A 72,089-nucleotide genomic window follows, 5' to 3' on the forward strand; every position below is an offset into this window, starting at 1 on the left:
ATCACAAGAGTTTGAAGTATATAATGAGTCAGAAGGAATTAAATTTGTGGCAAAGAAGATGGATTGAGCTACTGAAAGATTATGATCTGACAAATGAATATCATCCTGGTAAAGCTAATGTTGTAGCTGATGCTTTGAGTCGTAAGAATGTTGGAAGTTTGAGTTATATAAAATCTGTAAAAATGTCTTTGTTACTTCAAATGAGGGCTTTGAATGTAGAGTTGAATTGTGAAAAGGAAGGAGTGTTATCTGCAATGTTGAAGGTGAGACCAATTCTTAGGGATAGAATCAGAGAAGCTCAGAATCAAGATGTGTTCTTAGAGCGGATTAAAGATGAAGTTGTGCAGGGAAAGTGTACTGATTACAAGATTTCAATAGATGGCATGCTAATGTTTGGAGATAGAATGTGTGTTCCAAATATTAGTGATATTAAGAAGGAGATATTAGAAGAAGCTCATGATTCCTCATATGCAATGCACCATAGTAGTACAAAGATGTACAGAAACCTCCGTGACCATAGCTGAATATGTGAGCAGATGTTTGAGTTGCCAACAAGTCAAAGCCGAACATCAACGACGTGCTGGTACTTTGCAACCACTTCCTATTCCGGAATGGAAGTGGGAGCACATTACAATGGATTTTTTTAGTGGATTGCCTCGTACGCAACATGGTAATGATGCTATATGGGTAATTGTAGATAGATTGACGAAATCAGCCCATTTTCTACCAGTGAAGGTAACTTTCTCTTTAGAAAAGTTGGCACAATTGTATGTCAAAGAAATTGTGAGACTTCATGGTGTGCCAGTTTCTATTGTCTGACAGGGATCCTCGTTTTACATCAAGATTTTGGCCTAGTTTTCAAAATGCATTGGGAACTAAATTGAACTTCAGTACTGTCTTCCATCCACAGTCAGACGGTCAAAGTGAACGTACAATTCCAAATTTGTAAGATATGTTAAGAGCTAGTATTCTGAATCTCCAAAGTAGCTGGGATGTGCATTTGCCTTTAATGGAGTTTGCATATAATAACAGTTATCAGTCTAGCATTGATATGGCACCTTATGAGGCATTATATGGAAGAAGGTGTAGGACTCCGTTATGTTGGTCCGAAGTGGGTGAAAGACAGTTATTGGGGCCTGAGATAGTGCAATTGACGACTAAAAAGGTACAAAGTATCCAGCAGAAACTAAAAGAAGCTCAAGACAAACAAAAGAGTTATGCAGATTTGAAACGTAGACCGATTGAGTACAGTGTGGGAGATAAAGTATTTCTGAAAGTATCACCGTGGAAGGGTTTACTCTGATTTGGCAAGAAAGGAAAGTTGAGCCCTAGATTCATTGGTTCGTATGAAATTGTGGAAAGAATTGGACCTGTTGCATATCGTTTGAAGTTGCCTCAAAATCTTTCAAACATTCATGATGTTTTTCATGTGTCAAAGTTGCGGAGGTATAGAAGTGATCCAAATCACATTATCCAGGAGCAATCAATCGAACTTTCAGAGGATTTGACTTATAAAGAAGAACCAGTAGCAATCTTGGCTAGAGAGGAAAATATGTTAAGGAATAAAACAGTACCACTTGTGAAAGTATTGTGGAATAGACATTCTCGGGAGGAAGCAACCTGGGAAAGAGAAGCGGATATGAAACACCAATACCCTCATTTGTTCACTTCTTCGGGTAAGTAAAATTTCGAGGACGAAATTCTCTAAGGTGGGGAGAATTGTCACGTCCGGGTCCTTAATTTTTTTTTATTTATTATACCCCGAACCCTAAGTTATATTATATTTGTTTTAGGATTAGTCGATTAATTGGGTGTTACGGGTATAGTTTTGAGGGTAATTGCACATTTCTATAACAATTATAAGTTTAGGGTGAGTTTTAAAAAAATTAGATTTTTGGAGGACCAAAGTGAATAATTATCCACTCAAATCAAGGCCTATATATAGGATAAATTCAGACTTAATGATCATTTTGATCAAAACACTACATTCTTCTACATTGTTCTTTCTCCATTTTCTCTCCTTTCTCCTCCACCTTCCATCACCCACCAAAACAGGGAAGCTCCACCGTTTTGGGTGTTTCCGGAGATCTAACCGTCCAAATCACCTCAAATTTAAACTGGAGACTCTAGACACAAAGAAGCAACGTTTGACCGAAGGGATTGTGATTTGGAGTAGTGTACAATGAATACGGGCTAGGCAGATTTGGGACAGATTTAGGGTTTTGGTGGTGTTGTTCTCAAATTAGGCAAAGGTAAGTATCTATCAACTAGTTTTTGGTTTGCATGTATAAATATATGTATATTGAGCTATAAATTTTTATGAATTTGTTTCCTAAGGGTTTTCTTAGAAATGATTTGAGTATTGATTGTTGATTTGAGTATGGGTTCAAGTTTGAAGGAAATGAGTCACAATGGTAATTTTAGACTATTTTGATTCATACCTTGATGTTGAAATGGTTTTCTTAAGAGTTTGATTATTATTTGTTTCAATTGATGTTGAATTGGTTTTCTTAAGGGATATTTGGTTCAATTGATGTTGATTTAAATTTCTTAAAGGGTTTTAATGTTGTTTTGGGTCAATTAGTGTTTAATTGGATTTCCTTAAGGGTTTTAATGTTATTTTGGTTCAATTAATGTTCAATTGGATTTCTTTAAGGGTTTTAATGATATTTTGGTTCAATTGGTGTTAAATTGGATTTCTTCAGGGGTTCAATTGCTATTTTGGTTCAGTAAATGTTGGATTTCGGTTTATTGATGATTGTAGTAAAGTTTGATCTATTTGATGAGAAAATGTATACAATATACGTTGGTTGCATTTTGGGTAAAGTTTGTATCCATCAGGAGTAGTCCGGACGGGTGGTTTGATATTTGAAGACCATGTTCAATGAGGAACATGGCCTGTGTACACAGTCTAAAGACCTAGTCGGGTATTGGCAGCGAAGTGTTGGGTAAGACCAATACGGGATTAGGCATGGTTAAAGAGACGTCTCGATTATGTTTGCGTGTTGTGGATTGGTTTATGAGGGGATACTCGGTGATGGATACGATGTTGAATTTGATTCGAACTTTGGTTTTTAGTAAACGTTTATATAAGAATCATTACATTTTGATTAAGTTTGATTTGAGATTATTGATTAAAATTCCGTTTTAATTCGATGTTGTTTACAAGTTAATAAGTTTAAGGTTTGGTTTGGTTAAATATTTTCACAAATGTATACATATAGCTATTTTATGTAAAAACTAGTTTCTATAGTTGATAGTTGCTTACTGAGATTTTTGTCTCATATTTTTAAATGTTTTAATGTTTTTAGGAAAAGAAGTACGAGGTACTGAGGGAAGTGTTCGACACTAGGGTGAGGATTGGATACGGCCACAGTTGTGCAAGTCGTCTTCTAGGGTATTGCATACCATTTTGTACATGTAGATATAGGTTGTTTTGTGTTTGTGAATGTTTAGGCAACCGAGTTGCCAATTGTGAAAGGATAAAGAAGTTGTGGTATGCCGGGTTTTGGTTTGAATGTCCAATTATGGCGTGAATTGTGCGATTAGGCAAATTAAAAGTTAACATGTTAGAAATGGAGTAATTTTCTATGTTTCGAACTCGTTTTGGTAAAACGCACGAGAAAAGGATTCGTATTTGGAAATTATAAATGATTTTCGACCTTTTACAAATGTAAAAGTATATGTAGAAAATGTTTTTAAGTTCAAACATGATTTGTAATTCTTAACATTTGATTGTGAGATGTTACTTCCGACTCGTTCATGTCTGTGGTAATGTCTCACTGTCATATCCGATTCTATTTTGGATCAGGTTTGACACATGTTGTGACATGTATTATATATTTGGAAAAAGAACTTATGTTTTTTGATGGTGAATTTCTGTTTTTTTTTATTCATTCATTTTATCATGTGATAATACTTTGGTATGTTAAGACATGAGCTTGCTTATTCTGTCATTGTGTTTATGGCATGAATTGATTAGATATATGTGAAATATATGTAACTTGAAAAAGAAAATAAGAAACATTTAAGTTTTTATTTGTCTCTGTTTATTTAAATAGATTAATTGCCATTTGGCATATGATGGTACATACGTTAATTGAAGATGGGTCCGGTTCTAAGAACACGGTCATTTCAGAGGCTTTGGCTCTATTTGTACCAGTGGCAACGTGTAAGCCACACTAAAAGTTTAGAAAAATTCATTGGTATGAATTTTAAAGACTTGGTAATAAAAGAAAATATGTTTTCTTTAGAGATGATGATAATATGCGAAAATTCCATATTTGATATTCTTGCACGTAAGGGTGGATTTACATTAGAAATGTGAAATGTCATAAATTGACAAATCTGAGCACTAATGTTATCTAGCCGAGTTAGATGTTGGTAGATGAACATTAGTTGACTAGATTTAATTTATGAAAAAGTCACTAAAAATGTAGAAATCAAATCACCTTAAAATAAGTACGTCACAATGATGGAATTGAAGAAAAATATCATATCAGTCGGTGAATATACGATAGAAAAGCTTCCGAATCATGAACTCGGATAGAAAAGCTTCTGTGTGATAACACCATTAGTCAATTGATCTCAACGAGTGTATTTCTTGTTAATTTTGTAGAATCAAAGGATAACACAGCGGATCCGCTAACCTAGAGGTTAAACTGAGATCAAATTGAAAAATCATCAAAAGGAATGATTTATTGTTAGACATTGTCCAATAGAAACTGAGGGCATTTTGAAAAGGTCGAAGAATTGCATGTCCAGAGGCATGGCTCCAAATTTCCATTTCTTCGTTGTTGGCAGATAATGAAAGATGAACCCAAATGACTCGCCTTTAAAGAAAAACATAACGACTAAAATTCTACAAAAAGAACGAAGCTTTCATCCATGATATTATGGAAGCTTATATCATACTGCATAATATGATTGTCGAAGATGAGCAACACCTCTACCTTAAAATCCTTAAAGTATATGAACTAGTCGGTATTGAAGACCTTCGACAAGGACTTGCTCCTGATTTTGCGGCTTAATTACCTCGCACGGGATTTACAGCTCCGTAGTAGAGTCACCGATATGAATCTAAAACTCATTATAGTTGAACATATATGGCAACGTTTCGCAGTCACCGATCTTAATACATGATTCTCGTAAAAATTATGTTATTTTGTTGTATGTCGTATTTTAATTAATTAACAAGAGTAATTTTTTTTAAAACCATTAACAAGAGTTATTTTAAACGTGTTTTTTTTCATTTAATAAATAATTAGTCACACAATAGTTTTAATTTATTTCATAATAATTATTTGTTTATTTAATTTTATTAAAATAATAATGCATATCGAATGAATTATTATATTGGATAAATATTTTTTGTTATTAATAATTAGTATTGAATTAATTATATTGTTGGGTAAAAAATTATTAATGGTATGTTAATTTAGTAAATATAAAGTGTTTTATGACAAATGGAACCTACTAAAATTTGAAGTAACAAAGCGCTCTAATGGTATATAACTTTAGGGTGTTATTTTTGATGATGTGGAAATTCAAAGTAACAAAGTGTTTGACTCTTTCGTGGGAAATTGCGGGCGTGCCAAATAATTATAGTATTATCAAACTATGGAGTGAAATTGAGTGCGCTTGCTAACTTCTAATTATCAAAACGATTGTAAGGAATAAAGAGACCGTAAAATTCCTAAGATTCGATTATCAAAACGATACCGACCTTACAGAAAATGGTTGAACAACAAATAAAATAAAAATATACTGGAAGCTTGAATGAACTTTGCACTTGAAAATTAAATCTAAGGAAACAATCGAGAATTGTAAAAATGCTGAAGTCTAGAGATAATTTGCTAGAGTTTTGGGTAGTTGTGTTGAGTTGTTGATCGGGCTTTTTCTATCGTGATTTCTTCCTGGGAGGTAACTTCCTACTTCTTCCCACTAATCCACGTTCTCCACCACATTGAGTAACCGCTCCACTTTGAGTTCCATGATGAAATTGATTTTCACGCTTTCTATTTTTCCTGCTTTTCAACTGGCTCAAAAATACACGTTAAAATATTAATTGGCTATTGGTTCCCCTAAGTTTACTTCAAGTTTCCCCTGATGTCCACTTTGGAAAAATATACTTAAGCGTAGCCAATTAATATATTAAAAATAATTCAAAGCCAAAAATTATTTATGGTGCAAACAGTTGCTCCCCACAAGCATGGATTTGAGAAACGAAAATTTATGCTTGGTCCCTAACAAAAATAATCTTTTAAACTCCATAAAATTTAAAATGTTTAAAATAACATAAAGTAAAATAAAACATGATAAAATTAAGAAATTTAATTGAACTAAAACTTTAAAAAGAAAACTGATAAAAACAAAAAGTAAAAAGTTAAGCTATTAATGCAATAGAATAGAAGTCTTTCAATTTAAATAGATCTAAACCTAAGATTAAAAATAAATGAAGAAAATAATAAAAGGATAAAATTGCAGCAGAACAAAAATTTAAAGTTTTAAATGGACTAGGAAACCATAATGCAAAAGAAACCTTAATAAACACAAACTCTATATACCGCATAAAAAACCAACTTGAAAATAATTAAATATTTTCAATAGCAACTCATTGAAGAGAAAGCGGTGCAGTAGAGAATTGAGTTTTGTTTACCTACCTTACCTTGAGAGCTTTAACATGAAGTTTGATCCACCTGCCTCGGTCTCACTGCTGCTGCTTTTATTCTTCTTCCATCTCCAAATTAAGTCTGCAATTACCGCACCGATTGCTGCCTCTTTTACAGCTTTAAGAACCCTCATGGAGGTAAGGATCAAATCCTGAAAACTTGTAGAAGCAATTGAAGTTGTAAACCGTTTGATCGAACTGGAGCCGAATGAGGATGATGGTCGTTGCTGAAACCTCAAATTTTCAGCTACAGCAGAGATGGCGGGTCTAAATCAGGGACTTCGTTGAATGATGTGATGAAAAAGAAAAAGAAGGCAGAGAAAAAGTTTGAGGGAAATCTGTCCTGAAGAATCATCTGTACTGAGAGTTTATATTTGATAACATGTTTTGCAACAAAGTTCTTCTCGAAGAGGGTCATCTCCCCTCATTCTAAGTTTACAACATTGAACTCTCTGTTATCATGTTCTTTTTTTTTTAATACTGATGATGTTGTATTTCCAGATTCTGTCTTCAAAAATCATCGACGTTGTTCCGTCTGTTGGACTTGGATTGCTGCTTCTTGACAAAACGTCTTTGGGCAAGTTCAATCGGCGAATTAACAAATGGAAAAGAAGGCTGATGTTTGATGCCGGAAGAATGGAGCTCATCTCCACAGTGCTTGTAAGCCTTCACACTGGTCGTCTTCTTTCAAGCTAGAAGATCTTGAAATCGATTTCACTGAGTAGTGGAATTTGACGGTAAAGGACCACATGTCCCTTTCTTTTCTTTTCTTTATTTTTGTGTTCTCTTTTCGTAAGTCTTCTTGTGAAACAGAAGTATCCATTGCTTTCCTGTATTTTGAAATTTCATGCTTTGGCAGTGGATCATCTCTTTGTTGCTTTGTATCTTCCGTAAAGATCGCATTCGTTTCTCTATTGCCGCCGTGAATCTTCTTATTTCTGATAAAAGGAGGTGTTGTGTACACTTTCTTTTCTTTTCCAATTTAAGATGACTCCGTGATTTTTCTTTTGATGGTGGACCATGTTGCAGAAACTCAAACCATCGGCAATCAATTATGTTTGGCCAAAGTTCCCCGACTTTGCTTTATTATCGGCTTTCATTCGATTTTCAGCTTCAGTGGCAAGCAAAAAGAAACATGATACTTGGCTTTGTTGCATTATTTCCCCCTTTTTTTCGGTGTAAAGAGTTATACTCAGTACTTTTCCTTTTGATAATATGCAGATTAAAGAATGATTTTATCTGTTGCATCTTCTTGAATCGTGATCGTGATTTTTGACGAAGTCGTCCCTGGGGCTGCTGTGTATATTATCACATATACATGTACAGTCCCTATTGTGACAGGAAAGCTTGCTAGTATACAAAATTAGAGGACGGATCAATCATTGATCGAGTCCTTTAATAATGGTGCTATCAAGTTGTACGTGCATCACAAACTCTTGTTGACAAAGTTTCCATCATTCGGCGTTGGATTAGAGCTCTTGAATGTAAGTCCATAACCAGTCCCTGTCCCCACGAAGGGTTTGTCGGTGCCAAGAAGTAGAGGCCTCTAAACATAAGTGCACAACCGGTACCTATCATGACAACAAGTTTCCTGGTGAGAAGGATTAGAGGCCGGATCAGTTAACTGATTGGTTTCCTCTTAGTTAACTGATTGGTTTCCTCTAATCACAGTGCTACCAAGTTGTTCGTGTTGCACTACCAATTATTGTTGATGAAGATTCCATCATTCAGTCTACTTGCACGTTGGATTGGAGTATGAACAAAGTTGTTAATGATGTTGCTGTTGTGGACATCAGTGCACTACCAATCCATTATTCTGATGACGGGTTTGCTGGTGCCAAGGAGTAGAGGCTGAATCAATCAATTCAATGGAGAAATAGAACTTGTCAATGAAGCTGTTGTAGACATCAGTGCACTACCAATCCCTACGCTGATGATGGGCTTGCCGTTGCCAAGGAGTAAGGCCTGAACCAATCAATTCAATGGAGAAAATCAACATGATTCCATCACAGGAAAGGTAAATTCTCCTCAGAGAGATTTATTTGTTAGATAGACTTGATAGACATTGCTTGATGAATAAATTGCGGCCTTGAGGCCTGCTACTATTTTATTGCAAACAGAATAGCGGCTATAAGCCAGCTTTACAATTTTCAAAGTGAAATTGCTTTGCGTTACATCAAATACATATTGCCTATATCATATGGCTGATGCTCCCTCAGTTCCCAAAGAGTGGGATAAAATTTCTTGAGGTACTTTCCATTGATGAACCTCTTATGTGGCTCCCCTTGCAAGCTGGCTAACCAATAAGAGTTTCCTTTTAGAACTTGGAAGACTTTGACTGGTCCTTCCCATTTTGGAGACCATTTTCCATATGCTCTATCTTTAGTCCCAACTGGTAAGATGAGTTTCCAAACCATGTCTCCTTCTTCAAAGGTCTTTTTCTTCACTCTCTTATTGTATGCTTTGGTTACTTTCTTTTTCTGGGCGATCATTCGATCAAGTGCTTGCATTCTAGCTTCATCAGATCCTTCAAGTTCCATCATCATAGCTTCTGTGTATTCTGCTGGAGTGAGTTCATTTTGTCTGGCTACTCTGAGGGGCGGCACTACTACCTCCATAGGAAGCACGGCATCATGTCCATATGTTAATGAGAAAGGACTGACGTCTGTGGCACTCCTTTTTGATGTTCTGTATGCCCATAAAGTTTCTGAAAGTAAGACATGCCATTCCCTAGGGTTATCTTCGATCATCTTTTCAAGGATGTTGATGAGAACTTTGTTGGAGGCCTCAGCTTGACCATTAGCTTGTGGATAATGAGGAGTAGAGTGCAACAACTTGATTCCGTAATCTTCCATGAAGTCCTTCATGTCATCTCCGGTGAACATGGTTCCTTGGTCTGTGGTAATTGACTGAGGGATCCCGTACCTGTGAATGATGTTCTCCTTGATGAACTTCACAACATCTCTCTGGTCCACTTTCTTCATTGGTAAAGCCTCTACCCATTTTGTGAAGTAGTCTGTTGCCACGATCATAAAGTTGTGCCCTTTTAATGATGCAGGATAAATTTTCCCTATCAAATCAATTTCCCATCTTCTGAAGGGCCATGGTTTGACAACTACGTACATCTCATCTGCAGGAACTCTTTGAATCTGCCCATATCTTTGACATTGGCGGCATCCTTTTGCATAAGACATACAATCCTTCAGCATAGATGGCCAGAAGTATCCATGTCTCCTTATGAGCCATTTCATCTTGATGCCTGCCTGGTGAGCTCCACATACTCCTTCGTGGACTTGTTTCATAACTTCTATGCTGTCTGGAAATCCTAAGAGCATTTCAGCAAAAGTCCATCTACATTTTTGCGGTACAAGTCACCTTCCATCAATAAGAAGTTCAATGCTCTAATCTTGAGGGAATAAGGTACTCGTCTTCCTGGGTTCGACAAATACTCCTTGATGGGACTCCTCCAGTCACTAGCTAGATTGACATCTGTATTGAATGTCTCCACTTGAATTCCCCTCTCCATGATGGAAGGATGTCTGAGCTTCTTGATCATTATCAACTTATGGGTGAGTTCTTCTGACATTTTAAAACCAGAGGCTATTTGAGCTAGCTCATTAGCCTCCCACTTCATCTCTCTTGGAACATGAAGAAAGGAGAAGTCATTGAATTCCTACAGTAGTTGAACAGCGGCTGTATAATATGGAGCCAAGTTGAGGCTAGTGCATTTGTATTCTCCTGATAGTTGCCTCAGCACGAGTTGGGAATCCCCTTGGATCAAGACTTCATCTGCTCCTAACTCCCTCAAGATCTCTAGGCCAATGACCGCAGCTTCATATTCAGCCTGATTGTTTGTACATTTGAAATCCAGGTTGAAAGACAATGTTGTTTTGGTTCCCATAGGGGATATAATGACTACTCCTGCTCCTGCAGATGTCTCGGTGCTAGATCCATCAAATTTCAAAATCCAACGGGATTTTTCAACACTGAAGATTGGTAGATCTTGATCTATTTCATCCTTCACATCAAGACAAGGGTGATCTGCAAGTGCTTGCCCCTTCACTGATTTTTGAGGATAGTACACCAGAGTAAACTCTGCCAAAGCCAGCGACCACTTTCCAATCCTCCCGGTTGTGAGCGGCTTATTCAACATGTACTTGATCAAGTCAGTCTGAGATACCACCAACACCCTTGCCCCAATCATATAATGCCGCAGTTTGGTACAAGCAAAATACAATGTAAGACAGAGTTTCTCGATTGGTGAATATTTTACCTCAGTTGCATTCAAGAATCTACTCAAATAATATATTGTCTGCTCATATCCTTTGGAATTGTTTTGTGCTAACAAGCATCCAATGGAATCATGAGCGGCAGATAGATAAAGTTTCAGAGGTACACCTGGCCTTGGCGGCATAAGTACAGGAGGTTTGCATAGATACTCTTTGATACTCTGGAAGGCTTGCTGATGGTGTTCCTCCCATTTGAATTCATCTTCCTTCTTTAACCGCATCAAATCAGAAAATGTCTTAGATTTTCCAGCCAAGTTAGAGATGAACCTCCTGAGATAATTCACTTGCCCCAAGAACCGCTGAAGCTCCTTTTTTGTTTGAGGGGAGTTGGACTCCATGATTGCCTTGGCTTTGTTCTGATCTATCTCCACGCCTCTTTGGTGCACCAGGAACTCGAGGAAGTTTCCAACTTTCACCCAAAAGCACACTTGAGGGGATTAAGTTTCAGTTGATGCTCCCTCATCCTTTGAAAACCACATCTCAAGTGATCTATGTGCTCCATTTCTTTTTTGGACTTTATGACGATGTCATCAATGTAAACCTCAAGATTTTTTCCAATCATATCATGGAAAATAGCACTCATGGCTCTTTGGTAGGTAGCACCTGCATTCTTCAATCCAAAAGGCATGACCAGCCACTCAAATGTCCCAATAGCACCTGGACATCGAAAGGCGGTCTTTGAAGTATCTTCTTCAGCAATGGCAATTTGATTATATCCTGCCACACAATCTAAAAAAGATAAAAGCTCATTGTTAGCTACTGCATCCACCAACATGTCTGCCATGGGCATCACATACACATCCTTCGGAGTTGCTGTATTAAGGTCTCTGAAGTCCACACAAACTCGTAGCTTGCCATTCTTCTTTACCATCGGCACAACATTAGATAACCATTGAGCATACCTGATGGGTCTTATGAATCCAGCTTTCAGTAACTTTTCAATATCTTCCTTCACCTTCAATTCTACCTCTTTGGACATTCTTCTGGGAGGTTGTTTATAAGGTTTGAATTCTGGCTTCATTGGCAGACGATGCTCCACCAACTTTCTACTAAGTCCAGGCATCTCATGATACTCCCACGCAAAGCAATCCTTGTACTCTTGCAACAATGCAATGAGTCTCTTTTTGATGTGTGGATCCAAAAGACTACTGATGTATGTACATCTTGGGTTCTCAGAAGTTCCCAAGTTCACTTCCTCCAATGGATCTCTGGCTAATGATCTATCATCGTCTAGTGGTGAAGGAGCTGGTTTCAACTCATCTATCTGGATGACGTTTTCACTTTCTTCTTCTAGTGGCTCTTCTTCATAGATTACTTCAAGACCCAGGGCCTCCAGACCTTCTTCCTTCTGCAATTCCTCCAACATTTGCTGCACTTGGGCTTTTTCTATGGCAGCGGCAGCTACTACCATTTCTTTCTCATTATGCTTACTAATCATCGATTTCTTCGATGATCGGTTCTCCCAATGCTCCCCAACCTTTGGATGGAACGATGGCTGATGGTTGGAGGATAGCTTTTTCTTTGTTCTGACATTGCTTCTTCCAGGTGATACTTTTGGGTCCTCCTCTCTTGCTTTCACCTCTGAACTCTATTGGACCCACAGCTCCATCATAGTACCTTGCCTCCACGGAATCAGCTTGAGTTGTAAATGGTTTCCCATCTGCCCAGACAACTTCTACTTCATTTCCTTTCCAAAAAAGCAAGAATTGATGGAGTGAGGACGGCACACACCAATTGGCATGAATCTAGTCTCTCCCTAGCAAGATTTGATAGTTTGCTGTTGAATCAACTCGGAAGAATGCTGCCATAGATGTGTTGCTTCCCACAGTAATATCTACTGGTAGAACTCCTAAGGTTTTGGTGGTTTCCCTTGTGAAAGCTGACACCATAACCTCTGTGGCGATTAGATCTTCTATTGACTTCCCCAAGGTCTTCATCATCCTAAATGGCATGATATTCACTGCAGAGCCATTATCGATCAGCACTTTTGATACTGGCTTGCCATTTAGATGTGCCTTGATGTAAAGAGGCCTGATATGTTTGGTCATGCTATCTGCAGGTTTCTCAAAAACCACTCTTTTTGGTTCTCCTGGGCCACTCGATTGAATTGAGACCCCACTGGTGAATGAATCTCTCTTCTCAGGAATAGGTGAACTATTCCCCTCTTCAGCATGATGATCCCTTGAATTTCCTAGGAAATCTACTGGCAATATCACTGATGTTGTTGCACATTTGATAGGTATCACCATGTCACATATTCACACATTTTGAATGATTTCCTCTGGCCCCTCCTCTGAAACTATTGGTTCTGTCTCATCAGCTTTCACTTCTTCTTTTTCCAACGGTTCCCCTACTTCATCTTTCTCATCATGGTGTCTTTCAATAGCTGCCCTCTTACGTTGCATCCTTCTCTTCTGTGTTCTTGTAAGAGGTTGGGGGAACTTTTTATGGCGTACCACACGCCACTTACCAGAAGTTTCTACTTGAGGCACCACAAAACGAGGTCTCCTCTGATTGGCAGTTGGGGAATACTTCTCTCGGTGAAATTCACTTCCAAGAGGTTTTTGATTCCTCTCAGTCTGAAATCTTCTTTCATAATGATTCCCCCCGATGCTCTTCACTTCTACTCGAATTTTTGACTTCTGACCCCCTTGCTCCCTGATGTTAGCTTTGAGTTCATCAGGACCTCTGAGATACTCCTTAGGGATCCAAGTATGGTAACTTCTGCCTTTCTCCTTCTTGGACTCTGTAAGTCTCAAACGAAGGTCTTCTTTCTTCCGATTGCGGACATCTCGCATATCTACTTCCACCATGTTCATAGTCACCACCGGTGGAAAAGGATCTTCATCAACCAACATTGCTTCTTTCTTCTCTGGGAACTTAAGAATTCCCTTGTTGATTCTTTCCTGAACTGCATTCTTGAATCCCCAACAATTGTTGGTTGCATGATTCCAGGAATCATGATACTTGCAATATGCCTTCCCTTTGGTTTCCTCTTTTGTTGGCAATTTATGACCTGCAGGCAAAGTAATAAACTTCTCCTTTAAGAGAAAGTCAAAAAGAGCATCACTCTTGGACACATCAAAGATGAATTGCGGAGGTTTATCATTGAAAGATTTTTTTGCTGCATCATGTCATCCGGTGGAGTGTAGTAAGGGGCAAACATGAGTCCCTGTACTTTTAAGATCTGCCACTGCAACCTCATGGTATATTTCTTGGCAATAAGTTCCCATGGCACTCTTCTTTCTATGACTCTCTTCCCTCAATAGATCTTCGTACTCTGTCACCTTGGCAGCTAACTCATAAAAGTCTCTGAACTCCATTCCTTGGAACTTCTTCCTCAGCTCGATGTCAAGTCCCCTCTGGGCCATCTTCACGTATTCCACCTCCGGGAGATAGACATTGCATCTGTTCCTCATCTTTTTAAAACGAGAAATGAAATGGTCTGCTCTTTCACCTCCCTTTTGAGTAAGCCTAGAAAGTTCTGCAACACATACTTCTGGCTTTGCTCGGAAGAATTGAGTGTGAAACTGCATCTCCATATCTTGCCAACCGTGGATGGAGTCCCTAGGGAGAGTAGCATACCAAGTGAAGGCTGGTCCCATCAGAGAATTTGGGAAGAGCCTCAACTTGAGATGGTTGAAGTTAGGGTAGTTGGCAAGTTCCCCACATTGGATCGTGAACCTTGCTACGTGCTCCAAAGTCGACAAGCCATCTTCCCCAGAGAATAGGGAGAAGTCAGGTACTCTGTATCCCCTTGGGTAAGGATTCTCCATGTCAATCGCATAAGGGTAAGGCTTGTGGAACTCAGGACGACCAACTTGACGAAGGCCAGGCCCATACAGCTCTTGGACAGCCTCCATATTGAATGCTGGAACTTGTTGAGGCATGCCATTCTGATGGTGACCGTAAGGCATATGAAGAAATCCAATGTTCCTTCCATTGCCTCTATAGTTGCCCCCCATGTCCCCAGTGATATGGTGGCCTCCTGCCTCCTCATGATACGAAGTTGTGTGGGAGGTAGGATTAGTGTTTCCAAAATATTGAGAAACAGGTGACTTACCAGTATTTTATCGGCCTGCTGAACTAGCTGCCTTCTACAAGACAACTTCATCCCTCAAGGGTGGAATTTGATACTTCTCAGCGCCGGACACCCCACATCTCTCGTTGGACTCTGGGGAACCTTGAGGAACATGGTTTTCTCCATTCTTGATTACCCCTGGTTCTGATAGCTTCTGGAGTATTTTATCCATCTTCGAATCCATATCACTCTCCAGAGCTTCCATATTCTTCTCGATGGAACTGAAACGCTCCTCCAAGAATGGTGAATTTTGGATCTCTGTAGAGATCCATGATTCTCCTCTGGGGTTAGCAACCTTTTCCCCTTCGATTCATCCCACCATCTGTGGAACATTGCCTATTGTCATGACCTCTTCTTCTTCGGAACTGGCAACTACAGGATCTTTGTTTCTCTTATCACCTTTCTTCGGCGGCATTGTGATTGTGTCCCACTGGGCGTGCCAATATTTGTTTGGCTCTTTCGTGGGAAATTGCGGGCGTGCCAGATAATTATAGTATTATCAAACTATGGAGTGAAATTGAGTGCGCTTGCTAACTTCTAATTATCAAAACGATTGTAAGGAATAAAGAGACCGTAAAATTCCTAAGATTCGATTATCAAAACGATACCGACCTTACAGAAAATGGTTGAACAACAAATAAAATAAAAATGTACTGGAAGCTTGAATTAACTTTGCACTTGAAAATTAAATCTAAGGAAACAATCGAGAATTGTAAAAATGCTGAAGTCTAGAGATAATTTGCTAGAGTTTTGGGTAGTTGTGTTGAGTTGTTGATCGGGCTTTTTCCATCGTGATTTCTTCCTTTAATAGACGTTGGAGGTAACTTCCTGCTTCTTTCCACTAATCCACGTTCTCCACCACATTGAGTAACCGCTCCACTTTGAGTTCCACGATGAAATTGATTTTCACGCTTTCTATTTTTCCTGCTTTTCAATTGGCTCAAAAATACACGTTAAAATATTAATTGGCTATTGGTTCCCCTAAGTTTACTTCAAGTTTCCCCTGATGTCCACTTTGGAAAAATATACTTAAGCGTAGCCAATTAATATATTAAAAATAATTCAAAGCCAAAAATTATTTATGGTGCAAACACAAAGTTTGTAAATTTGTATTAAACTTGCTCTAACATTCTTTTAGTTAAACTATTAAATTAATTATACAAGATTCAATTTTATTTTCTTAAAAAAATCAATAATATTTATATATAATCTGATTATTCGGAAGGCATCATACACTTTTTAGGTGAATTTTCTTTTAATTAAGGTTTACTACGTAAATCAAAATTTGAAATTATGATCTATAATTTAAGCAATTTGAGACCTTTAAACACTTAATTGAATCTTAATTGGTAAATATTCAAATTTTTTGTTACTTCCTTTGTTGCTTTCTGTTTCTTGTCATAGTGTGCAATGTTATTAATAAATGGGTAGGGCCGGTCCTGACAATTTATGGCATCTTGACGAAAAGATAATAAAAAAATATATGTAAAAGTTAAAATATGTTTTAATAAATAATAAACAAACAAGTATTTCATTAACAATTGTACAGTATGCATTATTACATTCGCCAAATATTCATATATTTATTAAAACTCAAAAAGATGTTTCACAATTTTTTTAGATAATATATATCAGGGCTGTACAATGAATAATTTTGTGGTATTTGGAACCCAACCCACTAAAACAAATATTTCATGGATTGATTGTTAAAACCAACCCAACCCATCAAATATTCAAATTAAAAGAGTTGGATTGGGTTGGGTTGGATTGAATATTAATTCAAATAATTCAAAATCACAACTATATATGAAAAAACTATAACTTTGAGAATATTAATTATTATATCAACTAAAACAATACTTGTAACTTAAAAATAATATTAAAAAACTATTTTAATTCTTAATAAACTTAACTAAAATATTAATTAAAATAATAACTCCAAATTTTTCAAAAAAAAAACCTATAAATTTGTTCACTTGAATTTTTGAAATTCTAGAGTTTTTAAAATTCTAGAAAATTTTGGAATTTTGGAATTTTTGAAATTCTAAAATATCGTTAATAAGAGGCTTAGGTTTCTTCTTCGTTATAATTAAAATTCCGAATCTGTTTTACAAAAGTTTATCATTTATTGGGATAAGGTTCGACCTATCCGCGGATTCGATACAAAAATATCAATAACGTTGATAGGTATGAGCAATTTTATCTATAAAGTTGACAGTTATGACCAATTTTATTTATAACGTTGATTAGTTTGTTCAATTTAATATATTATTAAGAAACACAGATATTTTGTTTTTAATTTTCAATTTCAATCGCATATTAATTGATTCTAATTTTCAATTTTGTATGCTTTCATGTTTTTTTTTGTTTTACCATTTTTCTTGTTTTTTTCGTTTTAGTGTTTTTTCTATTTTTCTTGTTTTTCCATTTTTTTCGTTTTTCGCGACTTTCACATTTTGTTTCACATTTTTCTAACTTTTTAGTTTTTCTCATTTTTTATGTTTTTAAAATAAATAAAGTTTCCGTTTGTACATACTTTAAATTACAATTTGTTATTTAACACTCTTAATTTAATATATAAATTATAATAATATTTTGTAATAAACTTGTTTTTAAATGGAAAATAAGAGAATAAAAAAATACATGCAAATATTTGAATAAAACTTCAACCCAACCCAACCCAACCCAATCAATCAATTCCTTACATGGGTTGGATTTCAATCCAACCCATAGATTAAACCATTAACTTGAAAATATATGGATTGGGTTGGATTGGTTATATTTGATGGGTTGGTTAATTTTTGTACACCCCTAATATCTATTATTTGGACCCTTTAAAGCCTAGATAATATATATTATTATATGAATATAAAAATGAGAAAATTACACACAACTGCCAGTTTTAAAAACTATTTACAATAAAACAACCTTACTTTTTTATTATTGTCATATCACTACAAAGTCTTTTCATTTTGTCAAATTGTCAACCGTTCTATTTTATATTAATAATTAAACATAATTTTTAATACTCATATTTTTCATACAAAAGTTTGACTTATCCATTTTCTTTTCTTTTTTTTTTACTTAAACCTCATATATCCTTTCTTTTTTCTTCCTTTTTTTCATCCATCTTTCTCTACCAATTATATTCCTATATATACTATATTCTTTCAATTTATTCTATAATCATATATATTCTTTCTATAGTTTCCATTCCTTTTATAGTTTTTTCTATTTTTCGGTTTGAGGATCGTCGGACACCTTTTAAACAGGTCATCTTTCAAATTTTATGTGTATATTAAAACTTAAGATCTAATTTAAGTGATTTAAAAACTTTAAATATTAAAATCAACCTTAATTAATCTACATCATATATTTTAGAGTCTATAATTTATAAATTAGAATATAACATTCAAGATTTATTTTTTAAAATATATGGTGTATATTTTAGGATCCATAATTCATAATTTAGAGTCTATGACTTATTTATACAATATAAGATTTATTTTAGAATTTAAGATTCATAAATTAAGATTTATAAATTTAGATATAAGGTGTATCTTTTAGAATCTAAATTTATATTTTTGAATCCAAAATTTTATATAAATATAAGTAATATATATATATATATATATATATATATATATAACAAAATCAATTAACAATTCTGGTTTATAAAAGGAGAAAATCACTTTATGAAAATCACAAAAAAAAAAATCACTTTATGAAGGTTGGTTTTTTCATCAATCCCACTTATATCTTACCACGTTTTTTCTATCACCCTAGGAATTAGGTAACCACTTGACATTTGCAAGATAAAATTAATGATCTTGATATATTAAAAATAAAATTACCAGTATTGATTAAGAAATAAATATTATTGTCATATGTGACAGTTATGTAACCAACCCTATAAAAATTTCTCCACATATTTATAGACCTAATTTTTTTTTGGCCCGTACAGCCCTGGACCCTAGGCTGGCACACTCCCGGTCTAGGCATAGGGACGGCCCTGATATGGGATAACAGTGGCGGAACCAATACCAGAACTTCGAAAGGACTTGACTGAGTATAATTGTTTTTTAAATAGTTATTAAATATATTTAGATTTTTTAAACCAATATTTAGAAAATTAAAATAAACACTACAAAATATAAATCGTATCATAAAATGCTAGTAAACAGTATTTATTTACGTATAGTAGTAAAGACAATTAGTTTTCTGATTTGAAAAAATTCTGATTTTCACAGTATTTATCCATCAAAACTTTAAACAATTTATTTTCTACCATTTGATCATATATTTTTTTTAAATAACCTGATCATATACTTAATTACACCAAAATCAGTAAAATACTATAAATATTGAAAGTTATAGAAAGGGTAAATAAGGAAAGGATTTGATCTCAATTGAATTATATTGACGGCGCTATCTTCTTAAAGCGAATGTCCATGGCATTACGGAAGTGGTTCATGACGAATTTGGAAATTTTCAATATTGCATTAGCAGTGTTCTACAACGGACTCTTGAACCCAAGTTAGTTGAAGTTCTTGCTCTTCGCACTAGTCTTCTATGGATGAGTTCGAATACGTAAAAGGTTGAATTTGAAACAAATGCTAACTCCATTGCTAATAGCGCGAATTCAAGTAAATTACACATACCGAACTTTAGTGTTTTACTCCAAAACTACAAAAAATATTCTTCTTGATTACCCTTACTAAGTCTCTTATATCTCTCATTTAGCAAACGGGGCCACTCATTTAGTTGTGCGGTAAGCTTGTTCCAATACTAACGATTTTATGTCAAATGTTTTACCGTTTTAACTTGTTGATCTAATTGCAAAGGATTTGATTAATAAAAGTTAAACGGGTAAATTACACCCATGGCCACTGAACTTTACTCATTTTAACATTGTGGTCACTGAACTTCAATTCTTAACAGTATGACCACTGAACTTTATTCGTTTTAACACTGGTGACCATTGAACTTTAACTAATTCCTCAAAACGATCGGTAATGACCTCAAACTTAAAATATTCAAGAATTAAAGTTGTTCGGAACGCCATTTATCATAAAACCATCTTTTTTATTTTCCAAAATCATTTTTTTAGCTTTGGCTCTCTATAAATTCACACACTCTCTCTCCTAATAAAAAAACACATAAATGATCTCAAAACGGAAATTTTTCACAATTAAAGTTCCTTAGAATATCATTGACTCTTCAAATTTTTTATTTTGAGACCGTCAACGGTTGTTTTGATATGTTGAGTGGCTACCAGTGTTAAAAAGTGTAATGTTCAATGGTTACAATATTAAGAATTGAAGTTCAGTAACCATAATGTTAAATGGGTAAAGTTCAGTGCCATGGGTGTAATTTACCCAAGTTAAACCTTACATTGAAAAAAAGAATGAATACAGTTGAATTAATGATTCCAATTTAATTGAAAATTTAGCCAGTTGAAAAAGAAACCTAGCATGCTGCCATAAATAAAAGCGTAAATTTCAAATAAAATCTCTGTGATTTCACTAATTTTCAGATAAAAAATCGTGATTTATTTTTTTTTTTCAAAGTAAGGACTGAGGTTTTCAACTTTAGCAAAATAATGACTTTTTTGTTTGAAACTATTAAAATCACCTTTGACGACTTCAAAAATGACATATTTTAAGAATTATTCATATTTTAAGCAACTTTAGTTCTTCAACTGAGTTTAAGGTTTACTGATTTTAATTAGTATTGTTAAATTCTTTAGGCTTTATTTGAACTGAGTTATTAATATTATACTTTTTTATTCATGTCATTTTTTGAATTAGTAGTGTATGCTGCTTAGGTAGAATGTTTAAATGGTTTATAGGTGAGCATTCATTTTTAATTTGGCACTGAATGGTTAAATCAAATAAACTTTAAATATTATTTTAAAAATATTAAACTCTTAAGAAATCCTTGTATACAACTAACTATAGAAGAGTCTGATTTCTTGTAGTAGTAGATCAGTCTGCTAATTCTGTTCCCATTACTATATATTTGGATATGTTGCTACAAGTAAAATTCCGTCGTTAGTGTTGTTATTTCCGTAATATGTGACAAATCTGATGTTTGGCGACAAACATTTCCGTTTCTGATTTTTAATCTCAAAATTTTTTTGTCCTTCTACTAAATTTTTGGTAGTTGGCACTGAAATATCTTGCTCTAGTTCTCCACTGGTTGTGAGGGGTTGTTTTGAGTATGTCATTACAATTTCATCTAGGAGTCTCAAAGAAAGTAGATTAGAACTTGAGTATACAGAAAGGAAAGCATATATGATTATTGAAAGTTTGAGTTCCAAGACACCAATTCCTCCGTCGCCAATGCACTCCGGCGAGTTATGTTTGGCAAAGGCCCCACTATTGCCATCGTCCTCAAGGATGAATTCATATTTAACTCCTTGGCTTGGTTGCTACATTGAACTTTTTTCTGATTACATCTATTTATAGGAGAATGAGTGCTATGTTGAGAAAGAAGATGACTAAAACATTATTAAACCCTTACCTTTGAGGGTTTTAAGTATTGAGTCAATCTTTTATAATTTTTCGACTAAGTGCTTTTGAATTTTTATGGTTTTAAAGATTAAGTCATTGATCTTTAATTTTCACAAACAAAGAACTATCACTCTTGGGTTAGTTAACCATTCAAACTGTTATTGAAAGAAACGTGCAAAAGTTAAAAATTATGAGTCGATCAGTCTTATTATTATTTTTAAAAGATTAAAGATAATTAATGTTTATTTATTTTCTAAATTTAGATTACATGTATGTCTAGAGATTAAAAAATTGAAATAAAAAATGAAAATAAAAGATTCTTAAAAATGACTTTCTGTTTGTAACTTTTAATAATACCATCTGAATTAATTGAATATAAAATTTATCTTGGAAACCAACGTATAAAAAGAAGTACTAGAAAACATACTGAAGAGCAAAATATTTGTAATGCTGAGAAATATCAAGCTTAAGGAAGAAAAAGAATGGCAAGGGAAAATAGGATATGTTATTAAATCCATATCCTGGAAAAATTAAATTAATTGCCACATGTATATATTATTTATCAAAAAATGTGTCATTTGGTAAAAAAAAATTAAGAAATCGATTAAATTTTCATCCAAAACGGGTTAAATGTCACTTATGTAAATATTTGAAGGGAAAAATGTTACCAAACAATACATATACGCAAAATGACCAAATTCTGGATACCACATGAGCTAAATATGAGCTTAAATCTTAAATTAACCATCAACCTATTTTAAAAAAAGGTTAATTACATATAGATGTCATGTAGTTTTACCGAAATTTGTAGATGGATACTTGTTGTATTTTTTTTTCAAACGAAACTCTGTGGTTTGCAAAATTTTGCAAACACAACATTGTGGTTTGTAAAATTTGGTATTTGGGTTCACTTTGTTAGAATTTGGCCGATAACGACCTCCAAATGAAAATTTTCATGCGTTGAATGATATTTTAAGCAACTTTAGTTCTTCAACTTTCAACTTTTAGGTTTGAGGTCATTTCGGTGTTGTTTTTTTATGAGACAGAAAGTTAGTGTTTAGAGAGAGTAAACTCAAAAAATGATAGTAAATATGATACTAAACAGCTTTAATTCTTGACAATTTTTATTTTGAGGTTGTTATCGGGCAAATTTGGCAAAGTGGAAAAATATGCAAAATTTTGCAACTGTAGGTTGCGTTTGTAAATAAAAATATCACAGGAACTCATCTGCAAATTCGTGAAACCATAAAGCATCTACATGTAATTAATCCTTTAAAAAATCTATTGGGCCTCTTTTAAGTTTTAAAAAATAAAGGGCTTATATTAATTATTTGGACCATTTAAAACCGGAATAAGATACAAAAATACCCCTAAAGGTTGGTCGCTAAGAGCAATTTTACCCATTACGTCTAAAATGGTGCAATTTTATCCCTTACGTCTAAAATGGTGTAATTTATACAGATGTTTTGCTACTTATTCTGTACCATGTACATATGGGTTACTTCTAAAAAACGTTTTTACATTTTTTTTTGTGATTTAGTAATATAATTGGAGATTAATATTTTTAAACTCGATAAAATATTTAAATTTTTCTGTCTAACTCGTACAAAATGCAATATAATTTTTTATTTTTTAATTTTATTTTTTTCACGTCTATTCTTGTGTTTGCGATCATGTGTACACATGAGTGATAAATTGACGCACATGTAAAGCTTAGATGATAAAATTTGTGACTGAGAAGACAATTTGATGAATTATTTCTCAAATTGACCAAATTTGCCAGTGTTAGGGGTATAATTGCACTATTTTAGACATTCAGGGTAAAATTGCTTTTAGCAGTCAACGTTAGGGGTATTTTTACACATTATCCCTTTAAAACCTAAATAACATTAATATTTGTACACATTATTTTTTACTCATATATAAATACACACCTAATAAAAAATTTGGGACTCCCTCCAGCCTTGGACCGCAGGCCAGGGCACTCCTGGCCTAGGCCCAGGACTGGCCTTGTACATTGGTATTTCACCAACATGTATCTTTTAATTTATTTTACTTATGATTATAATGTTATGATTAATAGATTAATCATGAACTTGTTGATTTCAATCGTAAATCAATGAAAGAATTTCTTCTCAAACTATACTTCAAGGAGTTAATCGCAAGAAAGGTCAAATCTTACTCCAATTGAAGCTTAAATATTTTGATTCGATAAAAAATTGTTCATCTTTACAAATAATGAGGTTTCACAAACACAAAGAAGGGATAAGGATAAGTAGGGGACAAATGGCTAAGTGGGATTTAGGAAATAGGATTACATGGCAAGATGGTAAATAAGTAAGGGCATAAACAGTAATTAAGTGGGTGAAAAAATTCTGGCACCTCTTCTCCCCGGCCAACCTTGCCGAGTAAGTCATCCCAGATGTGTCGCTGCGTGATACACTGTGTAAACATTAAGCCTAAATTGATATTATATTGTAAACGTTAAGCTTATATTGGTGTTATTTTGAATGTTGAGCCTAAATTGGCACTTCCCCAAAAACCTTAGGCCTGTTTTAGTACTTTATCCCTAATTTAAAATACCTGAAGCAGAAATGTAAACTTGGAGTCTCTGTAACATGTTGAGACTTTCCATTGGATAAGCTCACAAAGTTCATGATCACAAGTCTACAAAACCAAAATTAGCTCAATGTTTTTAAAATTTTTTATCCCAAAAATCACAAGGGAATTTGCTACTACGAAAACAATTCAGAAACAATCCCCTTAAAATCAGCCAAAGCACGATGTATCTGAGGTGCAACTATAGCTAACATCCCTATTTCTAGATATTTTTTAGTTAATGGTATATATCCACTTTGCTTCTATTAACCACGCATTAAACATTTCATACCACTTCAAAATATAGCAGAAAAGTCACAAATTAAACATTAAAATTCTGGATAATTTGATAGAAGAATTGAGAAAGCCTACAATGGATTGAAGATGATTGGTTATATGGCTCCCTTGTTGTTGGAGATGTTTTGCTGACACTTCTCTTAAAAGATCATCAACTATATTGAAGATTATCTTGTTATGCCCACTAAACCCTTTACCATCCCATCTGCCAAATCAAACATTAATAATTAACAACTCAATTAGATAATTTGTTTTTAAGAAATAAAAAGATTGTACCTTTCAATTGCAGAAGTGAGGTGATTCAAATAATGTAGAGAAACTTTCCATGTCATAAAAATCATCAATTTTTTTTCAAATAATGTTTCGGTTACCTCAACTTGCTTTCAATGTTAATTACGCGTGGAGTATGTGGTTCAGCCACATGAAATTAAAGAGGGTTAACTAAAACAGTTTAAGCGAGTTGAATGAGAAAAATAGTCCATTTTGAAAATTAGCCAATGAGAGATAGATTTATTAAATACTAACCTTACTTTCAATGATGCACGTAGATACATAACCAGAGCGACTACTTGCTCGGTTCATGTTAGTAGATGCAACATTTCTATTTGCAGCACCCTAAAACACACAACAGAAAGACTTAAAACTGCTCAAAAATGGGAAATGACAAAATAGAAAGACAAGTACACAAATCACGAAAAGCTAAGACACTTTTAATTTAAAGACAACTACACATAATGATTAGTTGCCATGAAATTATAGTGAAACTCATTTACTAGAGTATTTCTGATTAGCTGATTAATGAAACAGAAGAGCAACTGAATTATCTACACTTCCTCAACTAAAGTTCAAAAATAAGAAAGTAATTGACCAAGCAGTCACCTAAAGTTCTAATAAACCACCATTCTGTTTTAAAACTAAGATTCATTCAATAAGTAAACCGTTTATCTAATCCATCAACAAGCAATATCTCTAGTCTATAACCTTATTTCACATAGTCCAAAGAAGAAAGGACAGATAGCAAACCCATTACAATAAATCCAAGATGATTTAAAACACAATCCAAGAAGCTCAAGATACACCAATAAACAACCTTCAAAAACATTGAAAACTTGCCCATTAGGAACACAACATTACCTTTAAAAGATACAAATAGACCCTTTTTTTAGTAAGCAACTATTGTGAAGTCCCGATTAATGACGGATTATTTCATAATTTGTATTAATTAGGGACTGATTTATGTAATTTATATATATTAAAAAAAATTGTAATTAATGAAAATTGGATCACCGGCATTGGTGATCCAACTATTGAAATTGACCACCGAAATTTCGGTGGTCAACTATGGCTGCCAAGCAACAATTGTTGCTTGCATTAATTGCCAGCAACAATTGTTGCTGGCCTTGTCTCCTCCTTGGCTTATAAAAGCCAACGAGATGTTTTATATTTGGATTTGAGGGATTAGAAATCCAGGTGAGGGAGTGAAGCTCGAAATTGAGAGTGAGGCAATTGAGATTTGAGAGTTAGTAATTTGAGGGTAGTTTAATTATTTTCGGGGAGAGACATAATAGTAAAGATAATTGTTTTGGGGTTTTTTCGGGAAACACCTGAGTGCTACTATTTTGGTTTTATCTCATTGTAACTCTAGAAAGTTTCTAGAGAACACCCTCTTTGTACGCCTACTATTTTATAGTGGAAGAATTCACTCTCGAGCTTGATCGTGGACTAGCCTGCAACGGTGAACCACGTTAAATTATCGGTGTCATTTTTAATTGATTATTTTGCTCGTCAATATTTTTACGGAATAAATTTTCGCGTTTATTCCCAACAACTGGTATCAGAGCCTAGTCAACATGGAGGCAAAATTGACAAGCAAAATCGTCAGTCTAAATGGCTCAAACTACCACATATGGAGAAGCAAAATGAAGGATCTTCTATATGTGACGAAGATGCATCTTCCGATGTTCGGGACAGACAAGCCCGATGGCAAGTCGGATGGAGACTGGGGTTTCGAGCATGAGCAAGTCTGCGGATTTATCCGACAGTTTGTTGACGATAATGTGTATAATCACATTGCTAGCGAAACTCATGCACGAACGTTGTGGAATAAGCTCGAAGATTTGTACACCTCAAAGACTGGCAACAACAAATTATTTTATTTGACCAAGTTGATTCAACTGAAATATCGAGACGGTACTTCTCTCGCAGACCACTTGAACGAGTTCCAGGGGATCGTGGATCAACTCTCCAGTATGGGGCTTAAAATTGAAAATGAGCTCACTGCTTTACTTACACTGGCTTCCTTACCGGAGTCATGGGAGACTCTAAGAATTTCACTTTCAAACTCAGCACCAGATGGCAAAATTTCCATGGAGTTTGTCAAAAGTGGAATTTTAAATGAAGAGATGCGGCGCAGGATGCAAGGAGCCTCTACATCACAATCAGATGTTTTGGTTGTAAATTCTAGAGGAAGGAGCGAAGCTAGAGGGTCCAAAGGCAGAGGCAAGAGCAGGGGAAAATCCAACAAGTATGCCAATGTTGAATGTCATCACTGCAAGAAAAAAGGCCACATCAGAAGATTCTGCAGGAAGCTCAAGCAAGAGAAAAGCAAAGGCAAGGAAGAGAAGAGAGATGACAGTACCGATGACGAACGAACAAATGTTGCTGCCGAGTTCAATATTATCTACGATGCTGATATTATCAATCTTGTAACCCAGGAGACTAGTTGGGTGATTGATAGTGGTGCTACTATTCATGCCACACCTCGAAGGGAATTTTTCTCATCTTACACACCAGGAGATTTTGGTGTTGTAAGGATGGGAAATGACAACTTCTCCAAAGTTGTGGGAAAAGGTGACGTTCACCTAGAAGCTGAGAATGGCATGAAGTTAGTATTGAAAGATGTCAGGCATGTTCCAGATATGCGCCTGAATCTGATCTCCGTAGACAAGCTTGATGAAGAAGGCTTCTGTAATACCTTCCGTAATGGCCAATGGAAGCTCACCAAAGGTTCGATGGTGGTTGCAAGAGGCAGAAAATATTCAAGGCTGTATCTTATACATACAAAGCTCTCCCAAGAAGCGATCAACGCCGTGGAGAATGAAAATGCAATTAAATTGTTGCATAGACGCCTCGCACACATGCCCGAGAAAGGCATGAAAAAATTGGCCAAGAAAAATATTCTGACCGGATTGGATCATGTTAATTTAAATAAATGTGCTAACTGTCTGGCCGAAAAACAAAACAGAGTTGCTTTCAAGAGTTCCTCTCCTTCTAGAGTGGAAAATATATTAGATCTGGTACACTCAGATCTATGTGGTCCATTTCCAAAGTCACTTGATGATGCTCATTATTTTGTGACTTTCATAGATGACCACTCTAGAAAAACATGGGTATACACTCTAAAATCAAAAGATCAAGTCTTATATGTTTTCAAGCATTTTGTAGCCCAGGTTGAGAGAAAAACTGGCAAGAAGCTGAAATGCATTCAGACAGACAATGGTGGAGAGTACACTGGTCCATTTAATGTGTACTGCAAGGAGCATGGTATTCGACATCAACAAACTCCTCCAAAAACACCGCAGTTGAACGGCTTGGCTGAAAGGATGAACAGAACTTTAATGGAGAGAGTCAGATGCTTGCTTTCACATTCAAAGTTGCCAAAGGAGTTCTGGGGTGAAGCTCTAGTCACAGCAGCTTATATTCTGAATCTTTCACCATCTGTCCCGCTGGATTACGATGTTCCAGAAAAGGTGTGGTCTGGAAAAGACTGTTCCTATAAACATCTGCGAGTGTTCAGTTGTAAAGCTTTTGTCCACATTCCCAAGGATGAAAGATCCAAGCTTGATGTCAAAACCAAAGAGTGCGTAATCATTGGTTATGCCCAAGATGAATTTGGCTATATGTTCTTTGATCCAGTCCATAAGAAGTTAATCAGAAGCCGTGATGCAGTCTTTATGGAAGACCAGACAATTGAAGACATTGAGAAGTCTGGAAAAGATGCTTCTGGACCTGAAACTAGCTCACCAAGCCTTCAGTTAGTACCTCCAACTACGGTGCCAAGACAGGTTGGAGAAGAAATTCAAATTGACCAACCAGAGATAGTTGCTCAAGACGCTCCCATTCAGAATGAACTAGTTGATGCTGATGAAGAAGTTCACCATCAACCACCAGTTGCAAAATGTTCCCAGTTCGAACAAGATCCGGTAGAGTTATTCAACGTTCTACCAAATATTCTCCAAACGATTATGTCCTAGTGACTGACGGGGGAGAACCAGAAAGCTTTGAAGAAGCCATGGATGATGAACATAAGCAAAAATGGTTCGAGGCCATGCAAGATGAGATGAAATCCTTGCATGAGAATAAAACTTTTGAGCTGGTGAAGTTTCCTGAAGGCAAGAAGGCTTTGAAGAACAGATGGGTGTTCAGAATCAAGAACGAAGAAGCTAGCTCACAACCAAGATTCAAAGCCAGATTGGTTGTGAAGGGATACAGTCAAAGAAAAGGCATCGACTTTGATGAGATTTTCTCACCGATGGTGAAGATGACATCCATTCGTACTGTGCTGGGTTAGCAGCAAGTTAGAACCTGGAGGTTGAGCAAATGGATGTGAAGACTGCCTTCCTACATGGCGATTTGGAAGAAGAAATATACATGGAGCAACCAGAGGGTTTTAAGAAGAAAGGAAAAGAGGATTATGTTTGCAAGCTAAAGAAGAGTCTCTATGGCTTAAAGCAGGCACCAAGGCAGTGGTACAAGAAGTTCGAGTCAGTTATGGGGGAGCAAGGTTACAAGAAGACTACTTCAGATCACTACGTCTTCGTTCAAAAATTCTCTGATGATGATTTCATTATTTTATTGCTCTATGTGGATGATATGTTGATTGTTGGCAGGAACATCTCCAGAATTAACAATCTGAAGAAACAGTTGAGCAAGTCTTTTGCCATGAAAGACTTGGGGCCAGCAAAACAAATTCTTGGCATGAGAATCATTCGAGATAGAAGCGCCAAGAAGACATGGTTGTCGCAAGAGAAGTACATTGAGAAAGTACTTCAAAGGTTTAAGATGGATAAAGCTAAAATGGTTAGTTGTCCTCTTGCTAATCATTTTAAACTCAGTGCCAAGCATAGCCCTTCTACTAATAAAGAGAAGGAAGACATGAGTAGAGTCCCGTATGCTTCAGCAGTTGGAAGTCTAATGTACGCCATGGTATGCACACGACCATATATTGCACATGCAGTTGGTGTCGTAAGTAGATTCCTTTCAAATCCAGGAAAGGAACATTGGGAAGCTGTTAAATGGATATTCAGGTATCTTCGTGGTACTTCAAAAATGTGTTCATGTTTTGGAGATACCGAACCAGTGTTAGTTGGCTACACAGATGCAGATATGGCTGGTGATGCTGACACAAGGAAGTCTACATCAGGGTACTTGATTACATTTGTAGGGGGAGCTGTGTCATGGCAGTCAAGATTACAAAAATGTGTCGCACTTTCTACGACTGAAGCAGAATTCATTGTAGCAACGGAAGCGTGTAAAGAGCTATTATGGATGAAGAAGTTCTTTAATGAACTTGGCTTCTGTCAGAAAAAATATCAGTTATTTTGTGACAGTTAGAGTGCTATTCACCTTGGAAAGAATTCCTCTTTCCATTCCAGATCAAAGCATATTGATGTGAGATATCATTGGATCAGGGATGTGCTAGAGATGAAGTTATTACAGCTTGAGAAGATCCATACAGATGAAAATGGATCAGACATGTTAACGAAGATCTTACCAAGGGAGAAGTTCGAATACTGTCGAATGGCTGCATGGGTAACAAAAGCCATCATATAATCAGGAGGGGGAGAATTGTTGTGAAGCCTCGATTAATAAGGGATTATTTTATAATTTGTATTAATTAGAGACTGATTTATGTAATTTATATATATTAAAAAAATTGTAATTAATGAAAATTGGATCACCAACATTGGTGATCCAATTATTGAAGTTGACCACCGAAATTTCGGTGGTCAACTATGGCTGCCAAGCAACAATTGTTGCTTGCATTAATTGCCAGCAACAATTGTTGCTGGCCTTGTCTCCTCCTTGGCTTATAAAAGCCAAGGAGATGTTTTATATTTGGATTTGAGGGATTAGAAATCTAGGTGAGGGAGTGAAGCTCGAAATTGAGAGTGAGGCAATTGAGAGTTGAGAGCTTTATTTGAGAGTTAGTAATTTGAGGGTAGTTTAATTATTTTCGGGGAGAGACAAAATAGTAAAGATAATTGTTTTGGGGTTTTTCGGGAAACACCTGAGTGCTACTATTTTGGTTTTATCTCATTGTAACTCTAGAAAGTTTCTAGAGAACACCTTCTTTGTACGCCTACTATTTTATAGTGGAAGAATTCACTCTCAAGCTTGATCGTGGACTAGCCTGCAACGATGAACCACGTTAAATTATCGGTGTCATTTTTAATTGATTATTTTGCTCGTCAATATTTTTACGGAATAAATTTTCGCGTTTATTCCCAACAACAACTTGTGGATAAATCTGCATCAATTTCAATTCAGCTTCAAGAACCTCAAAAAATGAAGTAACCCATAAAAGAAAGGGCCAAAATTTCCAAAAGGGAAAAGAAGCAACTACTACACTAAGCCTCATCACTAAGCCTCATCAGGAGCTATGCAGCCTCAGTTTACTATACTCCCATATCAAATAAACAGACAAGTGAAAACCCATCCTCAGTTTACTATACTCCCAAAACAGTTCAGTTAAAAGAGAATGAAATTAAACGTGCAGCCTTTACATAACTTCAGGGTGCAAGGTGGCCTAACATTGTTCTTACGCAAACAACATATTCATCTACAGAGAACACAAAGAAAAGAAAAAATAATGCCTAGAAATCAAGTTGAAATTCAAAAGGTTGGAAACCATTTTGCAGGAATTGCATCAATGACCCAGAAAAATACTCAAAAAAACCCCAAATTCATCAAGCAAACCAAGAGCAATGGAAACCCTAGAGGAATCAAAGTGAGAGGAAACATAAATAAAGGAGATATTCTTTCTAATTTTTAAGATAAACAACAAATTTGGAATCAAAACAGAGAACTACCAAAGTCGTTGAAAGGGTTTCAAGAACTACCTGTTTCTCCAGCTTCAAATGATGGCTATCGGAGATGATATGGTGGCCTGCCTTGAGTGGTACTCGATGTCGTGACAACCAGCTCGCACAGGTGAATTAGGGATGGAGAATAATTGAGCAGAGGTTGTGAATTTCAGAGGAACAATTTCGTAAAGCACCAGATGTGGGTTTGAAATTACAATTTCAATTAGGTTTTAGTTCAAAACTTTGGAGCATAACTGTTGCAGAGCACGAGATTTGAGTTTTAGGGGAAACGAAATTTGATTTTGTAAAGCACCAGATGTGGTTTGAAATTACAATTTCAATTAGGTTTTAGTTTGAAACTTTGGAGCATAACTTTTGCAGAGCACGAGAGTTGAGTTTTAGGGGGAAACGAAATTTGGAGGAGGGAAATATTATTGTGTGCCGCGGTAAAAACAAAAGTTTTAATAAAGTGTCTTATTTGTTAGGGTTAAGGTGCAAAAATACCCCTAACGTTTTGGGTCAGCATCAATTTTACCCCTAACGTCTAAAATGGTGTAATTTTACACCTAACGTTGGAAGCGAAGAGCAATTTTTCCCCTAATGTTGATAAATTGGGTCAATTTCAAACACTATTATAAAACGTATGAAGTGTAGATGACAAGATTCATGCCCGAGAAGACAGTTTCATGAATTACTTCTCAAATTAACCCAATTTATTAACGTTAGGGGTAAAATTGCTCTTGGCTTCTAACGTTAGGGGTAAAGTTACACCATTTTAAACTTTAGGGGTAAAATTGCTCATGACCCAAAACGTTAGGGGTATTTTTGCACCTTAACCCTATTTGTTATAATTATAATTAATAAGTATTTAATTTTTTCTAATACAATTATTAAGGGTTTTAATTTTAGTAAATAAATAAGAATAAAAATATTTTAATTTAGAGTTAATTAATACGGAGAAATGTTAGTAAAATTTAATAAAAAAAGTAAGCAAAGATTTTATCCTTATTATATATATTTTTAATAAGTGTATTTTATACCCTTATTAAATTTTGCATATTAATACTCATTTTTCTTGTAGTGAATTATATAATTTATATTTAATTTGAATTATGTAACTAAATTTATTATGTGTGTATTTAAATTTATTTTTTTAGGTCTATAAAAAAAATTTGTTTTTTTAGAAGATGCGTATATTTAAACTTAAATAGTAAAAAAAAATTAAAATAAAATATATTTTAAATATCTATAAAATATTAATAAAATAAAATAGTATATTATATATTTTATGATTCAATTTCAAATTATATGATTTTAAATAATAATTTATTTTATATTATAAAAGATATGTATTTATTTATTTTTAATTAATTAGTTTAATAAATTTCATTTGCAACGACCTTTTGTGTTGCCAAAATATTTAACTTTCACGCAACAGCATACAGTCGTTGCTGTAAATCTTTTATTTCCAGCAACCATATATAATTGTTGTGGTAAAAGCTTTCATTTATAGCAACCACATGCAGTCGTTGTTGTAAATGCTTTCATTTACAGCAACGACATGCAGTCGTGGTTGTAAATACTTCCATTTACAATAACGACATGTCGTTGTTGCTGTAAATATTTTTATTTACAACAACAACATACAGTTGTTGCTATAAAGACTTTCATTTACAGCAACGAAGCTATTGTTGCTAAAGCTGTCACCTTTTTCCCCCAAATGTAAGAAATTTACAGCAACAACCTTTGGTAACGACACGAAAATTGTCGTTGCTAAAGTCCATTTTTAGCAACGCCTTCTTCTGTTGTTGCCAAAACTTGTTGCCAAAAAGCAATTTTCTTATAGTGCCCACATGCGGCAGCAACGCGCCCTTCCTACCAAGCTCACACGCCATGTTAATATAGATTTTCAATATAGGGACTCAGCCAACTTGCCACATAGCGTGTCCCTGGTGACACGCCATGTGAGAATAAACCTCACAAATCTTCTATAGCTCGAGTCTCATATGCTGTGTGACTATTGGCACACGGCGTGTGAGGCACCTTCCCTCTTGCGTTGATCTTGTGTTGGAGATGTTGGCATCAACGATGAAAATGTTATTTGTAGGCAAATGAGTTGGGTCACACACACCCGATAGACTCAGCTTTTATGATGGTACTCATAAGAAAAAAGATGGAACTTATGTGGATCAAAGTACCACGCATTTCATGGTAATATCTTTGTCTGTTCACAATGTTCTTGTTTTCCTACTCCGGTAATAACGAGCCTGCACACGGTTTGAGTTCTCTTGCGTAATATGTTGTATTCTGGGAGACGATCGTCAATAGCGACGACATCTGTCTTAAGGAAACTGCTAATACATGCCTCATATTTGTCTAACTCTTTCCTTTAATTTCTAGTTTTACAGTTTGTATATTTTTATGTGTTCGTTTTGTTTTTTGGTTAATCACATCTAACATTCACTACAAAAAAAAAAAAGGAGTTTCAAGTACAAATAGCTAGGGACAAATTACAGCTCTTGTACTTAATTATACATTTTAAATTAATATAGGGGACTATTTTATATTTTGTATCCGTTTGTTTTATAAGTGAGAAAAGAGGACAACTTTAATTAATTAAAAATATAAATTGGATATATTTAATTGTTTTTTATCAAAAGGCACAAAACAACCGACTGAGTTTCTTATTTATTTTTCCAATGTGAACTTTCTATGCTGGTCTTTCTTCTTCTTTTCTTCACTTTCTTTTTATTTTTCTTTCTACAGCAACATGAAATTAGTGAAATTTCATATCCAACTTAGTTTCTCCTTTGAATCGAAAACCACATGGTGGAAAACCAAGTTGCTTGGCAAGCTGGAAATGGAAGAAAAACAGAAACAGAAGCAGATCTGGATCCAACAGTTAAAGATTATCACGGATACAAAAAAATCTGCAAAAATTTCCTTCTGACTTGTTGGATTCTCATCCTGACTCGTTTGATTCTCATCCCAATTCGTTTGATTCGTGGTGTTGTTGTTAGCTCTGTTCCTAGAGATCTGGGATGGAGGGTACAAAATGAAACAAGAATGGAAATCGATGAAAGAATCCTTTATGCTGAAATAGGAATGGAATCGATGGCTCCTTGATTCATTATGGATGACATCTCTCTCTACGCTTCTGACCTTAGAGGCCCTTCAAGCAAGTAAGCGAAGCTTTTCCATTTGTGTTTGGGAAATTTGGGGATCTTTTTAATTTCTTTCAATTGTTTTACTCCATTGTTTTCTCAGCATAAAAATAAAGATTAAAAACCTAAAAAATGGTAAATTAAAAGCCCAATTTTCTTCATTGTATAAAAACAAACTTGAGTGGAAAATGTCCTTTTTAGGTTTCCCTCTTCTAATTAGCCATCTAAATAAATTGTAATTTTTTTTTTATTTCTAATTCTATTTAATCTGATATACTGTGGCTTTTGCGATTAAAATTTTGGAGCACACTAAACTTTTGGAGGGTGGCGCCAAAACCTTAAGTCTTTTATAACCACGCTTTCTTTATTTAATCTAGAATAGGTTTATAATGCCCAAAGTTTTCTAAGATCCATATGCCAATTCCTTCTACACCATTACTGTATGTAAACACGTTTGGTTCTAAATTTGCTAATCAGACCTAGTTATCAATTTCTTATCATATGAATACCATCTATTTTAGAGGAGTTGTTTTTGGAACATAGTTAGACTATTCTGATATGTACACTGTGTTTTGGGATTAACATACGATATTTTTGTTCCATTCAGGACTATGCACCAATTGTTGGCGGAGGTAGCAAAACGTTGGCTTAGCATCAATTAACCAGGCTAGTTATTATGGTGAGAAGTAAAAGGTACATATCTTTATTTTGGTACTTTTATTTTGAAAACTCCCTTGATACGTAAGTTAGATTGTATTTGAAAATTGAGAGGAAAACATGGATATTATAATTTTATTCTAGAATTGGTATGTAGTATATTACCTTAATTGGGGATGGGATTTTGGACTCAATTCCTATGTGGTTATGGGATTTAAGTCCACGTTTCATCTACTGTTTTAATTCCTACAACGTGACTTCTCAACTTTCAACATGGAACGTTGCTGATCTGAAGCAAAATCTTACTTCGATTTGGGGTATTCAGGAGTCCTCGAGGCTAATCGCCATTGGCAAAGGGTATTTTCATGTTATTCTGAGCTCTGCAGACGCCAAGGAGCTTGTTCTTGGGCGCGGAATCATAAACACGAAACCAGGTACTTTCAGGTTGCAGCCATAGGTTCCCGACTTTGATCCACTAACGAAAAAATCCACACATGCTCAGGTATGGGTTCGACTTTACTCTCTTCCATGGGAATATTGGGACACACAGATTTTGTCTGATATAGCTAAAGGGATTGGGGGACTTCTGAGATTTGACAAAACCACTATGGAGGGGGATTTTGGGCATTTTGCGAGACTTCTCTTAGATGTTGATTTGGCTAGCGAGCTACCTGTCAAACTAGCTGTTGAACGGGATGGTAAGCAACTGTGGATTGATGTAGGCTGCCTAACTTTTGTAAGGTCTGCTCGTGCATCGGGCATATGGCCTATGACTGCAGACGTAATAGGAAACCCTCAATGCCTAAAAAAGGGAATGTGGTAGAAACTGAGAAAGCGGGACTAGAGAAGCATTTGGAGAAGCAACTCGGGCAGGTTGTCAATCGAACTGCAGCAGCAGATATACCTGTGCATAAAATCACAAACAGGATAATCTCGGAGCTGGGAAACTTGGTACCTCCGATTGTTAATGGAAACCCGGCTCCGGACGGAAATACTACGCCGGACCGTATTAATGAGACGGACACAGTTGATGATGCTTTTGCCAGTAGCCTGAGATTGGGGGAGTCGGATTGGGCCTGCTACTCATCTTCAGAGAGACCAGATTCGCCAGGAAACGCCAATTTACAGAGCTGCCAGAACTCTGCTGCTAAGTCCTGGGCCGATCAGATGGAGGAAGAGGAGGATGACTCTTGGAAAACAGTTACCTCCAGGAAAAGCAAAGGTAGTACAGGGGACACGGGTTCAGCGACATCTAAAACTCGCCCTAAGAGGGCCAGTAAGATCCCTATGCGCTTTCGATGAATCTGCTCTTCTGGAATTGTAGGGGCATCTCTAACAGGAATACTCAGAGGTACCTTTTTAATTTATTTTCACTGCATAAACCAGATATACTGTGTCTAGCGGAGCCGATGGTGGAATATGACTCAATTCCTTCTTCCCTATGGACCCGTTTGGGGCTGGTTCTTGTTGGGAAAAATAACAAGGAGATACCTTCTTTGTGGATACTTGTCAGAGTACCGATTACATTTTCAGTTATGCTCCGTTACAGTCATGAGCAATTCTCTATTATTGAGGTGCAGGATCAAGGTAGCGCCAGTTTTATTGCTTTTGTTTACGGAAGTGTCTGGGCAAACCGTAGAGCAGAGATGTACAAAGAGATTCTAATACAGAAAGAGAACTTTCAGGGTAACTGTTCAGTTATGGGAGACTTCAACGCGATTCTAGGGTCTCATGAAAAGTCAGGGAGAGCCCCAGGCGGGCGTTCTTACAGGGACTTTCGGAACTTCATTGATTCTGGCAACTTTATTGACACATGGAGTAATGGTAGGGCTGGTTCAGCTAGGGTTGAATGTCGGCTGGATAGGGTTCTCAGCACGTCGGAGTTTGTGGATCAGTGGGAATCCCACAGTATATTGGTGCTAACCAGGCATCACTCAGACCACTCTCCTATCCTTTTTCAAGGCTCTCGAGGGCGAAGGATTACCAGATTCCGCTTTCAAGCTATGTGGGTGACTCACCCTGGCATGCGTGACGTTATTGCTGAGTTTTGGCACCGTCCTCATCCTCGTTTGCCGTCAATGCAGCAACCAAGTCAAAAGCTTCGACTTTTGAGACCCATTTTGAAAAAATGGAATAGAGATGTTTTTGGTTTGCTGGATGTTGAGATCGCCAAGGCAGAGGAGTCTTTAGCACAGGTGCATACAAATATTTCAGAACAGGGTTTTTCCACTTCGTTGCATCAGCAAGAACTTACTACTCACACGGCACTGGATACGGTGCTTCATAGAAAGGAGATCTATCTCAAAGAAAAGAGTAGAGTTAGATGGCTTAAAGAAGGCGACCACAACATCACTTTCTTTCATAGAATGGCGACTATCAGACGTGCTTCGACGGGCATCTCGGTGATGCAAATCGATGATGAGCTTATCACGGATAAGAACAGAATCGCCGCTCATATCTCTGATTACTATGATGGCCTCTTCAGAACTGACAATTTATCTGAGCAGAATTTGGACATGGTCTCTGAGGTCATTCCTAAACTCGTGACTGATTCTGATAATGCCGAATTGGTGCGCGCCGGGTCCAGATGGCTTCACTGGGTGCTTCTTTCAGGCCTATTGGGAGATTGTGGGTCAGGATGTTTGCTCAATGGTGGAGGATTACTTTCATACGGGAATCATGCTACCAGGTTTGAACTCGAGTAACATGGTGCTTATACCTAAAGTCCAAGAAGCCTTGCCGGTTGATCATTACAGACCAATTGCTATGAGCAATTTTGGATACAAGCTCATCTCTAAAATTTTGGCTGCTCGTCTGTCCAGTATTGCGACTAGCATTGTCTCAGATAATCAATTTGGCTTCATTCCGGGCAGAAGCATTCATCAGTGCGTTGCAATCGCGTCAGAAGGTACAAATCTGTTAAAAAAGAGGTGCTTCGGAGGCAATATGTCTCTCAAAATTGACATAAGGAAAGCTTTCGATACACTTGACTGGAACTTTCTTCTGTCCGTGCTTGAGGCTTTTGGGTTCTCCGCTCAATTTAGATAATGGATTCTGAATTTGTTAAATACAGCCCGAATCTCTATTCTGACAGGACCTGATTGCAGTAACTACTTCAGTTGCTCGTGTGGGGTGCGGCAGGGGGATCCACTATCTCCAATCCTTTTTGGTATTGCAGAAGATTTTCTGAGTCGTTATCTGCTAAAGCTTGTGCAAGAGGGTAAATTACGCGCAATGCAATATTCAGGTAGTCTGGCCTTACCTTCTCATCTTCTTTATGCGGATGATGTTCTGATGTTTGGAGCAGCCTCGGTTGCAAATATTCGTGTACTCAAAGATGCATTCGAATTTTACGGTTCTATTTCTGGACAACTCATCAATTGGCAGAAGTCGGATATCTTCTTCGGACCTTTCGTAACTGCAAGAAGAGCCAAAAGGTTAGCCGATTTGATTGGAGTTAGAATTGGTGCTCCTCCGTTCTGTTACTTAGGTATCCCGCTGTTCCCAGGCAGCCCCAAAACGAGTCAGTTAAGAGGCCTGATGGACAAGGTGCTTTCTAACTTCGCTAAATGGAAAGGAAGTAGCATGTCCTTAGCAGGCCGATTGGCACTAGTGAATTCTATCATCACTGGCTCTTTTATTCATAGTTTTATTCTGTATAAGTGGCCTCGTAGCCTGCTGAGTCATATGCAAAGAAGTATGCGGAATTTCATCTGGACTGGCTCGACAGACACCCGTAAGTTAGTCACTGTCCCTTGGTGTTTGTGCTGTAGGCCTTTCAAAGAGGGAGGTTTGGGCATCAAGGATTTACACATTCTTAATAAGGCTCTGTTGGGGAAAACAGCTTGGGGTATTATGCAAGGAGATTCTCTTTGCTACAGATTGCTAAGGGCCCGTTTTCTTGACTCAGTTGGGAGGCCGCGGAATTGGGTTATAAACTCGTCGGTTTGGAGCTCGGTCAAGCGTGTTTACAGAGATTCGGTTGCGACTAGTTTCTGGTGGATTGGTATACGATCCAATCTCAACTTCTGGTTCGAGGGTTGGATCAGGCCCTCTGTTTTTGAGACGCAATTGGTTGAGAGGAACTCTAGATCTCTCAATGTAGAAAGCTTCTTGGACGGAGATCATTGGCAGAACCTCCCTGTGTCAGAGGAAACTGAAAGGCGTATAAGGGCTGTGCGCAGAGGGAGAGATTTGACGGATAGGTGTGTCTGGGAGCCGGCGGTAGATGGTCAGTTCTCGGTGAAGGATTTTTACAAATGGCATCTTGATGTTCCAGTTGAACCGGGTTGGTGCCGCTTGGTTTGGACCCCCACAATTTTACCCTCGCATTCATTTACGTGCTGGAGAGCAGCGCTTGATTACCTTCCTACGCATGACAAATTAAGGGCTCGGGGGATATATCTCACTTCGCACTGCTGTTTCTGTTTTGCAGCGGCGGAAACAACGGAACACATTTTCCTTCATTGCCCTTTCTCGCAAGCCATCTGGCATGGGGTAGCTTCTTTATTTGGTCGCTCTCTGAATCTGAATTCAACTGTTCTTGAGTTGATCAGTGACGCGTCGCAGCAACGCTTCAGCTCACAAATCAAAATTCTTTGGGGAGCGGCAATTGTTAACGTTTTTTGGTCTGTTTGGCTGTCTCGTAATGATCAGATCTTTAATGGAATAAAAATGTGTGTCTCAGGGAGTTTAAGACGAATCTGGTTAGCAGTCAAGGATGCCGCGAGTCTGGGCCTTGGGAATACCTGGAATTCTGCAGTAGAATGCCGTATCCTGTCCGAGCTCGGTGTCGCGCGAAGAGCACCTCTTGCGCCTCGAGTTACTCCTGTCAAATGGCAACCTCCTCCAGCAGGTCTAATAAAGGTAAACACGGACGCCTCTGTCCTTGGTGGATCAGCGGGTTGCGGTGGCATTTTTAGAGATAACGGGGGCTGTTTGTGAAGGCTTTCGCTTTTCCCTCGGAGTCTTGTCACGCGCTTTTGGTCGAACTGAAAGCAGCCATCTTCGCTGTCAAAGCAGCGTTTGAACGGGGCTGGTACAACATCTGGCTAGAGAGTGATGCTTCCTACGTGGTTGGGATTTTCTGCTCTCGCTCGCTTTCTGTTCCTTGGCAGGTCCGTCAAGACTGGTTGGTTTGCTTATCTTATTTGGAGCAAATGACATTCGTAATCTCACATATTTATAGGGAAGGCAATCAAGTTGCCGATAATTTGGCTAACTATGGCAGAACAGGTTCCGATTTAGTCTGGTGGGACGAGATCCCATCCTTTTGCTTAGATTCTTATTTTTGTAACTTGGGGGGTCGGAGTGTCTTCCGTTTCACTTGATCCCCCCATTTTTCTTTTCGTTTATTCCTTCATTTGTAATTTTTTATTCAATTTATTCAATATACGGGCTCAGGGTTCGCTTGTCTGTCAAGGGGTGCCAACCTAGTTGGGATTGCTTGCTTCAGGCTGCTCTGTAGTCTAATTTTACTTAAAAAAACTTTCAACTTCTCTTGTGCTGATTAGAGATGGAATTGCTAGCATAACAGTTGATAGTACATGGAGAAGAGCTATTGCGTATCAATTGTATCAACTCTTTTTGTTTCTTCTGTTCTGAAAATATAGAGAAATTATTATGACTGCTGACTAATTTAAAAGACAGTATCAAGTGCTGTCCAAAACAATTAAAAAAGAACATATACTCCCATCCATAGGCACAAAAGCCATGTGATAAAAACTAATGATTTTTCAAATAAAAGCATTGCCAAGCTTTCTTTTCATTCCCCTAAGGTTAATAGGAGATACGTTTCTTGAGGTGTTCAACTTCGCGACTACGGTGCTCGATCAAAACAATAAAAGCCTCTTCTTACTCTCTAACGCTTGTACCTTCCCCTCTTTCTCTTTCTCTTTCTCCTTCTCTGTTCCCTTCCCTGGTCATCGAGTTTGGGTCACAACTATGTTGATAGGTCATGGAATAAATGTTACCAAATAATAGGTCAGACAAACAACAATATTTATAGACCAGGGGCCAAATAGTGCTTTGAGCCAATAAAAGTTCATGTTTTTGGATTGCAATTGAGCTAATTGTAAACTTCATAGCTGATGTGGAAGGTTGAGCCTCAAATCTGAAAAGGTTAAGGGGCAGGCCAAAATTGATAGTTAATGGATTTTGTTGGGGTACTATTTTGGTAGTAAGCCTATAATTCCTAAGGATAACTTCTCCAGAATAAAATTTAGTTTCTAGGAACTTTCTTCAGCTTTTCAGTAAATTTGTCTCTGTAAACATGAAAAATCTTTTTCACTCTAATATTGATTGGACTTGGCACATATCATATCAAATGGCTAATATGGTTGAGTGAAATATTGTTTTTGTAACCAAAATATTGTTGTTCTAATTGGTTAAAATCTGTATGCAATTATGATTTTCTCTTTCCAAGTTATGATGCACTACACTTGTCAACATTAGATGCAGCTATTTAAGAACGCAAATGAACACAACACCAAAAATTGTTTATGTCATGTATATTGGAGGAATATATGAATAGAAGATATTTGGTGTAATGCATATTTACACCCTTAAACTTGACAAGTCTTGCCTATTGGCACTCTGAACTTTTAAAATAATCTACCACACACCTATATTTGGCTTTAAAAACCTATCACACACCAACTATAGGCGTGTGATATGTTTTTAAAGCCAACTATGAGTGTGTGATAGATTATTTTAGAAGTTCACGGTGCCAATAGGCAAAACGTGCCAAGTTTAAAGGTTTAAATATACATTAAGCCAAAATCCTTTTACTTAGTATTTATTATTTAATGGGATGCCCCTCTTGGCTTCTTATCAGATGGTTAATGTAGATGTGCAAAGGAAAAAAAAAGAAGAAAAAATGAAATGTTTTGTTTCTGATCTTCTTTAGTTACCTGAAAGTGAAAAACAAAATATTATTACCGGAAACAAGAGAAAAGGTTTGATAGAAAGAGGGAATTTTTTTATATTGGCTAGTCCGTTGACATTTATTTCCCAGCAAAATATGGCAATCAATAGGTGAAAAGGATTGGGCGAAAAAAGTCTGAGGTTTAGTTGTGTTATGACGTTGTGATTTAGGCCTTAGTCATGATGCCATGTAGAAAGAAAGTTTCTGCTATGCATTCTTTTCCTCCCATTATAACCTGGGTTATTGACTTATTGTTGAGAGCTTTTTATGCAACCGGGCTAGCATGAGCCCATTATAGTATTGAAAATGAAACCAAATTGAATTGTGGATTGAGTTTATGATTTGCTAGTCAACTTCTACGATTTACAATTCACAAGTCAACTTCTATAACTTTCTATAACAATTTCTTACTAAGCATAATAATAAATTTGTTTGCCTTCCAAATTAGTTTTCATGGTGTATGATATTATATATGTTAAATTTTGTTTCATAGAGGGATGGAGACAAATTTTAAGAGGAAAGCAGGTACATGGTGCTGCTAACATTAATGAAACTAGAAATGCAGCTGCACAGACACCATCATCTATTGCGCCAATAAACGGTAAATTATATTCAAGTTTTGATTTATTTTCTATGCTTGTATTTAATATGAATAAACTATTTATGATATCTAATAATTATTTTATTTTATCAATTAAGATTTAAGAAATAAAAGAATTACATCGGCTAGTCCTCATACACGTGCTACTATTGATGATGAAGGCGTGCATTCTTCGCTACATCGATCTACTCTCGGTATAGTTGCGGTTATTATAATTTTCATTTATTGAGTTTCTTTATAAATGTTTTTAAGAATGTATAATAACTCTTTGTTTGTTACATAATATTAGACAAAAAGAGGCATAATTTAAATAACAATGCTGATAGTGAACTGGTTACCGAGATGGGTGCTCCTCACTTGCAAGGTTCTGACAATCCACAATCTGATAATCCCATTGATAATTATGAATCCAACTATCCTTGCCCATCAGACACAGAGATAAGCCCTGAAAATTCTGAAACTTTTCGAGGTTTGTTTCATTTTTAATTTAACATTTTTTAGCGCTTCATATGAAAAATTAGAATATCTTCATTCTTTTATTAATTAAGTACTGTTGTTACTTATTTTTAGGGAGATCAGTTGGTGGTAGGGGACCATACAAAGGAATGGATCTCGACAAACTTACCAATGGAAGGAAAAACAAATTAGTTGTTTTCATTCCACCCGGCAGATATTTTAGACCAATTGGGAAACACTCTAATAAATTATCATCATGGTTAGGATACTGCTCAAGAATCTATGGACCTCGACTGAGCCTTGGGATGAAATTGAAAAGAAGCACAGGGCTATCATTTTATGTACGACCAATTTTAAAAAATTGTGTATAATTGTTAAATTTTATTAAATATTTCATGAAATTACATATTGTACAGGACTATTTTGATGTTAGTACTGATAGCCCTGAAAAGTGGAAGAAGCTTGAAGAGTTAGGAAAGGTCGAGCATGACACGCCAGAAATGAAAAGGGCTAAGTTTGAGTACTTTTGTTTCTTTCAGATGAAGACAGCATATCGCAGATGGAAACATAAATTACATAGCCAATATCGCAAGTATACTAATGATGATCAACGTTTGAAACATGTTCCTAAAGAACTATTAAAGTTTTTGGAAGCAAAGATTTTCATGTAAATATCTAATGTTTTGTTTCATTTATTATGTGATGGTTAGTATGTATTATTTTCAGTTTAAATGAATGTTTTCTTACACATTACTTGTAGGAACGGAGTTATATTAATTCAACTAATTGTGCTTCTCAAATAGTAGTTTCTTCAACTGGTCCAACCCCTTTTGCACAAGTAGAGTATAAAATGGTAAATATATAGGGCAACTCTTATCAATTATTTTTAAAAGTTTTGGCTAGTTCCTTTTAAGATGATTATACTATTAATGTTGAAGATGGATGAGAAATTAGGCGAATTGCCAAAGGCTTCTGATGTGTGGAAGGCCACTCATGGAATTATAGATGACCAAGGACAAAATACATTCCGTGATTCAGAATCAAGAAGGATTTATGTAAGTAATAGAACTTTTTAAGCAATTACATTAGTAAACTTGTCAAACTAGATTATCCTTTGTTTCATAAGCTTATTTTATGTGTTTCTATTGATGCTGCAATTCTGATTTACAAATATAATCATCAAAACTGGTTGCTTTTCTTGTACTTGGTTGGCATGCTTGAAATGTTCTTATGTCATTTTTAGATTCAGAATATAATCTTGTTACTTGGTCATTTATCAATGTCTTAAGCATGAGTATCCTAACCATTATAATTACCATTATGGTTTAGGTAATTATTATTTTAGTATCAGAGAAACCAAAGTCTAATGTAGAACTCTGCATCTAAAGCATACTGGAGAACTAATGTACTAGTTTATATGGAATGTGCAGGTTGTAAACTTTACATAATGCTGAAATTTATTTTCTTAAATCTAAGGGATAAGGTACTAAAATAAGCTTTATATGTGTAATATCAATAACGTGTCTCGTTCTGTTATATCGATGCCTAAATTAGTACTATTTTGTACATGGAGCCTAAATTGATGCTTCTCCAAAAACCATAGACCTATTTTGGTACCTTATCCCTGAATCTAATTTCAAGTGAAATCTCTATTATATATGATCTAATGTTTATGATTGAGTTATGAGACAATTGGTGATTGATTGGTCTATAACATTATATATGTTTGGGCTTCTTTTAGGTACTCTTTTTATGACTAAGTTTGTTTCATATCTTTATACTCGGTTTATTAAATTTCACTTATTTTACGTAATGCAGGAAGATATGAAAAGGGTTGAGGATCAACCAATAAATGATAATGAGTCTATTCCCACACCAGATCATGTGCTACAATAGGTATTTGGAGTTAGATCGGGATACGTTCGTGGTAAGGGATTGGGATATAAAGCAAGTACTAGAGGAATGATGTCTAATGGTAAAAGTGATGAAGTTAATGCACTTAAAAATGAGTTTGCAAGACTGACAGCTGAATTAAAGGCACAAGAAGGACATAGAAAGGCGCAAGAAGAACAAGAGCTGGAGAGACATCTGGTTTTTGAATCGTATTGCAGAAGGATGGAAGTAATGTTAAAAGAAAACTGTTCAAGGAGTACACAAAATACTTTGGTAAGTCCTTAATTAAAACACAATATTGCTTTTGAACTATATAATAAACCATATTGTTAATTGGATGATTTTGTTCTTACAATTTTGTAGGAGGAAGAGATGCAAATGGACTTGTGAAGGTTATCAATTGATGGATTCATTAATTTTGAACTTGTTTGCTTTATTGATTAATATCACTAGTTTATTACTTTTCAACATTGATAGTGATGATGTTTTTGGTTTAGGATGGATTTTTAAATGTTTTGATTTCAATTTACATAAGGTTTTAGATTCTGAATTTAATAAATTGCATAGTGGACTGATGAAAGTATCAGAAAGTTGTTTAGAGGTTGCATATCGATATTGTGGGAATAAGAATGTGTTGTGTTTGCTAAGGAAGCTGGCTTGGCAGCAAAGCTACTGCTTACAATACAAAAAAAAAGTGGGTGTAATCCTGAGCTAAAATGGAGGTCAGCCGAGCTATTGAAATTGTGTAGTGTAAATTATACGGCTATTTCTTGATTTGCAAGTGTAAGCTTACAAAAACGAATTTCAGTTTCCTGGCATTATAGACCACAGTATAAGTACATATATGTATGCTTCCAAATTTACTGATTATATACTTTCTATATATTAGCCATAACTATCCGATGATTAGCCCCGTTCCAGTAATTATCTTTACTTGTCACCATGAAGAGTGGCATAATTGTTGAACAAGGAAAAACCATTGCTGTCCTCTAATATTAGTCTTCAACTTACCATCCATTGTCTGCTTTGAAAAGCAAGCTGTTTGTACAAGTAGTGAAATATACTAAGTAGCTTCACCTGTCAAGGCTGAATATCACAAATCATTAGCTGAAAATTGGAGGCTTTGGCCTTCCCCATTTCATTAATTGATTTATAAGTCTCATCTATAGCCACTTAGCTCTTCTACACAATCTTGCGTAGATCCTATTCCCTTGGTTTCATCTATGGCTCTTAGAGGGTTTTAATATACTGTTTGAAGTTGAATTAAGTTGATTTTGGTGGCATGGACAGAGAGGGGACGATAGTTGAGTTGTGGATAAGTAGTCGAGTTTTTATCGAACTGAACACATAAGCTGTTCAACTTTGACATGCTCATATTCGGATTATCAGAAAATACACAAGCTCGAACTAAAAGTTGAACTCGGTTCGAGCCTAAATTCCTATTTACTAAAATTGCAACCTCTAATTTCTGAATTGAAAGAGTTATGGGTTGATGGCGTGGAGACATATGATTCTCATAGTAAACAAAATTTTACATGCTGACTTATCGGGGTGGTCAACGAAAGGTTATAAGGCTTGCCCTATTTGCCATAAGCATACTAGTGCTGAATACCTTCGTGCTTCAAAGAAGTTATGCTATATGGATCATAGGAGATTTTTGCCTCCCAATCATAAATGGCGCAAAGACAGAAGGTCGTTTAATGGTTTAACAGAGATGAGAAAGAGGCCAACACCTTTATCAGGTCTGGATGTGTTAAAGGAATTCGACAATTTCACTCAATTGCCATTCAATAAAGGCATCAAAAGGAAATACGATGCTTCAAATAGTTTTGAGAATTGGAGAAAAAAGAGTATATTTTTTGAGTTGCCTTATTGGAAGACACTTCTTATTCGCCATAATTTAGATGTCATGCATATCGAGAAGAATGTGTGTGATAATGTGTTGGGGACTCTGATGAAGATCAAAGGAAAAACTAAAGATACACTAAACAGTCGAAAGGACTTGGTTAACATGGGTATCAGGCATGGTCTTCACCCGACCGTGGTTGGAGATAAAGTACGTGTCCCAATTGCGCGTTATGTGCTTTCTGAAAATGACAAAGTGGCTTTATGTAAGATGCTGGCTGAGTTGAAGACACCAGATGGATATTTATCAAATATATCTAGGTGTATTAACATTAAGGAACGTAAAATTTCTGGCATGAAAAGTCACGACTGTCATGTGTTCCTACAGAAGCTTCTTCCGATAGCCATTAGAGGGTTCCTACCAAAAGATGTTGTTGAGCCACTTATTGAGTTGAGTGCATTCTTTCGTGATTTATGCAGTAAGAGCTTGGAAATGTCTGAATTGGATCGTCTTGAGAAGCAGATTCCGTTAATTTTATGTAAATTGGAGAAAATATTTCCAGCTTCATTTTTCGATGTCTTGGTGCATTTAGTTATCCACTTAGCATCGGAGGTAAAAATTGCGGCGGTGGATGTATTTTGTTGAGAGAGACTTGCATACGAAAAAACTAAACGTCCGGAATAAGGCAAAACCCGAGGGATCAATAGCAGAAGCATATATTGCCTATGAATGCTTAACTTTCTATTCAAGATATTTGGTAGGAATTGACACGATCTTCAATCAGAATCCTAGGAATTTTGATGGGATCGATCAAAATGCAAATGGTATTGAGTTGGCAATATTTAGAAAAGCTGGATGACCATTAGGTAAAGATGATTTCAAATTGCTAACTGATGATTGGAAACACAAGGCACATCTTTACATCCTCAACAACTATGAAGAAGTGTGGCCATATGCCGAGTAAGTACCATATTTTTTATTCTTATAAATTATTATATTTTGTTTTTTTTATCTATTTATTCTTCATAATTTGCAATTGGTACAGGAAGTACAAGAATTCATTGCCAAATATGAGTACTAGAGCGTTCAGGAGACGTTACAATGCAGAATTTCCAAAATGGTTCCAGGATCATGTATGTGAATATATGTATGGATTATTATAATTTGCTTAAGGTTATGTCTCATTATTAGTCCATTTTTTTTAATAAATTACATTTATATTATTGATGAACTTGCAGGTTTATGAATTAAATGAACATGATGTTGTTTCTAAGGATCTTATGAATCTTGCTTTTGGTCCATACCCACGCTACAAGAGTTACTCGGATCGGTTTCATATTGTAAATCGTCAAATGAATCGCAAGAGTCAAAATTCAGGAGTCTTGTCTAAGGGTGATGATAGTTCTTGTGATAAAGAGTATTATGGGAATTTGATAGATGTTTGGGAGATCCAGTACTCAGGAATGAATTGTGTTTACTTATTCAAATGTGAATGGTTTGATGTGAGCCATAAAGGAAGTGGATATATAGTAGATGATTTCTCAATCACAAGTGTCAAGGCCAATGGTCGATTAAAAACAGATGAGCCATTTATTTTAGCTTCTCAAGCTGAACAAGTCTTTTATGTTCAAGATCCCAAAAAAATAAATTGGCTTATTGTGGTGAAAAATCATCCTAGGGACATATATAAATTGCCTTTTCAATCACTAGAGGATATTTCTGAGAAAAATGAAGATGGTGATGTTTTTCAAGAAGAGATCACCGCTGATTTTCATACAACAAGACCCATAGACGAAGATGAAGCAATGGAGAATGAGGTTGGTTTTGGTTTTGAAGAAATACCTCTTCCAATTGCTAATCAAGCAGAAGAAACAATTCCAATTAATATTAATGATTGTGGTGATGATGATGATGATGATGGTTACAATCAACTCGAAACCGACGAAGAAGTTAGTGGTGATGAAGAGATTAACGTGATCAATGATGACGATGATGATGATTAAAGGGGACAAAACATGACACTACTTTAAAGGGGAATAGAACATGATTGGTTGGCCCGAAGGTACTAATTTTGATTCTTATTTGCTGCACAATCTTGAAATTTTGATTAATTACTGATGAAGTTCAATTATCATTTTCTATTTTAGAACACAGTGTTGCATATATTGGTAAACTAAATTAAAAGAAAAGAATGTTTAGAATAGGTTACCTATGTTAAAAAAATAGTAGGTTACCTCTTTTAGTCCTCAATTAGATGTTGCATAAATAGAGAATTTGAATTTTAGACAAGTGTTTTGAGTATTAGAAATTTGATTCAGATTCTTGTTGTAGAATAGTCTTTTGTTTTTAGATTTCATATGCATGGGATTAGAATTTGTACGCCTAAACTTTTTTTACTATAATTTGAATGCAAGAATCTTTTGAATTTACCTAGAAATTAGAATTTCATATTCATAATTTAGTGGACTAGCTAACTTGCATGAAATTATTTTGAGCAGGAAAAGATTAACGGTCCAAGAAGAAAGCAAGGAACTACTACTGAGAGGATTTATCTATGATGAGCTGGTGTTGTAGGTTAGTTTCTGTGTATATAAATTGATGTCATTGTCTAACCATAGAACGCATCATGGGATATTAAACTAGAGCTGGAAATGCAATTTTATGCTTTTAACCTTTTGATGCTGAAGGGTTTTTACATGGTTAATTTATGTGTTATCTGATGCTTGAATTAGAATATAGCTGTAATATTCATGTTATATTACAGGAATAAATAGGCTTATGGTTTTTAGGGAAGTATGCATTTAGGCTCTATGTACAAAATAGCACCAATATATGTTTAACGTTTAAAAAATGGTACAAATTTAGGTCTGGATAACGGAACGAGACACCTCAATTAGAACTTAACGGAGTAATAGGAATGACGTTTCCAATCCGTTCTTGATGCCTAAATTGATACCTTTTTAAACGTTAAGCCTATATTAATACTATTTTATATGTGGAGTCTAAATTGATACTTTCCCAAAAACCCATTTTGTGACTCGGAAGATGTAACTAAACCTATGATGCTGTGTCTATTTGAGTCACCTGAAATTTGAAAATTCTGAATTCTTCCATTAATTATGCCTCTCTTCCAGCTTTGCGTAGTTCCTAATAATTACACTATGTATTAATTGTATTATTATTTCTATGTTGTTTTATTTATGACAGCATCCTACATTTCTTTCATTCAAAAGGCTAATGTTTCAATTAAATTGTAATCATTAACCCAACTGTATTCATTCTTTTTTTCAAGGTAAAGTTTAACTTTTATTAATCAATCAGAGGACAATATATCAGCAAGTTAAAACGGTAAAACATTTGTAATTAGACGTTTGTCATACTTTCTTCAGTTAATAGGAATTTTATTGAGGTTGTACTGTTTTAGATTAGAACTCTGCACTTCACTGCTTACTTGTTTAAGCTCAAGTAGCATCCTAAGCTCTGCACTTTGAATTTCATATTTTTCTCTCATAATGATATGTAGCATTCTTAAGGGACATTTGTCATTCTAAACAAGGACGTTAGTCATCCTAAAATAATGGGGACAAAATAATGTCCCAGTAACGGGAATGACAATGGTCCTTATGAACGGAGACGAAAATATTGTCCCTAAGAATGGGGACGACAGTTGTCCCTATGACTGGAGACAACACGACAGTCGTCTCAAAGAACGGGGACAAAATGATGTCCTTAATAACGGGGACAACAATCGTCATTATCAACAGAGATGAAATATTGTCCCTAGGAATAGGGACGACAGTCGTCCTTATCAACGGGGAGGACATGTCGTCCCTATCAATGGGGACGACATGTCGCCCCTATCAACGGGGACAAAATGTCGTCCTTGTCAACGGGGACGACATGTCGTCCCTATCAACGGGGACGACATGTCGTCCCTAGGAGCAGGGACAAAATGTCGTCCCCATCAACGGGGACGACATGTCGTCCCTAGGAACAGAGACAAATTGTCGTCCCTAGGAACAAGGACAAAATGTCATCCCTAGGATCAGGGATGACTATCGTCCCTCTCAACGGGGACAATAGTCGTCTTTAAGAGTGGGTACGACACTCGTCTCTCTAAACTGGGACGACATCATTTATTTCGTCCCCAATAGAATCAAGGACGGAGGAAACAAGGACAAAAATTGGGGATGAAAAAATCGTCCTCAAAACTATAGGGGACAAATTTTTATGTTATTGGGGACGATTTTTTTCGTCCCTGAAACTCCTTTTTTTGTAGTAATTTTAAAGACAGACGTAATTGTTCATCTAACAACTCTCAGTTTATTTGCTACTGTCTCTTTAATTTATGTTTATGCGGCTTTCTTTTTGTTTTTTTTTGTTTTTTGATATAGAAACAAAGACAAGATTGTTTTTTTACTTGTTTTACACAACTTTGTAGCCAATAAGGGGCAATTTTGCCTTTTAGAAATCTATTTTTATCCATTTAATTGCTCTTTAACATATTTGTAGACGAAGATTTTATATAGGGACTAAACAATGTAATGGAATCAAAACTGATGGATCATATAATTATTTTTAAAAATTTTGGGACTAATTAGTGTATTATGTAAAACCATAAGGGTTAAATAATTAGTGCATTGTGTAAAATGACACGGACATAATACATGCACATCTCTCTCTCCGCAGTTAAATCAACCCGTCATTGACCCGCCGTCTCACTCACAATAAAAATTAGAATTTTTTTTTTATCATTTTTATATTTATTTACCAATGGTTAGAAACCGAAATAAAATGTTAACCGATCGAAATAATTGGTTAACCGATTAGTTGTTAACCGAATTTAGTGGACTAGTGTATGATTAATGTTTTTAAAAAACCGATCAAATGGTTAACTGGCCGAATTAACCTTAATGGACTAGTTAACCGACTACATGCACCCCTATCTCAAACTCTAATTTTACCAAAAAAAAGAACCAAAATAGGTCTATTGTTTTTGGAAAATATCAATTTAGGCTGCACGTACAAAATAACATAATATAAGCTTAACATTTAAAAAATATACCAGTTTAGGTCTTGGTAACGGAATCAGAACTTAACGGAGTAATAGAAATTACGTGTCCAATCGTTTACTGAATCCTAAATTGATACTCTTTTCTAAACGTTAAACTTATATCGATACTATTTTGTACCTAGGTCTAAATTTATAGTTTCAAAAACTATAGACCTATTTTGTTACCTTGTTAAAAAAACTTCCTTTATTGAAATGGTAAGGATTTTTTATTCTTTATTATATTATATATATTCTTCGTCCTCAGCCGCCTACGTTTAGTTACATCTTTGGAGTGAGGAAATGGGAAGCAAAAGGGTGAAGATGGAGGGGGAAAATCAAGATCGAATTAGTAATTTGCCAGATTGTCTCATTCATCATATCCTCTCTTTTTTGCCTTCAACAAAAGAAGCTATTCAGACTGGAATTCTATCAAAACAATGGCAGAATCAATGGACTCGTGTTCAGGTTCTCATTTTGCATTACACTGGTATATCCTGTGAAAACTCCCATAATATCATTGATAATATCTTAAATCTCCATTGCTGCTCCAAGATCAAAAAATTCCACCTCGATCATCCTTGTAGTGATGACAAGGATCCTCTGATTACTGCTAAAATCCGTTCTGCAACAAGAAATATGTGGAGGACTTACGCTTGACTTTAAGCCAACAAGTATACAAGTTGCCGGACTTCCTTTTCAACAATTCTTCACTTGTTAAATTAACAACCAAAAATTGTACTTTTATGCCTCATGGAAAGGTAAATTGGGAATGCCTCACAGAATTGGCTATGGCTTCTTGTAAGTTGACTGATCAGGCGATGGAACAGATTCTTTCTGGTAGTCCGTTGCTCAAATCGTTAGAATTGATTGACAGTCTTTCTACTTTGATCCGATTTTACGGGCTGGTTATTACTTCTGAATCTTTGAAAATATTGGTTATACAACACTTTTCTGATGTTGTAATTTCTTGCCCAAAGCTTGAAAAACTGATTCTTCTTAGTTGTTTGGGACGAGACCAGTACTGATCCCAACCCATTGTAAAAAAAAAAATCATGTAAGTTTCAGTGTTCAGCATCAATTTGATTATTCTTTTTTTTTTTTATTGCTAATAGCTATTTCTTTTAAATGAGCGAATGTCTATTTAGAGCCAGCTTAACCATAAATCTATTCAGTTCTCATATTTTTTAAGACTCCATAATTTTTAATTAAAAATAAGTTTTTAATTCATAAAAAAAATTAATACATAAATAACTCAAATAGTTATTACTATAATCATTTCAAAAAAAATATTATTACTATAATAATATTGACATTTAAACAGAAAATCTCTTAATTTATGTAATCAATTTTAGCATTTATAATCATTTCAATTTTAGCATTTATAATCACCGTAAATTATTTACATTTAGCTTTCTACAATTATTATAATCAATTTTAGCATCTATAAGCATGGTTTATTAGTCTTTTAATCTTCCTCTTTTCCTACCCATTATAATTTACAAGAAAAAATGACTTATTAGAAGAAATTAATTATAAAAGTTTAATTAAAAAATTTGTATCAAAGAAAGTTAGAAAAAATAAATTTTATAAAAAAAACTTAAAACTTTTGTTAATGTATATTCAAAAGACCTAATGAATCATTTGCTTTTGGCCACTCAAAGAGTCGGTACTATGTCTATCAACAACAACAATCAACAAATAATCGAATCAAATAAATCCTTCATCTTTAGCTTCTTCTTCATCTTCCTTTTTTTCCAACAAAAGACACGCACTTCACAAAAAAATATGTTATGACTTAATTCATTCTTATCTTTTTCTTACCCAATATAAATTAGGGAAATTTATAAAACTAACCTAAATAGGCATTTATATTTTAAGACTCATTTTAACACATGTTATCAAACTATATATTTACTCGATCCATTTACCCCAAAATACCTTTATTCTCACAACCCCTTACCTTCTCCTTGCAATTTGAGAATCAGTTTTTAGTTTAATTCCTTTTTTAGCTTGCTTTAGTTTTCATTCAAGTTCTAATAGCCTCTTTTCAAGTTTTTTTTTATTTCAATTTAGCATTCCTAAGCCTTTAGTTTGCTCAATTCCTTAGCTAGAATCATTTTGCAAATTAATTTTTCCAGATTCATCCCATTATCTTCAAAGCCCGATTTCGTCTATTTAAAGTCATTTTTTGCTTTCAATCCCTTCTACAAATATGTTCCTGGCGTCCTGAAGTTCAATCCAGCCTTTTAATTTGCCCAATTCCGCGTCGGAAACTCCATTTATAAGCCAATCTTTGCAACTCAAATTGTTTAGACATTATGTTTCTAGATTTGTCCTTTTAAAGTTTGATTTAGCCTTCGATCCCTTCTAAACGTTTGTTCCTGACTTCCTGAATTTAAGTTTAGCCTTTTTATTCATTCAATCCCGTGTTCTTAAGCGTTCCTCTCCAATCGTCTCGTTTAGATTTCAAGTGTTGGCGTGCAAATTCCATAAACTTAACCATTTTAATTCAGAAATAATCTTCACTGGCACGCCCGCACCCTAACCACACGTGACAAGATTGAAAATTAGCATATTCGTAAAATATCGCTAACAATTTTTGGCACGCCCAGTGGGACTTTTTGTTTTTTTTATGCTACCAAAAATTGAATTGAGCACTTAAAACCTTTTCTTTATTTATTTTTGAGACCTCCTATCGTATTTTTTCGCCCCACTTTACTTTACCAAAATTTATTAGCTAACGCTAACAATTTTTGGCACGCCCAGTGGGGCCTTTTATTTAAGTTTTGCCAAAAAATTTAAAACCTTTTAATTTAGCTTGTTATTCATGCTTTACTTTATTATTGCATTAATAAGTAGTTATGTATTTTTTTTTATGTTCTTGCTTAATTCCAATTACTAATTCAATTTCATTTTTTTACCGTTATTCACGGAGAATGCCTCTTAATATCAATAGGTGCAAAGCAATCAAGCCATGACGATGATAGCATACAAAGACGTAAGGGATGCTATGATACCAGTGTATTTTGGTGGCTTCAATCGACATCGCCATTTTACATTAAATACAACAGTACCATGGGTCCATTGGTACACCATGTTTAGGTGCTATACTGATGGCTATATTCAATATATTCATAGTGATGAACATGATATTGACTGTGAGTGTTGTGCTTATGTTCAACCTACGTCATTCTATGATGATGAATATGGTTGCTATGTGGAGCGAGTCTAGGAGTCCCTCGAAAATCCATATGGTCCTGATTGTGTTGAAATATGGGAGCATCTACGGATGAGTAATCCTCATTACCGAAATAGTTATATTTTTAATTGTAGGGATGAAAACCTCCATTTTCATCGTCCTTATCGGCAATATTGCTTTGAAAGAAGTACGGTCATGACTCCAGTCGAGCATAAGACATATGAACATGTTGTGTGCTCTAATATGAGCTACGACCAAAATTCTTTTGAGGATTCCAGTCATGTGGCAGAGGTGGAAGCAGTCCAAGTTGTTGAGGATGATGGAGAAATCGAATCATTATTTATGGAGGAGAAGCAATCAGCGAACAATGAATATCAACAAAGAATGGATCGACTCGAGAAACAAGCGGCTAATGTAGTAGCTTATTTAAGAGCCTGCATTGAAAGCTATTAGGGGGCATCCAAAAGGGAGAATTTCATCACAGTATGAATTTAGAGGCATTTCCCACATGCCCAACTCCTCCAAAAACAAAGATTCCTAGTGATGAGACGGTAATAGAAAGTCAAGAGGATGAAGACGACTCCTATGACTATAATTCTGAGTCCAGGCAAGATGATGACAATGATTCCAATGACCTTGATTCAGGGGGTGTTGAGCGATTTCCGCAAGTGCACAGTATACGCTTGTAGTAATAAAACATATCGAACCCACAGGGAACGCTTTTCAACAAAAACTTATTTTGATTTGGTTAAATTTACTTCTGAGGTTTATAATAAGTAAAATCGTTTAATTGGATTTGGTTTTGAAATTGATAGAATAAGAAATAGAATAGATTAAAGCGAATGAATAGAATAGAATAAAACTAATATTAGAAAATATTTCTGATTTAGGGATGAATTTACAAAACAGGAACAAATAGTTCGTTTAGAAACATAAATGTATTCGTTTGCATTAAGCAAAGAAAACAACTTTAAACTTTGTATAAATTATAACGATGAAATAAATGACGGAACCTCTAATTTTTGGGCTTTGAACCATACTCAATCTTCCTACGGTCGGGTAAGATCGCTACCTTAATCAAATTAATACTCTACTAATGATATTAATTTGTTAAGTTGTTCAACAAAGTTTCCTTGTAAAGATTTTGAATTTAACTACGTTTTAATGAAAACACCAGCATCAATCCACTTCACATCCTTTACCAAAGTGCTGCATAAAAATCTATCGAATAGGACGGACTTTATTAGATAAAATATAAATTTGATACAAGTTTACAGAGAACAAGGAGCATGAAAACATTCGACGGCGTGCAAGTGAACGGGTTGATCAATCCTTTCCTTGGGTTTCGTTAGAGTTTGTCAGACTCAGGGGCGGATTCTCTACTCAATCTTCTCGTTGTAACTTCGTAATAGGGATAAGGTCGGCCTCTACCAAAACGCAAACTAATAGGAACAAATCTAAACGCTACCGTGTTTGTTATTATTGAGTAAACAATGTGTGTACACCATAATGCTTTTTACAGAAATGAAAATCTAAATTCTGACTCATTTCTGAGTCAGAGTTTTTGCATAACTCTTGCACTAATCTTAAAATCTAACTCTTTCTATTATTCTTACAACTCTCAAATCAATACTTTATTTATAGATGTTGAAGAGTCGTGATTGAAGTGTCGTGTCCGTTGTGGAGAGACGTATCCGTTGTGGAGAGTCGTATCCATTGTGGAGAGTCGTATCCGTCCACCCGAACAAACGCATTTCTTGGAATTTAAACATGTGTTTGTTGTGCTACAAAGATTTCTGATCTTACCGAGAATGGAAATTCTCGGCCGAGAATGAGGAGTAATTTCTTGGTCTTTGAACGAAGGGAATAGATGCTTAGAAAAGGCGTGTCGCGACCGAGAATTTGAGATTCTCGGTCGCGGTTTTTGTAAATTCTCTACCGAGAATCTTGTTTCCTTAACCGAGAATGTGTCATTTTCTTCTGTTTCTGACTTCGTCTTTGTCCTTGTTTAGGTGTAATCGATCTTTGTCGTTTTTGACTCCTTTTATAAGGTTTTGGTTCCGTTTTTTACCTCTTTTCGTTCCTATTTGGATTTTACCAAATATTTACGTACCTTGTAAGAAAGAAACATATTCGAGAGTAAAAGCATTCTAAATAGATATAAATAGTATGAATTCTAAGCAAAACTGATGTAATTATAGATGATATATTAGGTATATTTTGGGCTTAACAAATCTCCACACTTAATCTTTTGCTAGTCCCGAGCAAAATTTCACTGAATTTATTCTTTAACTAATCTCTTTATGAAAATAAAACATATATCTTTGTATTACCTTTAAAATTAGTTAAGCCGAAAAGACTAACTTCGCATGGCAAATTTATACGCAAAATATCAAACTAACTTAGTATAAAGGCGATATTTCATTCGTCTTGTATCTTTATTTTAAAACTGAAGTATTCGGGACAATATAAGCACGCATGTTATTGAGTCTTTCATCTCAAGGCATTTCAAAGCACAAAATTTCCTTTCCCAAACCTAAATATATAAGATATATTATTTTTAAATAAGTACTTTGGTTTAATTTTATTTACTTGGTTACACCCGAGATAAGGGTGGTCTTGATCGTAACCTTATACGTATTTTATTGCTTTGTGTTTGCTTAAGAGGTACCGACCATGGCATGGGTGGACGCAATCGTTACTTTAAACTTAAACACTTATATTTTTTTTTGCTCAAACGTTCCTTCCATACCTCGATTGTGATAAGGGTGGTCTCAACCGTGGCCAAAAGTAAACGTTACTTAATTTTCTTCCCTTTCATACCTCGATTGTGATAAGGTTGGTCTCAATCGTGGCCAAAAGTTAAGAATTCAACTAATTAATTAATTAATATGAATTTGGAAAGATTGTAATTTTGGGAAAAAGAAAAATAGCACATTCATCCTATATTGACTTAAAATTAAACATGTATTATGGCTAAAGTTTCCTTAAAAACTTCAATTGGTGTTAATGTAAGACGAAATCAAACCGATCTAAAAATTGTTAGTTCAATTTAATGCCTATAAACCTAATTGAAAATTTAAAAATAAGATTTATTTTATCATGAATTACATGATATAAAATAGAGATTGAATATAAAGAATTTATTTACTTAAATACATTCACTCGAGACAATTTTTATTTAAAATCGTATCGAAAATTTGTGATAACTTTGAAAAATATTGCCCGTATAGAAATATTATTTCTATCGATAATGATAACCTAAAAATAATCATAAGTTAAAAATATTTTTAAACATATGAAAAATGTAAAGTTATGAAAAATAATGTTAAATAAATTATGTTGCAATATATGCTGCATTGTCATAAAACAAGTGTTGCATATGTAAATGTTGCTTAAAAATTAATTCGTATTCGCTTGCATTTATTCGTACTAAAAATAAAATGATATATGCAATATCTCCTCCCACACTTAAATTGGACCATGTCCTCATTGGTGCAAAAATTGATAAAACACGAAAAATTGTACGAAATAAATCATATGAAAAGAAATTAGATAAATATGAAATGGATTTTATCCAACATAAATAAAAATTGAAATTGTACCAAACTCAATCAAAAATAGCATAAGAGATAAATGAGTTGAGAAAAGATACGATAAAACCTATGCTTGTGAAGATGAACCCGGTGGAGAAGATGTGGTCATAACGTCGTGACGACGGAAAAATGATAATAACTGGCGTCATGGTGACGTGTGTTTCCACAAAGTATGGAAATTGGCAACCACCGCGTTTTATTGTAAACTCATCTCTTGATTATTCTCCATAATATCATTGAACCGCAAATTCAATTGCCAGTTCTGTGCATGCATTTGGTTCAAAATTTGTTGCAAAGTAACTTTATCATTAACATTGTGCTCAGCATCAACATGCACTTGTGCTTATGGTTGGGCTTTAACATGCCTCTCTTTGGCAAATTCTTCCGCATCATGATCATTATGCATATCGTCATCCTCACCAAAATATGTCACTAAGTGAATGTGTAAAAGTTGTGGCATAATCCAACATCGGAAAATAATTAGGAGTAAGTGATGGAAAACTACACCATAATACTCGTAGCATCCAAAACAAAACCCGTAATCAAAGTACGCATAGGAACGTGCTTATTGGTGGAGAATGGAAACATGGACTTAATTGTCAAAAGGTAATCCAATTTAATCTACCACGAAATCCTTGAAGATGTAATCCAAAAGTAACAAACAAAGTCGGACTTCGAATCCTGATCTTTATAAATTTATCAAATCTAGGCAAAAATATATCCAAACCGGATTAGTTTGAAAATTGATGGATTAACAATAAACTATTCTGTATGATATCCAAACCAAAAACGCATCTCGTCATCCCCAACTTCATTAAATTAACCTAAAGCCCTAAATATAATCCTCTCATTCCATTTTAGCACGGGAAAGAGTATCCTTAATGTCAATAATGTCTGGTTCATTATGCCTATGTTCATAAAAGTGCTTGTACCGCTTGCCCGACCCCATCTGAAATAATGTTGAATGGATCCATATTCAACATGCAAACAATTTATTAGAGGTAGAGGAAACCTTGTGAGGAACCATCTTATGTCTAGGCATGGTGTGTAAAACGGTGAACTTTAAGAGAGAAATAAAAATATACAATTGATGTAAAAGATAGAGAAAAGGGTTAGGTTACGGAATTTGTGGAATTTGGGTAAAATGGAGGTTGATGTTAGGTTTGTGTGAGGGATATGTATATATAGGTATGAGTATATGTGTTAGGAATTAGTGGAGGAATAGGAAAAAGTTGACATTTGTTCAAATTCGAGCCAAACCCCTGCCTACAGGTCGTATGTCGCGACTGAGAATCCAGATTCTCGGTCGCGACACGGTGTTTCCAGGGAGGAATTCCCTTCTAAAAACTTGTGTTTTCGCTGAAGTTACCGAGAATTATCAATTCTCGACCGAGAATCTGCACCTGGCAGCGCCAAAATGTGCGTAAAAACTCCGTTTGTGCAATTTTTCTGGGTAAATATGTCCTATAATTAAGTAAATGTAAACCTCAAACTTAAAAACACAAATTAAAACATTAAATGCAAGGAAAACCAAAGGTTTATCCTTGATAAATACTGAATTAATGAATCGATTAATGACCGAACGGAAGTAAATGAATCATAAATGATAATTAACACTGTTATTGATTGAACTTAAACATGAATGTGCATTAATTCTTGTAAGTGAAATGAATAAGCATTTAATGTATATGAATCTTTTAAGAGTGAAAAAAATAAATAAATGTACATTAACGGAAGTTCAATGAGTCGCCAATTCATGGTAAAACTTAAACATAAAAACTTAAGCAGATGATTTAAATTGCATACAGATTCATATGAAAAGATATATGCACTGGTACATGTTAATAATTAGCAATGTTAACATAAATGAATCAAAAATTAAAAAGTAAACTTGATGATTTAATTTTAAAATGAAAAAATTCACTATCATGTTCAATAGTTAATAATGATTTATAACTTATTAGCCTTTAGAATATATATGGAAAGATTCATTCGCTAATGGTGCATAAATTTTAACAGACATAAACCAGAACATTGAATTTGAATTCTTATTGCAGGAACACATATTTACAGAAATGAACAAAAACATATGTACCATAAAAATAAAAAACGATCCTATATACAAAAACAAATGAATGAGAATTAAACAAATCAAATTATTAATCACTTATTCACAAATGAACAAGAACATAAATGAACAAGGAACGTTTAGGCAAATCTGAATGCTTGAGATTAATGAAATGATAGACAGATGCATTTTAACATCATATACACATTTATGGTGAAGGTTATACTGTTCCATATGAACATATATATAGATTCATTCTAATAACATGCACAGTTATCATTACTAATAAAAAATAACCAAAGAATCAAAGTTGATATGCTATCAAAATTGAAAAACATATGGACAGAACAAAACTTAGAATTATCATATAAAATGAATGGTCATGAAATTTGTTGAATTCAAAGTTTAATTATTATAATTTATGAGCATGTAATATATATGAAAAGTCAGATGTTCAGAAACATTTCTGAAATGAATACAGATTCATGAAAAAAAATAATTACAGATTCATGTTAAAAGTTAGACTGTTTGATTTAAACTTAGATTCAGATGGATTCGTATAACTTTTTTTTGGTTAACGTATTTTTAAGCAAAAAGAATCAAAGAATCAAACGTGATAGTTTATTAAAATTAGAAGAACACATATACATAAGAACACAAAGAACATACATATATAAAAATGAAAACAAACCTATGTACAAACTATACACAACATACAGTTTTATTATATCTTCGTTCTTCATTATGTGTGTGAATGGTAAATGGTGCATCGTAGCATTCTGATAAATCAGGACGCTTGTTGCGTGCAGCAGTAATCTTTTTTTTTTGAAGATTTATGCTTGGAAGTCATGGTTGTTAAAGGAAGAAAAAGTTTTTGTAACTTTGTTTTTTTTTTGAAGTTTGATAACTGAGAAGAAATCAGACTTTGTCTGATAGAGATGAATAGAAAATGTAAGTAACATAAATCTGATCTTTGTCAATTATTTTATAATCAAACCAGGACAAATCAATATGTCAGTTGGGATTGAAAAGGTGCAAATTCACACCATTTGAACATGAAGAAACTTAATGTTTCAAAACTTTCAACAATGGTGCATGAACTGAAGAAGAAAGAAGAGATACAGGTCTAATATACGCCCGTGTCGTGACCGTGAATGGCGATTCTCGATCGCGACAAATCATTTTCAGAGAGAAAATCTTTCTGAAAATTTTATGATTTTGCTGAAGTTACTGAGAATCATTAATTCTCTTCCTTTCCCTTGAAATTTTGAAATCCTGAATTCTCAACTGAGAATTCTCATTAAGTTCAGAAATTTTACCTCTCTTGAGATAAACTGAGATTGATGATTCTCAACTGAGATTCCTGGGTTTCATATATACATATTAATTTCCTGAAAACTAATTAAAAACAGGACTGAAATAAATTCTTATTGATTTTAAACTGGATATACATATCTAAAAACTAAAAACTAAATAGAAATAAAATCATAAAAATAAACAATATAAATTAAATTTAAAAACAAGTAAAGATGAAAATAAAACAACGAACAAGATTAAAGATAACAACAAAAGGTTTGAAAACTAAGTAATTAATTTTCATATAATACGTCCACGAATTCAATTGCTTGAATTGGAGCGTCTCCGTACTAAAAAAAAATAATTTATCAACAAAATATGGTATTGTTCATTTTAACTTACGTGAAAATAATTTCAATTTGGAATCAAAAAGTAGAATTGTATCCAAACTTTGAAATTATTATTATATTTTTTCTCTTTTTTTTAAGCGCTTTCTTTTTTAGCGTTTTCTCAATTTAAGGATTTAATGATTTCGGTTGAATGCCCGAACTTCTAGTTTTGTGCACGAACTGGAACTACGCACATGAACTGAAACTTTCAAAACTATATTAAAAGTATACAATTCCTTCCTGGAGGATAAGATAATTTCATCCTACTTCTGATATATCTTGTCTGAGAAGATGAAGGCGCGCTTAAGGTAGTGATAAAAAGGGAAATTAGTTGGGTTTAGTGTAGGAATTCAATAAATTTTTTACAAAGAGATATGATGTTTTGGTGAAGGGTTAAGTTTATAGAAAAGAGGTAAAAGTGTTTGGGAAGAGGTAAATTTTGGTGGAAAAAGTCATCTGTCACGTCTGACATCCTGTTTCAAAAATTTGCTTTCCCTCCTGATGTATCTGTATACTGAATTTCTTTTCTCTGTGCATTTTATATAGATGATCAAATCTTCAGGTTATCTTTGAAAAAACTTGAATTTTTTTTTATATGCAAACATCTAATTGCAAACGTTAAATAACAACGAGGATTTAGTCCTAGTGACCATCCTCAATAAATAAAATAAAACTATAAAATAAATAAATAAATATATTATAAACCAAAGTTCGAAATAAAACACGAAAAACATAAATTTTTGTTAAAAATTTTGGTGTTCCCCGACAACGGCGCCAAAAACTTGTTGAGCGATTTCCGCAAGTGCACGGTATACGCTTGTAGTAATAAAAGATATCGAACCCATAGGGAACGCATTTCAACAAAAACTTATTTTGATTTGGTTAAATTTACTTTTAAGGTTTATAATAAGTAAAATCGTTTAATTGGATTTGGTTTTGAAATTGATAGAATAAGAAATAGAATAGATTAAAGCGAATGAATAGAATAAAACTAATATTAGAAAATATTTCTGATTTAGGGATTCGTTTGCATTAAGCAAAGAAAACAACTTTAAACTTTGTATAAATTATAACGATGAAATAAATGACGAAACCTCTAATTTTTGGGCTTTGAACCATAGTCAATCTTCCTACGGTCGGGTAAGATCGCTACCTTAATCAAATTAATAATCTACTGATGATATTAATTTGTTAAGTTGTTCAACAAAGTTTCCTTATAAAGATTTTGAATTTAACTACGTTTTAATGAAAACACCAGCATCAATCCACTTCGGATCCTTTACCAAAGTGCTGCATAAAAATCTATCGAATAGAACGAACTTTATTAGATGAAATATAAATTTGATACAAGTTTACAGAGAACAATGAGCATGAAAACATTCGACGGCGTGCAAGTGAACGGGTTGATCAATCCTTTCCTTGGGTTTCGTTAGAGTTTGTCAGACTCAAGGGCGGATTCTCTACTCAATCTTCTCGCTGTAACTTCGTAATAGGGATACGGTCGGCCTCTACCAAAACGCAAACTAATAGGAACAGATCTAAACGCTACTGTGTTTGTTATTATTGAGTAAACAATGTGTGTACACCATAATGCTTTTTACAGAAATGAAAATCTAAATTCTGACTCATTTCTGAGTCAGAGTTTTTGCATAACTCTTGCACTAATCTTAAAATCTAACTCTTTCTATTATTCTTACAACTCTCAAATCAATACTTTATTTATAGATGTTGAAGAGTCGTGATTGAAGTGTCATGTCCGTTGTGGAGAGACGTATCCGTTGTGGAGAGTCATATCCGTTGTGGAGAGTCGTATCCGTCCACCCGAACGAACGCGTTTCTTGGAATTTAAACATGTGTTTGTTGTGCTACAAAGATTTCTGATCTTACCGAGAATGGAAATTCTCGGTCAAGAATGTGGAGTAATTTCTTGGTCTTTGAACGAAGGGAAGAGCTGCTTAGAAAAGGCGTGTCGCGACCGAGAATTTGAGATTCTCGGTCACGGTTTTTGTAAATTCTCTACTGAGAATCTTGTTTCCTTAACCGAGAATGTGCCATTTTCTTCTGTTTCTGACTTCGTCTTTGTCCTTGTTTAGGTGTAATCGATCTTTGTCGTTTTTGACTCCTTTTATAAGGTTTTGGTTCCGTTTTTGACCTCTTTTCGTTCCTATTTGGATTTTACCAAATATTTATGTACCTTGTAAGAAAGAAACATATTCGAGAGTAAAAGCATTCTAAATAGATATAAATAGTATGAATTCTCATATTTTGGGCTTAACAGGGGGCAACAAAGAGGAAACAATTCAGCAAGAACCCACTCTAGAAGTATTTCTCATATATGCAAATCCCTCGAAGTCAATGGAATTTCTAAGGAGTCCTGACGTGAACAAGAAGACAATTACACAAGCCCAATAAGAGGAAGATATATCTCATGTCCTCAATTCGGATTTCAGCTAGAGGATGATGACCCATCAAGCACTTCTAACTCGGGGGCATCCACGAAGCACCTGTAGAAATTCAAGAAGATGAGGAAGATGTTTCTTAGAGCTATGATTCAGAATCCAATCAAGAGGATGAGGTATCCTGCCCGGGGGGCATCCAACTGGAAGAGGTTCAGCAAGAATTTATTCTCTAGAAGAATCACATTCTTGTGAAGTCTTTAAAATCAGAAGATCTTATGGAAAATTCTGATATTGAAGAAGAAGCCGCTTCAGAAACTCAGGAAAATAATGAAGACATTTTCTACAACTACAAGTCGCAAGTTAGTCAGGATCAAGAAAACTTCTATGATCATGGTTTGGGGCGACAGTCAAGATCAAGAGATTAATCAAGAATCCACCTCAGAAATACCTCCAACGATTCTTCCAATAACTCATGTTTTTCTAGAATCTATGATCACTATGGAGTTTGCTTACTCGAACAGAAGATCAATTTTGCAATCCATGATTCTACTTCAATTTTCCTACCATCCAAATCAGTCGTGAGGTTTCTACTTCTTAACCTTGTTTATTTATTTAGACTCTGGTTTACAATTACTTTTTATTATGGAAAGAAAGTCATGAAAAGAAGATCATCGACATGGAAACTTGCATCCCTCTTGCAGAAATATTATTGAGCATCTTATTATACGAGACGATAACATGATTGTGTACTTACAACATAGCATGTAGGACCATTCATGGCCAAAATAAGTAGGCATTTTTGCCAGCAAAATAAGAACAATTTTTCACCAAAAATAAAAAAAAAATCAGCAAATATAAAAAAAGAAAAAAAAGGAAAAGAATAAAAAGAAAAAAGAAAAAAATCAATAAAAAAAGGAAAAAAATATAAAAGAAAAAAAAAAGAATATTTGGTTTAAAAATCCTAAATAGATTCTTTTGTGTACAAACTTTAATCCTAGCCAATTTACACACAAAAGAGGAGGGCAATTGTTAGTCCAAAATAAATAAATTTTATTTATTTATGTAAATAAAGTATATAGTTAATTTTAGAGTAAGTTTTAAAGATAATATCCATAAAAATAAAATTTGAAAATATCCTTTTTTTCTCTTCCAAAATCGTCCAGCCACGTGCCCACGCCTTAACTGAAGTTGGCTACTACTTTCCAATTACAACTTTCCCGCTATATCTTAATTTGAGACAAGATGTGCTCACGTCTTAACTGAAACTGGTCTCTGATCTTCAATTACAGCTTCCCATTATAGCTCGATTTGAGACAGGACGTGCCCACACCTTAACTGAAGTCGGTCTCTGATTTACAAATGCTTTTAATGGAAAAATTATATGAAAGAAAATCAAATATATATATATACATACATATATATATATATATATATATATATATATTTGATAGGCCTCGGTGAGACCTACTCTTGGAACTTTTTCCAGGAATCTCGTTTCAGTCCACCCTACTTCTCTGAACGCACACCGAACGGAACCACGAGCTAATCCACGAAGCCTTACCTACACCTATGACTAGCCTTAAGACTCTCTCCAACCACAAAGTAGTGGGATGATATGGCATGGAAGTTGAGGGAATAAGTTAGGAGGTAGTTGGTGGTGGTTAGTGGAAGTTATGAGGTAGTTGAGGGTGGTTAGTGGAAGTTAATTATGCGTCAAATTTTGGTGAAAAGCTGAGAGAAAATTAAGGAGAAGTGGGTTGATTAATTACACAAATTTCCCTTTTAAAATTCTATAAATAGACCCTCCATTCTTCATAATAATACACTCAGTCAACACAACAAAACTCATCTCTAAATGTCCTTTCCAATGTTATCTTTGTAAGTTCTTAGTTCTTAAATTCTTTGCTTTTGTTCTTCAAGTTTTAGTTTTAATTCCTTTTTATAGCTTGCTTTAGCTTTCATTCAAGTTCTAATAGCCTCTTTTCAATCCATGATTCTACTTGCCATCATTCTACTTCAATTTTCCTACCATCCAAATAAGTCGTGAGGTTTCTACTTCTTAACCTTGTTTATTTATTTAGACTCTGGTTTACAATTACTTTTTATTATGGAAAGAAAGTCATGAAAAGAAGATCATCGACATGGAAACTTACAATCCCTCTTGCAGAAATATTATTGAGCATCTTATTATACGAGACGATAACATGATTGTGTACTTACAACATAGCATGTAGGACCATTCATGGCCAAAACAAGTAGGCATTTTTGCCGGCAAAATAAGAACAATTTTTCACCAAAAATAAAGAAAAATCAGCAAATATAAAAAAAGAAAAAAAAGGAAAAGAATAAAAAGAAAAAAATCAGTAAAAAAAGGAAAAAAATATAAAAGAAAAAAAAAGAATATTTGGTTTAAAAATCCTAAATAGATTCTTTTGTGTACAAATTTTAATCCTAGTCAATTTATACACAAAAGAGGAGGGCAATTGTTAGTCCAAAATAAATAAATTTTATTTATTTATGTAAATAAAGTATATAGTTAATTTTAGAGTAAGTTTTAAAGATAATATCCATAAAAATAAAATTTGAAAATATCCTTTTTTTCTCTTCCAAAATCGTCCAGCCACGTGCCCACGCCTTAACTGAAGTTGGCTACTACTTTCCAATTACAACTTTCCCGCTATATCTTAATTTGAGACAAGATGTGCTCACGCCTTAACTGAAACTGGTCTCTGATCTTCAATTACAGCTTCCCATTATAGCTCGATTTGAGACAGGACGTGCCCACACCTTAACTGAAGTCGGTCTCTGATTTACAAATGCTTTTAATGGAAAAATTATATGAAAGAAAATCAAATATATATATACATACATATATATATATATATATATATATATATATATTTGATAGGCCTCGGTGAGACCTACTCTTGGAACTTTTTCCAGGAATCTCGTTTCAGTCCACCCTACTTCTCTGAACGCACACCGAACGGAACCACGAGCTAATTCACGAAGCCTTACCTACACCTATGACTAGCCTTAAGACTCTCTCCAACCACAAAGTAGTGGGATGATGTGGCATGGAAGTTGAGGGAATAAGTTAGGAGGTAGTTGGTGGTGGTTAGTGGAAGTTAGGAGGTAGTTGAGGGTGGTTAGTGGAAGTTAATTATGCGTCAAATTTTGGTGAAAAGCTGAGAGAAAATTAAGGAGAAGTGGGTTGATTAATTACACAAATTTCCCTTTTAAAATTCTATAAATAGACCCTCCATTCTTCATAATAATACACTCAGTCAACACAACAAAACTCATCTCTAAATGTCCTTTCCAATGCTATCTTTGTAAGTTCTTAGTTCTTAAATTCTTTGCTTTTGTTCTTCAAGTTTTAGTTTTAATTCCTTTTTATAGCTTGCTTTAGCTTTCATTCAAGTTCTAATAGCCTCTTTTCAAGTTTTATCATTTCAATTTAGCATTCCTAAGCCTTTAGTTTGCTCAATTCCTTAGCTAGAATCATTTTGCAAATTAATTTTTCCAGATTCATCCAATTATCTTCAAAGCCCGATTTCATCTATTTAAAGTCATTTTTTGCCAAATATGTTCCTAACTTCCTGAAGTTCAATCTAGCCTTTTAATTTGCCCAATTCCGTGTTCGCAAACTCCATTTAGAAGCTAATCTTTGCAACTCAAATTCTTTAGACATTCTGTTTCCAGTTTTTCCAGATTCGTTCAGTGATTTTTAAAGCCCAATTTTGTCCATTTAAAGTTTGTTTTAGCCTTCGACCCCTCATAAAATTTTGTTCCTGACTTCCTGAATTTAAGTTTAGCCTTTTTATTCATTCAATTATGTGTTCTTAAGCATTCATACGATCCCTCCAAAGTTGGAGGACAAATCTGCCTCATTTTGGCTACCACAAGTCAAAGATTTTCTAGATCAATCCGCTCGTGCCAATCGAGTACGATGCTCCGAGAACCTCGAACCGACACCAAAATTCAACGTCCAGCCTAGATGGCTATTGTGGCTCTGACTTTGTCGTTGAATTCCAATTTATTATTATTTGCATTTCAATTCCTTGTATTTGATTTGTTTTTCCCCCATTCAATTGATTATCTATATGTTTAGTATAGAAAATTTTCAATTGTAATTAATTTCATTTTTATGCTTACTTTGAACATATGTATTCAAACCTTTATTTATATCAATAAAATACCAAATTTTCACCAAATCTTGTGTCAATCTCGCACTTTTAATTTATTTACTTTATCCATCTTTAATTTACTCACGGTAGCTTAAATAAAATCGATTTATCTAGCAAAGTTTCCATAACGGCGAGATGGACTTTTTCAATCCTTGCATTCCTCGCCAATCGCCTCGTTTAGATTTCAAGTTTTGTTGCACAAATTTCATAAAATTAACCATTTTAATTGATAAATAATCTTCTCTGGCACGCCCGCACCCTAACCACACGTGACAACGTTGAAAATTAGCATATTCGCAAAATATCGCTAACAATAATATTTTATTCTTTACCAAAATTTTATTCATTTAATTATATTTTTTGACAAAATTGATCACTTGTGGAGAATTTTGGATAAACTTCCGTCCCTGTGGGGGGCGTCGTTGGGTTCGACGGGGGAAGCTCCGATGCCAAAATCAGTATAAAGTATAGAAGAATAAACTGAATTGACAAAATAGAATGCCTAGGATAGTATGAATGTGTAGCTTTATAGCTTGGTGAGCAAGCTATTTATAGTTATAGGATTTATAACTTCTAGAAGCTAGAAGGTTTCCATTAATGCCTCATTAAATGGCGGTTATGGATCTCTCCTTAAATGTGGCCGTTAGCTTATTAATGATTCATTAATTGCCTTTAACGGGAATCAACTCAACCGTCCGTTGGGCGGATCAAGGTGTCTATGGCGAATCTCACATAGGTTTGACTATGGATCGTGTGTGGCGGAGTCTAGGAGATCCGCCATTAGGATGAGTTGTTTGATACGCCATTGCTTCTCGGACCTCCCCAATACGTGGCTGTTTTGGTAAATATCCTTTTGGATCCTATGAATAATATCCCGATGTTATCAAAACTATAAAAATAAACTTTGTGGTTTAGTCGATTGGTAAGATAGTATTCCCCATTTAAAAGTTTGCAAATAATAATCTGTATTTATATGAATTTTGCAGTTAAATAATATATGAGTTAATTTGGGCCAAACAACATCTGTGGTCTTGTTAAATTATGAAGTTAGACCTAAAATTTTGGATAATTTGCAAAGCCAATGTTTTGTAATTGCTCATATTTTCTCTCTTTTTGGGTAAGTAGTCACGATAATAATTTTTACAAGGAATGAATTTATAAACCACAAAAAGCACATGCTCCTACTTGCAAACTTTTAAAACACGTGGATTGTCTTTGTAAATCTGCCAAATCAGTTTTGTACTTTTCCCTACATTTTATATAGTGTTGTAATTAAGGCTTTAAATGAGTCGAGCCTCTCATAATAAGCTTGGTGGTCATATCGGCTATACTTGGTTCGATTTATAAACAAGTCGCTCGTGAACACGGTTTAGAGGCTCAATTCGTAAACGAACGAAACTTGAGCATGACAAAACTCGACTTGATAGCTCACGAGCAGGCTAAGTTACATGCTCGTTCACAAGTTCATAAGTAAACTCGATTATAATGTTCACAAACAACATTGATTTTAGAGTTTTTTTTTCTGAATCATCATCATCAGCCACTTCATATCTTCATCACATTCACTTCTCCTCCTCCCATACCTATTATCATTTTCGCCTCCCTCGCTTACAGTATTTTTTTATTTAATGACTAAAATGAGGTTTTTAATGTTTATTCATGTAAAATGGCATTATTTCATTTGATAAACATTCTATTATTTTATTTATTATTTCGTTGTGAATAAAAGAAACAAACTGCTCATAATAAAGCTCGTGATTAAAATAAATGAGCAGCTCGCGAGCTAAACTCGTGGACAAGATAAATGAGCTGGCTCGTGAACCAAGGATCTTCTAAACGAGCCAAGTTGAAACACAAATTTGAGCTCGAAGCTCCACTCGAGCTCATAAACATTATGATGAGGCGAGCTTGAGCAAACCAAAACTCGGCTTGAATTGGCTCGATTACAACCCTAGTTGTAATGGAGCCGAGCTTTGGCATACCCATGTTAGGCTCATTAGAATATTGACAAGTTCGAGCTTAATCTTCTGTTTGTGAGCTGATCACAAACTTTTAACGAGATTGTTCACGAGCTTTGTTACCACTAGCTCGTTAGTTTTCTCATAATTTTATTCATGACTTTGTAATCGAGCTTACTCGTGAGCTTTTGAGCCGAGATTCGTCATGCACAAGCTCGTCTTGTTTAAAATTAAGTTGAAACTAGTCAAACTTTTAACAAAGCAATATATATTATCCATCTCCATTAAGATGAATCTTCTAGAGAAAACGATAACATGGAATATCTGCCTCGTTGACACTCCTAATTACATCATAGTGCTTTAAACCTTAATTTCAAATACTTGAACTAGGGATGCGAACGAGCCGAATCGAGACAAAATAGGGTTAGGCTCGGCTCGGCTTAAGAAATTCAGAGATCAGGCTCGGCTCGAGCTCGAAGCTCGTCGAGCCTGGATTTTGGAGCTCGACTCGAGCTCGGTATAGGTTCGGCTCGAGCTCGATATAGGTTCGGTTTGAGCTCGAAGCTCGTCAGGGGGTTCGTTTTTTTTATTTTTTTTAAGTTTTAAATATACTTAATTATACTTTATTAACATTTTATTATCTAAAATCAGCTTTGAAGGAATACCAAATTTAAACTCCAACAAACAAATAAAATATACAATGTACAATAAATTTAAACAAAGTAATAAGATTAAAAAAATATAGAATCTAACAAATTTTAATTTAGGGTTAAGGTGCAAAAATACCCCTAACGTTTTGGGCCAGGAGCAATTTTACCCCTAATGTCTAAAATGGTGCAATTTTACCCCTAACATTGGAAGCCA

At 35.0% G+C, this 72,089-nt stretch overlaps 1 protein-coding gene and 1 long non-coding RNA gene across 5 annotated transcripts; one reads left to right on the top strand and one right to left on the bottom strand.

Annotated features, from left to right (window-relative positions):
* Window positions 1-23,874: 23,874 nt before the first annotated feature.
* Window positions 23,875-31,931, bottom strand: LOC136228046 (uncharacterized). Of its 2 annotated transcripts, XR_010688384.1 has the most exons (4): window positions 31,572-31,931; window positions 24,976-25,065; window positions 24,526-24,655; window positions 23,875-23,985 (listed from the first exon to the last, which is right to left on the bottom strand). It is a non-coding gene; the product is annotated as an uncharacterized lncRNA (long non-coding RNA). The 2 variants fall into 2 exon arrangements; XR_010688383.1 differs by lacking the exon at window positions 23,875-23,985 and having other exon boundaries at window positions 24,410-24,655.
* Window positions 31,932-41,456: 9,525 nt separating this feature from the next.
* Window positions 41,457-45,846, top strand: LOC136227386 (uncharacterized). 3 transcript variants are annotated; one of them, XM_066016037.1, is made up of 9 exons: window positions 41,457-42,882; window positions 42,981-43,076; window positions 43,172-43,351; window positions 43,453-43,679; window positions 43,755-44,005; window positions 44,099-44,191; window positions 44,277-44,393; window positions 45,157-45,504; window positions 45,595-45,846. In XM_066016037.1, the coding sequence occupies exons 1-6, from the start codon at window positions 42,735-42,737 to the stop codon at window positions 44,139-44,141; spliced, it is 945 nt and encodes a 314-aa protein (XP_065872109.1). In that variant the 5' UTR covers window positions 41,457-42,734; the 3' UTR covers window positions 44,142-44,191; window positions 44,277-44,393; window positions 45,157-45,504; window positions 45,595-45,846. The 3 variants fall into 3 exon arrangements, with proteins under 3 accessions (XP_065872109.1, XP_065872108.1, XP_065872110.1); XM_066016036.1 differs by having other exon boundaries at window positions 44,099-44,393; XM_066016038.1 differs by having other exon boundaries at window positions 41,458-42,882; window positions 43,878-44,005; window positions 44,099-44,393.
* Window positions 45,847-72,089: the final 26,243 nt, after the last annotated feature.

This window comes from Euphorbia lathyris, chromosome 4, assembly GCF_963576675.1.
Source record: "Euphorbia lathyris chromosome 4, ddEupLath1.1, whole genome shotgun sequence".
Lineage (NCBI taxonomy): Eukaryota > Viridiplantae > Streptophyta > Magnoliopsida > Malpighiales > Euphorbiaceae > Euphorbia > Euphorbia lathyris.

Bases quoted from the DNA above. Each gene is read 5' to 3' on its own strand.
- LOC136227386 (XM_066016036.1), top strand. From the start codon at position 42,735: ATGGTGTATGATATTATATATGTTAAATTTTGTTTCATAGAGGGATGG. The intron at 43,077-43,171 runs GTATAGTTGCGG...ACATAATATTAG, and splicing joins GCTACATCGATCTACTCTCG to ACAAAAAGAGGCATAATTTA. The intron at 43,680-43,754 runs GTACGACCAATT...CATATTGTACAG, and splicing joins GCACAGGGCTATCATTTTAT to GACTATTTTGATGTTAGTAC.